The 58,208-nt window shown below is 42.2% G+C and overlaps 1 protein-coding gene, 3 non-coding genes and 1 pseudogene across 4 annotated transcripts; 4 read left to right on the forward strand and 1 right to left on the reverse strand.

Annotated features, from left to right (window-relative positions):
• Positions 1 to 5,524: 5,524 nt before the first annotated feature.
• LOC135548924 (heat shock cognate 70 kDa protein-like) lies at positions 5,525 to 11,257 on the forward strand (annotated as a pseudogene).
• LOC135548958 (small nucleolar RNA SNORD14) lies at positions 8,571 to 8,664 on the forward strand. The gene has a single exon (XR_010456909.1). It is a non-coding gene; the product is annotated as a small nucleolar RNA SNORD14 (small nucleolar RNA).
• Positions 9,362 to 9,455, forward strand: LOC135548956 (small nucleolar RNA SNORD14). Its single transcript, XR_010456907.1, has one exon. It is a non-coding gene; the product is annotated as a small nucleolar RNA SNORD14 (small nucleolar RNA).
• On the forward strand, positions 10,185 to 10,278 carry LOC135548957 (small nucleolar RNA SNORD14). The gene has a single exon (XR_010456908.1). It is a non-coding gene; the product is annotated as a small nucleolar RNA SNORD14 (small nucleolar RNA).
• Positions 11,258 to 11,389: 132 nt separating the features above from the next.
• LOC135548926 (sodium- and chloride-dependent GABA transporter 2-like) lies at positions 11,390 to 29,217 on the reverse strand. The gene is made up of 14 exons (XM_064979024.1): positions 29,006 to 29,217; positions 19,334 to 19,468; positions 18,968 to 19,108; positions 18,745 to 18,832; positions 17,470 to 17,602; positions 17,165 to 17,299; positions 16,923 to 17,026; positions 16,649 to 16,773; positions 16,100 to 16,212; positions 15,730 to 15,867; positions 13,049 to 13,151; positions 12,335 to 12,435; positions 11,935 to 12,105; positions 11,390 to 11,563 (listed from the first exon to the last, which is right to left on the reverse strand). Exons 1-14 carry the CDS (start codon positions 29,139 to 29,141, stop codon positions 11,459 to 11,461), a joined length of 1,728 nt encoding a protein of 575 aa, XP_064835096.1. The 5' UTR covers positions 29,142 to 29,217; the 3' UTR covers positions 11,390 to 11,458.
• Positions 29,218 to 58,208: the final 28,991 nt, after the last annotated feature.

Raw genomic sequence — 58,208 nt, forward strand, 5'->3', positions numbered from 1 at the left:
TTGTTGAGTAGAGTGTTGGAGGCTATTTTATAGATGACATCACCGAAGTCGAGGATCGGTAGGATGGTCAGTTTTACAAGGGTATGTTTGTCAGCATAAGTGAAGGATACTTTGTTGCGATATAGGAAGCCGATTCTAGATTTAATTTTGGATTGGAGATGCTTAATGTGAGTCTGGAAGGAGAGGTTACAGTCTACCCAGACACCAAGGTATTTGTAGTTGTCCACGTATTCTAAGTCAGAGCCGTCCAAAGTAGAAATGCTGGATGGGCAAGCAGGTGCGGGCAGCGATCGATTGAAAAGCATGCATTTCGTTTTACTTGCGTTGAAAAGCAGTTGGAAGCCACGGAAGGAGAGTTGTATGGCATTGAAGCTCATTTGGAGGTTAGTTAACACAGTGTCCAAGGAGGGGCCAGAAGTATACAGAATGGTGTTGTCTGCGTAGAGGTGGATCAGAGAATCACCAGCAGCAAGAGCAACATCATTGATGTATACAGAAAAGAGAGTCGGCCCGAGAATTGAAACCTGTGGCACACCCATAGAGACTGTCAGAGGTCCAGACAACAGGCCCTCCGATTTGACATACTGAACTCTATCAGAGAAGTGGTTGGTAAACCAGGCGAGGCTATCATTTGAGAAACCAAGGCTGTCGAGTCAGCCAATAAGAATGTTGTGATTTGCAGAGTTGAAAGCCTTGGCCAGGTCGATGAATACGGCTGCACAGTAATGTCTCTTATCGATTGCGGTTATGATGTCGTTTAGAACCTTGAACGTGGCTGAGGTGCACCCATGACCAGCTCTGAAACGAGATTGCATAGCGGAGAAGGTATGGTGGGATTCAAAATGGTCAGTAATCTGTTTGTTAACTTGGCTTTCAGAGACCTTAGAAAGACAGGGTAGGATAGATATAGGTCTGTAGCAGTTTGGGTCTAGAGTGTCACCCCCTTTGAAGAGGGGAATGACCGCGGCAGCTTTCCAATCTTTGGGAATCTCAGACGATACGAAAGAGAGGTTGAACAGGCTAGTAATAGGGGTTGCAACAATTTCGGTAGATAATTTTAGAAAGAGAGGGTCCAGATTGTCTAGTCCGGCTGATTTGTAGGGGTCCAGATTTTGCAGCTCTTTCAGAACATTGGCTATGTGGATTTGGGTAAAGGAGAAATGGAGGGGCTTTGGCGGGTTGCTGTGGAGGGTGCCGGGCAGTTGACTGGGGTAGGGGTAGCCATGTCGAAAACATGGCCAGCCGTAGAGAAATGCTTATTGAAATTCTCAATTATAGTGGATTTATCGTGGTGGTGACAGTGTTTCCTAGCCTCAGAGCAGTGGGCAGCTGGGAGGAGGTGCTCTTATTCTCCATGGACTTTACAGTGTCCCAAAATGTTTTTGAGTTAGTAATACAGGATGCAAATTTCTGTTTGAAAAAGCTTGCCTTAGCCTTTCTAACTGCCTGTGTATATTTGTTCCTAACTTCCCTAAAAAGTTCCATATCACGGGGGCTATTCGATGCTAATGCAGAACGCCACAGGATGTTTTTGTACTGGTCAAGGGCAGATAGGTCTGGCGTGAACCAAGGACTATATCTATTCCTAGTTCTACATTTTTTTAGAGGGGGATGCTTATTTAAGATGGTGAGGATGGCACTTTTAAAGAATAGCCAGGCATCATCTACTGACGGGATGAGGTCAATGTCATTCCAGGATACCCCGGCCAGGTCGATTAGAAAGGCCTGCTTGCAGAAGTGTTTCAGGGAGCGTTTGACAGTGATGAGGGGTGGTCGTTTGGTCGCAGACCCATTACGGATGCAGGCAATGAGGCAGTGATCGCTGAGATCTTGATTGAAAACAGCAGAGGTGTATTTGGAGGGCGAATTAGTTAGGATTACATCTATGAGGGTGCCCGTGTTTACTGATTTGGGGTTGTACCTGGTAGGTTCATTGATAATTTGTGTGAGATTGAGGGCATCAAGCTTAGTTTGTAGGATGGCCGGGGTGTTAAGCATGTCCTAGTTTAGGTCACCTAGTAACTAGAGCTCAGAAGATAGATGGGGGGCAATCAGTTCACATATAGTATCGAGGGCACAGCTGGGGGCAGAGGGAGGTCTATAGCAAGCGGCAACAGTGAGACTTGTTTCTGGAAAGGTGAATTTTTAGAGGTAGAAGCTCAAATTGTTTGGGTACAGACTTAGAAAGTAATACAGAACTATGCAGGTTAACTTTGCAGTAGATTGCAACACCGCCCCCTTTGGTAGTTCTATCTTGGTGGAAAACGTTATAGTTAGCAATGGAGATTTCAGGGTTTTTGGTGGTTTTCCTAAGCCAGGATTCAGACACGGCTGATACATCTGGGTTGGCAGAGTGTGCTAAAGCAGTGAGTAAAACCAACTTAGGGAGTAGGCTTCTAATGCTAACATGCATGAAACCAAGGCTTTTACGGTTACAGAAGTCAGCAAATGAGAGCACCTGGGGGGTGGGAGTGGAGCTAGGCACTGCAGGACCAGGATTAACCTCCACATCCCCAGAGGAACAGAGGAGAAGTAGGATAAGGGTACGGCTAAAGACTATACGAACTGGCCGTCGAGCACGTTCAGAACAGAGAGTAAAAGGAGCAGGTTTCTGGGCACGATAGCATAGATTCAAGGCATAGTGTACAGACAAAGGTAAGGTAGGATGTGAGTACATTGGAGGTAAACCTAGGCATTGAGTAATGAAGAGAGAGATATAGTCTCTAGAGATGTTTAAACCAGGTGATGTCATCGCATACGTAGGAGGTGGAACAACATGGTTGGTTAAGGCATATTGAGCAGGGCCAGAGGCTCTACAGTGAAATAAGACAGTAATCACTAACCAGGACAGTAATGGACAAGGCATATTGATATTAGAGAGAGGCATGCGTAGCCAAGTGAACATATGGGTCCAGTGAGTGGTTGGGCTGGCTGGGGACACGGCGATTCAGACAGATAGCAGGCTAACAAGCTAACAGTTAGTAAGCCGGAGCTAAACAAGCTAGCAGCTAGTAAAACAGGTCAAGCTAGCAGTTAGCAGGCCGGGTTAGCAAGCAAGCAGTTAGTATGGGCTAGCAGTTAGTAGACCAGTGCAAGCTAGCAGTTAGCAGACCGGGTTAGCAAGCAAGAAGTTAGCAGACCGGACAGGCAAGCTAGCAGTTAGCAGACCAGGGCCCGGCAGTTTAGCAGTTACCAGACCGGGTTAGCAAGCAAGCAGATAGCAGGGGCTAGAAAGTTAGCCTTTGGGGGGAATGTTGCGATGGGGGTAAGTCTGTTTTTGCCTCTTCGTGCGGTGACGTCGATAGACCAGTCTTGGAATTAGTAGGGTTCCAAGTAGCTCTAGGTAGCTAGCAGGCCGATATTGTAGCCCTGGAGTATGCTTCGGTGGTAGCACAAGAGCCCTGGCCGGGCTAGCTTCAAGCTAAATTGGTGCTTGCTCTGGGATGGAAACGCTAGCCAGGATTAGTCATCCGGGATTGCGGTTAGCTAGTTGTGAAGATCCAGATAAAAATGTTCAGTTTGCGGTAGGAATCCGGGGATAAAAATAACAGGTCCGTTATGCTCTGGTTAGAGTCACGTTGTTCGAACTGGCGAGAGCATTCCGACCTAAAGGTTAGCTGATGACCGCTAGCAATGGTTTGCTGACTGATATCTGGTGGTTAGCTGGCTAGCTTCAGTTGAGGGATTCCAGATCCGAAGTGAATATAAATACTTTAGGAAAAAAAAGCAGATCCACGCCACATTGGGTGAGGCGGGTTGCAGGAGAGCATTTAGATGATGAGGTTTAGCAAAATATTTTAACGGATATGCGACGAAAAATATGTAAAACGATATATAAAAGGGACACGACAGGACAAAGACGCCTGACTGCTACGCCATCTTGGATTACGAATTGCAAATTGCAGATAATGTATTGCAGCAACCAATAGATTGCTATACTACTCCGCTATATCATATGGGTGGCATTCCTGCCTGACTACATTGCAGATGCCTGCCAGATCACGCAAAGCTTGGATAGATGTTTAACATATCAGCTAACTAACATCATATGATATAGGAATGTACTTCATGACACTTGAAGACGTGGCGCACAAGCATTGGTTTATGCAACGCAAAGTCTTCAACATAATCAGGCAGGAACACCACCAATATGTGGTTAGGTGATATGTTCAACGCTAGCCTTGTGTGGCCATCCTTCCAAATCTTGTCTTGGAAGACAATAGAAATCCAGTAAGGAATTCTGGGTTGGAATGGGAGTGTAGGTTTTTGTTCAGACCCTTATCTAGCGCACCTAACTAACTGGTTGATAAGTTGAATCACGTTAGTTACTGTTGGGTTTGGAGCGAAAACCTACAGGATGGTCGCTCTCCAGGAACAGAGTTGGTCAGCCCTGCAATAGTTATTTGGGATTTGTAAAAAAAATTAATAAAAGTAGAGGCCAATAAATCATCAAATAATCTGAACCAATTATGTTAATCTGTTATGTCAAATATCGGTTATAATATATCCAGAAATTATGAAGCCATGAAGACCATTTGGACGCACCCATGCAGACCTGCGACGCGGTTGCGGCCTAGCAACGCAACCGCAGCCTGGCATGGAACGTATCCTTGTTAACCTGCAACCTGGAACGCGCCCGAGGGCTAGCAACGCAACCAAGGGCTAGCAATGTCAGTAAAGCTAGTCACCTGGACCACGAGTTGCCGAAGCTCGTTCAGTGTTTCAGATTTTAAAAATATTTTTTAAATAATTTAAGAACTGCAAATGCAATGATCACTTATAATTTAATAATTACAATTTTGCTTCCTATGGCGGGCAAGGGAGGTCTGGTTGTCGGCCATGCTGGAAATGTGATCTCGCGTTATTGTGCCATTGTCAATACAGTACATCTACACCACGATATGAAACGTTGATTTGAATCTTCTGGCTCACTTGCGAATCAGGCGGGCCCCACTGTCTGATTTAAATCGCATGATTTCTGATGATAGTTGTCGAGTATATCGACTGATTGCGTTACCTCATCCCCATACAGTATTTATTTATTTATCTTGCTCCTTTGCACCTCAGTATCTCTACTTGCACATTCATCTTCTGCACATCTAACATTCCAGTGTTTGATAGCTATATTGTAATTACTTTGCCACCATGGCGTATTTATTGCCATAACTCTCTTATCTTACCTCATTTGCACTCACTGTGCATTCTTTTTCTACTGTATTATTGACTGTAAATTTTGTTTATTCCATGTGTAACTCTGTGTTGTTGTATATGTCGAACTGCTATGCTTTACCTTGGCCAGGTCGCAGTTGCAAATGAGTGTTTGTTCTCAACTAACCTACCTGGTTAAATAAAGGTGAAATAAAGGTTAAATAATAAATAAATAAAAAGTGTATCCGGTGCGAACGCAACCGGACGTCTTCATGGGCCGTGGGAGGGAGCAACAGCCTGTGTTTTTATTGGTATTTTGGAATGTCAAGTTGAATCCTGAGCTATGATTGGTTGCCTTGCCGTTTATATAGTAATGGTAGACTTATTCTTCCTTCTTTCTCTCACAACACACAAGGCGAAGAAAGGGAGGCTTCGCCATTGTTCAACTCCGATCAACATCAGCATCACCTTCGGTCAAATAATTAATTCGGTAAGTAAGAAATGGTCTAATTTAGTAATGTAATAATGAAAGCGTTTTTTTAGTACACCGTAATTTATTTTGCTGACCACATGCAGGTACATTTTATATCCGGAAGACGAGGTTGGCTAACGTAAATTAACTACTTGGCCTTGTAGTTTTCACTATCACCTCGTCGACAAATTAAACCTTGTAAAACTTACCTAACTGATCTAGCTATAACTCGGAATTACTGCAATATATTTACATTTTTCAATCCTATTTGATATCATTTAAGTGTTAACGTTGGGCAACTAGTTAGCTTTTAGTTGGCCTTTGCTTGTTAACTAATCGGTCAACCTTTAATGTCATGTTTAACACATCACGGCTAATAATTATTTGATTGACATTCGATCGACAGTTTCAAACAGTTTGTCACTGCACTAGGTAACAACCTTTGTATGCGGTATACCAGGATATGGCGCGCGTCCACCCTCGTGGTCGGCCTAGTTCTAGAACGTTCTAGAGACTCAGCACCCCCCGCGTGATGTGACGCACATATGGACGTCCATAGTTCTTACTGAAGTGTAATACCGGTACATACCGGTATCTGTTGCTTAACTTGGTGTAGACATAAGCACATTATCTTGAATTTAACGTTATATTGGTTAGTCGATACTTTAGTTTTGCTGACCTTATTCTCATAGGCATTTTGGGGACAAATATTTACCGTTGGTTGTGTTTTACCTTATGATCTCTTTATAGCGATTTTTATCTTGAGCGTAGGACTTAAAATAACGGAAGTTTGTTTCTCTAGTCAATGGTATCAAATCAACGATTAACTTTTTGGACGACCTGACCGTAATTCACATGCGAGTTATAGAGCTCTAATTGAAAATCTTACAAGCGGTAGATCTGATATTAGTGCGCCATTTCTATGCTTCCGGGTCTGAAGTTAACTTTCTGCTTCTACTTTCTATTTTGTACACCAGCTGAGAGTATTTTTGGCTTTGGTAAATAATTCAGTTTCGATGGTGCGATCATTCTCTACTCTATAGTGGTTGCATAAACTGTATTTGGGTAAACATCAGTTTTGTCAACCAGTAAATGGCTGCGGTTTATGCTTAGTGGCTTTAAATTTAGGAGTAAACTTCATCACAGCGAAACTATTGATTTAAGGCTCATTATAGAAGCTCATTGGCCACAGAGCAAACAAGATGATCAGTGATTCACCTGCGCCATTAAGTCCAATACCTTAAGATGGGGTGGTCATATTGTTAGTGTTTGAAATTACTAATTGGCTGACTTTGGTGCAATTATTTATATAATATTTTCCCCTGTGAGCTAAGTGCGCTCGTTGCCGTTTCTTGAGTTAAATCAGATCCAGCCTGAACTGTGCCATGTAGTAAATAGGTTAACTTCCAACGGGTCAATTTCCTACACATTTGAGAACATGTGGTAATTATTTAACATGACTTAATTGCACATCTACTTTTATGCCTGCCCCTAAGCGGCAAATGGCACTAGGTAGTGCCTGAGGTGCCAAACTGTAAATCTTGAACTATCCCTGACAACCAACGTCAATGTAGCTAAAAGGCGCAACTTCGTACAATTATTTCCTGTCTCGGAACAATGACAGGAGTGGGGTTGTTTCGCTTTCAGTGAAGATGACCATGAAACACAATCAGGACTCTACATACTACTTGACGATAATATGTCGCATCAATCTTACTCGGTTAGGTTGAGGAATACCATTGCAAATGTGAACACGAAATTAGCAGTTTTCAAAGACCTGTCCCGCATTGGAGCATTCCTAGGATGGTACTTGAGTCTCACAATGTGCAGTCGGGCCTAGAGGGGGAACTAATGTTTACCAATGACCAATGTATTTTGATGACCACATTGGCTTCTAGTGACTGCTGACATGTTTACTGGATTTGTTGTATTCTCGCATAGGTTACAAATGGAAACTAACACCATGCTGTTCTTCATTGTCCAGGTAACATGTCTAAGGGACCAGCAGTCGGCATCGATCTCGGGACCACCTACTCCTGTGTGGGTGTGTTCCAGCATGGCAAGGTTGAAATCATTGCCAACGACCAGGGCAACAGGACCACTCCAAGCTACGTTGCCTTCACTGACTCTGAGAGGCTCATCGGTGATGCTGCCAAGAATCAGGTTGCCATGAACCCCTGCAACACAGTATTCGGTACGTTTTTACGTTCTTGTAATGTCTCCTACAAATAGATTGGTGATTTAAAAAATTTCACTTTGTGGCAACGCTTGTTCACTGTGGAGTTGATTCCTGCCATTCGTAGTTTCCACCAGAGGTTGAAAGACCAGAGACGGCCCAAAACCTTCCTTGGATGTCTGAGTGACACTCCATTTAACTCGCTTGACTCCATATCGCTGTAGAAAGTGCTAAATCTAACTGGTTGTCTTGTTGCAGATGCTAAGAGACTGATTGGCCGCAGGTTTGATGATGGAGTTGTTCAATCGGACATGAAGCATTGGCCCTTTGAAGTTATCAATGATTCTACTCGGCCTAAGCTCCAAGTTGAATACAAAGGGGAGACTAAGTCCTTCTACCCAGAAGAAATTTCATCTATGGTTCTGGTCAAGATGAAGGAGATTGCTGAGGCCTACCTTGGGAAAGTAAGTTTTGTGTGGCTGGTTCTGTAACAGGAAGGTGTATTGGGTTTACCATGACTGGTCTATTGGATTATTCAAATGCATGGACATTTTTTTTCTCCCTAGACTGTCAACAATGCTGTTGTTACCGTACCTGCCTACTTCAATGACTCCCAGCGCCAGGCAACCAAAGATGCTGGTACCATCTCGGGGCTGAATGTGCTGCGTATCATCAATGAGCCAACTGCTGCTGCCATTGCCTACGGCTTGGACAAGAAGGTTAACTCATTACTTGATATTTTTCTGTTGAAAATAACTGCAATGCAGTGCCTATTTGCTGTGATGAAGTTTACTCCTGCCATTCGTAGTTTCCACCAGAGGTTGAAAGACCAAAGATGGCCCAATACCTTCCTTGGATGTCTGAGCGAATATTTAGCCATGTCATAGATCAGGGCTTGCTTGTACTCTTGGCAAATACTGAATTTTCTCTTCTGTTTCAGGTCGGTGCTGAAAGGAATGTCCTTATCTTTGATCTGGGTGGCGGGACCTTTGACGTGTCCATCCTGACCATCGAGGATGGCATCTTTGAGGTAAAGTCCACTGCTGGAGACACTCATCTGGGTGGAGAAGACTTTGACAACCGCATGGTCAACCACTTCATCGCGGAGTTCAAGCGCAAGTACAAGAAAGACATCAGCGACAACAAGAGGGCTGTTCGCCGTCTCCGCACCGCATGTGAGAGGGCAAAGCGCACCCTGTCCTCCAGCACCCAGGCCAGCATCGAGATCGACTCTTTGTACGAGGGAATCGACTTCTACACCTCCATCACCAGGGCTCGCTTTGAGGAGCTCAATGCAGACCTTTTCCGTGGCACCCTTGACCCAGTGGAGAAATCCCTCCGCGACGCCAAGATGGACAAAGCCCAGGTACACGACATCGTCCTGGTCGGAGGCTCTACTCGTATCCCCAAGATCCAGAAACTGCTCCAAGATTTCTTCAACGGCAAAGAGCTCAACAAAAGCATCAACCCCGACGAAGCTGTGGCCTATGGCGCAGGTGAATCACTGATCATCTTGTTTGCTCTGTGGCCAATGGGCTTCTATAATGAGCCTTAAATCAATAGTTTCGCTGTGATGAAGTTTACTCCTGCCATTCGTAGTTTCCACCAGAGGTTGAAAGACCAAAGATGGCCCAATACCTTCCTTGGATGTCTGAGCGACAATGGCACAGTGCGTCTACAGTCATGTTTTTCCATGTGTCTAACCTCCCATTCTCATTTTCAGCTGTCCAGGCAGCCATACTCTCAGGTGACAAGTCTGAGAATGTCCAGGACCTGCTTTTGCTGGACGTCACACCCCTGTCCCTGGGTATTGAGACCGCCGGAGGTGTCATGACCGTCCTGATCAAACGTAATACCACCATCCCAACCAAGCAGACCCAGACCTTCACCACCTACTCAGACAACCAGCCTGGTGTGCTCATTCAGGTGAGCGGGGGCCTGCAAGAAATGTCCATTTCAGGGCAATGTTTCCTCATTACTCAGCTATTTCTAGTTTCCACCAGCGGTTGACAGACAGATTGCCCAATACATTCCTTGGATGTCTTGAGCGGCTTTTAGTGAAATGTACTTCTCATTTGAAGACATGTATGTTTTGCTAATATTGACTGTATCCTCCAGGTGTATGAGGGTGAGAGGGCCATGACCAAGGACAACAACCTGTTGGGCAAGTTTGAGCTGACTGGAATCCCCCCTGCACCTCGCGGTGTTCCTCAGATTGAGGTCACCTTCGACATTGATGCTAACGGCATCATGAACGTGTCTGCTGCTGACAAGAGCACCGGGAAGGAGAATAAGATCACCATCACCAATGACAAGGGTAATGTTGGATTTCATTGTAGTTTAACACTGGAAAATGGGATATGGTTACTAGCCCTAAACCCAATAGTTTCGCTGTGATGAAGTTTACTCCTGCCATTCGTAGTTTCCACCAGAGGTTGAAAGACCAAAGATGGCCCAATACCTTCCTTGGATGTCTGAGCGACAAATATAGTACAGTTGATTGTAGTTTAGGTCAAGCATTGGTTGATTTAATTATTTTCCATTAGGTCGCCTGAGCAAGGAGGACATTGAGCGCATGGTCCAGGAGGCTGAGAAGTACAAGTGTGAGGATGATGTGCAGCGTGACAAGGTCTCTTCTAAGAACTCCCTAGAGTCCTACGCTTTCAACATGAAGTCTACTGTGGAAGATGAGAAACTGCAGGGGAAAATCAGTGACGAGGACAAGACTAAGATTCTGGAGAAGTGCAACGAGGTCATCGGGTGGCTGGACAAGAACCAGGTAAGAATTTAATTGGGGTGACTTGTACTGTCTTGGACCACTTGCTGTGATGAAGTTTACTCCTGCCATTCGTAGTTTCCACCAGAGGTCGAAAGACCAAAGATGGCCCAATACCTTCCTTGGATGTCTGAGCGACTTGAAGTGAAATATATTGATATCTTCAAGTTGTATGTTTTGCTAATTTTTTGCATTTCTCAAGACTGCTGAGAAGGAAGAATATGAGCACCACCAGAAGGAGCTGGAGAAGGTGTGCAACCCCATCATCACCAAGCTATACCAGGGTGCTGGTGGGATGCCCGGCGGTATGCCTGAGGGAATGGCTGGTGGATTCCCTGGAGCTGGTGGTGCTGCTCCTGGAGGTGGTGGATCATCTGGACCAACCATTGAGGAAGTCGACTAAACATTCCATTGTTTCTGCAACTACCTCCCCCTAACAAGCAAAGTTTGAAATGTTGTCTACCCTCTTGTGTCTGAGTCTCATGACTTGTCAAGGAGTGAAATTTGAATAAAGGTTGAGGGATCACATATTTTTCAACTTTGTTTGCTACACAACAGGGAACAGTAATTTTCTGTTGGCACAACTAAGCTGTCAAATTTCACATGTGTATTTTCTCAGTTGTCATCTGCCTTTGTCACAATGCCTTTAGGACAAAATAAAATGTACTGTGACCTACCTTCTAAACAGACATCAATTGCTTTTGTAGTAAGTGACTAACAGGTCATGTTGGTAAATTATCCTTTTGTGCCTAACCAAAGCCAATCTGTCACCTGGCCTATGGAAACATACAATTGGTTAGTTGATAAATACAAGGACTGCCACTGCGTGAGTTTTAATAAACAAGATGTCAAACAATATCACTGCTAATGCCCAGCAAAACGAAGCTCATATGGGTTTAATATCTTGCAGTGTCTCCAGTTCTGAGTTTTGGCATTTCCCCTGCCGGGTTAGAGGGAGGTCGTCATCGGGGTGACAAAGGACAGCCAAGCGCTAGTAAAGAAAGAGATTGAATAGATCAAACATGTTCACAACTACACTTCTACAAATGCAGCCTTGTTTCACACTTGCATCATACAATTTAGCAAATGTGTAGTTCACACCTGAATTTTCAAAAGCACCTGCATGGGTAAGTAGAATGGCTTAAATGCCATAATTGGTGTCCGTTTTAAGAGTAAAATTCTCAGCATCCCATTCTATATATATATAGTATTTTACACCAGGCTACCTGCCACATATTGTTGGGCTGGTAACCTGAAGTTGCTGACTTGGTAAATCTGTTGTGCCATTGGACAAAGCACTTAGCCCTAATTGCTACTGTTAATCACTGGATAAGCGCATGTGTATTTGACTTAAGTACGAACCTGTCTGAGGCTGCCTTTGCCAACGCAGATCTTGCCAATCCCCCACAGTGGCACCAGGAGGATGGAGGAGAGGGCCATGGCCCAGCCCAGTGCATAGGCCCAGTCTGGGTACGTGTACCAGCGGTTAAACTTGAGAGGTTTATAGTCCACCATGTGTAAAATAAAGGAACTCTGGGATGATATGGAGGAAAAGCAAAGCACCCAATGAGTAAGACCTAGACTCAAGCCATAGCACAGAAGATCCACGCAATTTACATGTAAAGGCAATGTTCCAGCGTGGGTGGAGGCTGTATACAGTAATGTTGGTTCAATCAGAAATTACCTTAAATGTCTAGCCATATGTCTACTTTTACAAGATGTACAGCTTTAAATATTTACCACAAGCACCAATCTAACTCACCAGAGACACAAGTGGGGTGAAGTAACGCCAGCACAGTCTGAAGAGGACACATGGTCTCTGTGCAGTCATGTCCTTAATGGCATCCTCCATGTGATCTGCCCCTGAGGATTTTAAAACAGATTTACTGACAACTCACGCATAGCCACGGGAAGTAGTTGAGGGGTGGGGGTGCTGCAGTCCTTTTTAGTAGCCACTCATATCCAGAGCAACTTACAGTAGTGAGTGCATACATTTTCATTCTGGTCTCCTGTGGGAATCGAACACAACCCTAGCAAAGCAAGTACCATGCTGGACCAACCGAGCCACATCACATCATCATAAACCACTTGATGTTTCAATGTACTCAATTGCTGTAATGTGCATTGCTGTTCTTCATGGTGATGGACCATCTACTACAGGTACAAACCTGGATGACCAGCCTATGTACAGACATCTATATCGGTCCACTAATACTAGTAAAGGCCCAGTGCTAGAGAGACACATTTTTTATTCAGATTTTCTTCCCCACGGCTATAAACGCAAGTCCAGGAGACAATGAGAGAAAGGCCGTTTACAAACCAAATGATTACAAAAACTGGGTGGTTGTGTATAGTATAATGGGGCTTTTTCACCACTACAACTCTAGTGCTTGAGATGAAGGCTAAGACTCATGTTTTTCCACCATCGTGGCCGGGGTGAAAAAAAAGTCTGCAGTCACAGTGGATTTACACTTACCAAAGATCCATCCCACTGCCAGTGACTCAAACACAGCCACAAAGAGAACACACGCTCCGCTGCAGCCGTAGTAATCAATGAGCTGGAACACAAAGATCCCACCCTGTAGATTAGAAGAACCAAAAAATGTCCATCAGAAATCAAAACTGGATGGTGTTCAGAGATAGATGGGAGAGGTTGAGGGAAGCTGAAGGATGGGCTAAAAACAAACAAAAGACCAAATACTTATTTTCCACCGTAATTTGCAAATAAATTCATTAAAAATTCTACAATGTGATTTTCTGGATTTTCTTTCTCATTTTGTCTGTCATAGTTGAAGTGTACCTATGATGAAAATTACAGGCCTCTCTCATATTTTTAAGTGGGAGAACTTGCACAATTGGTGGCTGACTAAATACTTTTTTGCCCCATTGTATATATGTATAAGCTGGAAGTAGACGCCTAATTTAACATGTGTAAATATTGGTATGAACATAAGATTCAACAACTGAGACATAAACTGAACAAGTTCCACAAACATGTGACAAACAGAAATGGAATAATGTGTCCCTGAACAAAGGGGAGGTCAAAATCAAAAGTAACAGTCGGTATCTGGCGTGGCCACCAGCTGCATTTAGTACCTTAGTGCATCTCTTCCTCATGGACTGCACTAGATTTGCCAGTTTTTGCTGTGAGATGTTACCCCACTCTTTCAACAAGGCACCTGCAAGTTCCCGGACATTTCTGTTGGGAATGGCCCTAGCCCTCACCCTCCAATCCAACAGGTCCCAGACGTGCTCAACGGGATTGAGATCCGGGCTCTTTGCTGGCCATGGCAGAACACTGACATTCCTGTCTTGCAGGAAATCAGGCACATAACTAGCAGTATGGCTGGTGGCATTGTAATGCTGGAGGGTCTGGTCAGGATAAGCCTGCAGGAAGGGTACCACATGAGGGAGGAGGATGTCTTCCCTGTAACGCACAGCGTTGAGATTGCCTGCAATGACAACAAGCTCAGTCCGGTGATGCTGTGACACACAGCCCCAGATCAAGACGGACTCTCCACCTCCAAATCAATCCCGCTCCAGAGTACCAGCCTCGGTGGAGCACGCATTCCTTCGAAGATAAACGCGAATCCGACCATCACCCCTGGTGAGAAAAAACAGAGACTCGTCAGTGATGAGCACTTTTTGCCAGTCCTGTCTGGTCCAGCGACGGTGGGTTTGTGCCCATGGGCGACGTTTTTGCCGGTGATGTCTGGTGAGGACCTGCCTTACAACAAGCCTACAAGCCCTCAGTCCAGCCTCTTTCAGCCTATTGCGGACAGTCTGAGCACTGATGGGGGGATTGTGTGTTCTTGGTGTAACTCGGGCAGTTGTTGTTGCCATCCTGTACCTCTCCCGCAGGTGTAATGTTCAGATGTACCGATCCTGTGCAGTTGTTGTTACACGTGGTCTGCCACTGCGAGGACAATCAGCTGTCCGTCTTGTCTCCCTGTCGTGCTTTCTTAGGAGTCTGACAGTACGGATATTGCAATTTATTTCCCTGGCCACATCTGCAGTCCTCATGCCTCCTTGCCGCATGACTAAGGCACGTTCATGCAGATGAGCAGGGACCCTGGGCATCTTTCTTCTGTTGTTTTTCAGAGTCAGTAGAAAGGCCTCTTTAGTGTCCTAAGTGTCTTGGAAAGTTCTCGCATGGAATAGCCTTCATTTCTCAGACCAAGAATAGATGAGTTTTAAAAGAAAGTACTTTGTTTCTGGCCATTTTGAGCTTGTAATCGAATCCACAAATGCTAACGCTCCAGATACTCAACTAGTCTAAAGAAGGCCAGTTTTATTGCTTCTTTAATAAGAATAACAGTTTTCAGCTGTACTAACATAATTTCAAAAGGGTTTTCCAATGATCAATTAGCCTTTTAAAATGATAAACTTGGATTAGCTAAAACAACATGCCATTGGAACACATGAGTGATGGTTGCTGATAATGGGCCTTTGTACACCTATCTAGATACTCCATAAAACATCTGCCGTTTCCAGCTACAATAGTCATTTACAACATTAACAATGTCTACACTGTATTTCTGATCAATTTGATGTTATTTTAATGGACAAAAAATGTGTTTTTCTTTCAAATACAAGGACATTTCTCAGTGACCCCAAACTTTTGAACGGAAGTGTATATATACCCCCCCCCCCAAAAAAAAATATGAGGGATTGGAAATGTTGCAGACAATTACATTTATGGAGGCCACAATCTGTCTGCAATATTATAGCTGATTGTATTGATATTCATATGTGAAGTGTAGAATCAGAGATCGAGCACATGGAAGCAATCATACACAATATCACTGAAGATAGCTAGATTAATGAAGTCAGTAAATCAACACTGTGGTCATTGCAACACTTCCAGATTTTTTAATTTTTTATTTACCCTTTAATTAACTAGGCAAGTCAGTTAAGAACAAATTCTTATTTACAATGACGACCTGCTGTTATGAAACATTCTTTACCTTGCTGTCTGGGCCTAGTGTGCATGCCTGTGTGCAGAGGGCAGGACTTTATAATTTACCTCACCTGCACAGAAGTTCTATTTTTTCTTTGACCTTTTCCTTACACTCTATTATGTACAGTTAAACTAAACTCATTATCATTCTGGACATTGTCTAAAACAGTTGATTAGGAGCTAATTCAATGTCTCACCTCTGTGATCAGAGTCAGCTGTATAAGGAAGCAGGAGAGACAGAAGAGGAGCACAAAGCCCTCTCGATATTTGGGCCTTCGCAGTGTAACAGGAAATAAGTCTGTGAAAGACGTTATCACTCCCTCCATTAAGACAAACTAAAATAGAAAAGGAAGATAAAAGTGACATCAAGATACAGTACATTGTGGGATCAACACAACCCATTTTTTTTTATCAACCCTTGCATGTAGACCACATCCAGCTAACAAAGTTTGGTTCCCAGGACGTTGTGGGAAAGTTATTTGTCAAATAACCAAAATAGAACCTTAAGGGAATGTTACAAGAACATTCTGTGTTGGCTGGGCATGGTCTTTAGGTATGGTAAATAACCTGTGTGTCAATTCCCAGCAGAAGAAGCATAATGAAGAAGCAGACCGTCCAGAGCTGTGGCAACGGCATCATGGCTACTGCCTGGGGGAAGGCGATGAATGCCAAACCAGGACCTAGGAGCAACAGTAAACAAGAATTGGAGGAAAATAACTTAATAACTATGCTCTTAGCATATGATACAGATGCAGTTTTTTGTGTGCATGTCATGGCACAGTATGCTAGAACATTATGGATCGTTATCAGTGCCAATTCTAAAATGCAATGATGAATTGGAATGTAAAAAGTAGAAATGCAGTGCATGTATCCTCAATTGGAATGTGAAAATTATAAATGTAAATGTTTTAAATGCTCAATATGAATGTGAAAATGGTAAATGCATTTATCATTTTCACATTCATATTGAGCATTTAAGCATTGCATTTAAGACACTAATTATAACCCTAAATAATGCTGTGACATGCTGAACTGACTGCATCCGTAAAACATTTTGACACATTTTTAACAAGCACAAAGCTGTAACAGAAGGCCACTGTGACAGCCACACCATACCTGACTCTGCCACCATCGCGACAGAAACACCCTGTTTCTGTGCCATGAATCCCAGCACCGAGAAGACTGCAAATCCAGCCACAAAACTGGTACAACCATTCAGTAGACACAGCCAAAAGCTGTCCCTGAATGGACATAAAATAAAATATGCTAATTATAACTGTGCTCAAACTAATAAAATTGGAATAAGTTGTTCTTTATTAAATTCTACATATCCATTGAAGTATAGATGTTTTAAGAAACATAATGTATTGTTAAAACTGAACAGTCTTACATGTAGCAGTTATTGTTGTATTTGTTGAAGCTTCCCAAAACAGTTTGACTTCCCCGTCCAATACAGTAGGAGAAGAACACCTGCGTTCCTGCTTCCATCCAGACCTGGTTGGCGAGAGATTCATTAGTGCATGTAGAAATTCGACAGCACGAAATTGAGAAGTGGAATGCAAAGACTTGATCATATTTAGCTTGGAACTTGTTCTTCAATGAATGTGCAAATGAAAAGGTGCAAATGTTTACTTGGGGGTCTGCAAGGCGGACTGGGTCTGGATACAGGTAGAACTGAATCCCCTCCCAAGCTCCAGGTAAAGTCAACCCTCTCAACAGCAACACCAAGAGCATCAGATAGGGAAACGTGGCAGTGAAATACACCACCTAATGAAATGGACCAGTATGGACAAAAACAAAACTTACCACCATAGCACAATGACCAACTGTACCTAAACAATAAGATTTATGGTAGTTCCATGGATGTGTGAAGTAATTTAACATTTACTGGTGTAATCATGTGTAGTAGTAAGATATACATAAACTCTTATACAGACCTTTCCTGAGTACCTGATTCCTTTCCAGATACAGAAGTAGCAGACAGCCCAACAGGCGAGGAGACAGAGCATCAGCTCCCATCTTACACTGCCTACCTCTTCAATGCCTCCAGAGATAGCCAACAGACGACGCCTGGGGGAGGGCAACAGAAGCCCCGTTTATACCTGGTGACTAGTCAAGCCCGAGCTCTCACTTTTGTTAGTGTTACATGGAACAATGTTGCAAATGTTTGTGTCCACAAAAGTATCTAGGAAACAATCTATCAGCCATTTTGGAAACAGTGAGTAGCCTAGCCACAGTTTATATTTTGAAGCCTTTGCCAGTGCCACACAGTTAGGCTGGAGATTCGTAACTGCGTCGAGAGGTCGCCTACACATGATAATCAGCAATGCAATTCATAGAAGCCATGCAAGTAAGAGATGTTTTCTATTGGGGACTTAATGTTGAGTCAATATGGTAGACTGCTAGCATTGTGATGCCTGGTCTAATGTATGAATGAAGCCAGAGAGTTAATGTTTGTTTTATACAGCTATTTTCACCTGCTTATTTTGTGTTTTTGCATTACTGCAGCATATAAATTGTTATTACTTGTCCGAGTTCTCATATTATTATTTTTTCTTGGGAAATATCGGGATTCTGGTTACCGGCGAACATGCGTCCTTTGTTCTGATCTTATCCACATTCTGATTGTGCCCACATTTTTAGACATGCGTCTACACATGGTATGCTGTCCACTGTGTCCAAATTGTGAACAGATTTCCTGGTCCCTCCCTGTATGCAAATTATTTGCCAGATATTACTTGAAATTGTTTATTTTATTTTAGGACATAGGTCGGGATAATGATGATTTAAATGGTTTCACTGTCCATATCCATCTTGTAAGAAATCCAGACACAATGCCTGACTTCCTCCGGAGGTGGTCAGAAAGATCAATGCGTCTTTTAATCATCTTAATCTGTCTAAAAATGTGGGCACAATCAGCATATGGACAAGATGAGGACAAAGGACACATGTTAGCACCAGGTATAAACAGGGATAGAGCTACATTTAAGTTGCATCTGAAATGTTACCCTATTCCCTATATCATGCAATACATTTGACATACGGGCACTGGACAAAAGTTGTGCACTGTTTTTTATTCTAGGGAATAGGTGCCATTTCAGATACTCTACATCATTTTAGTGTAAGATAATTATTAAGGGGAGGTCTTGCAGAGTTTTCGTATACAGTATTTATCTTATGCTGCTTTGTGTTGTGTGGGGCAGGCTACTTACTCCCAGAACTCAGTGGCAGCAGAAGTAGTGGTGATTTTGGAGGTACAGTTGGCAGTATGGTTTAGTGAAGTGAAATCCACACATTGATCTAATCAAAAAGTAATTAAAGTCAAATGGAATTCTCTCCCAAAAACATATATACAGTAACTTTGTGTATGTATCATTGTTTTCTGGTAAAATATAACCTGTTTTACCCCCATGCAGAGAATGTAGGCCTACCAACCTGTGTTCCAGGTGTTACCACAGCTGGCCCAGGGTAGCTGAGAACTGAAAGAGAACACCAGGTAGAAGAGAGTCCAGGCCAGGATCACGAGGTAAATGATAGAGTCATAGATCAGGATGAGAAGCTCTGCCCTGCCAACACCTGTGGAGAATTAACAGGTAATATGAGGTGGGACATTAAAGGGATAGTTCACTCAAATTACAAAATTAAATATTGGTTTATTTTCTCTGCATAAGTCTTTGGAACAGGAAAAAGTATGGATTGCTTACAGGGTATTGATAACAATGTGTAATTTGGTAATTTGGGTGAATTATCCCTTTAACCTTTTTGCCTGTAGTAGAATGAAGGAGTATAGCAACATCTCACCTTCAGCAAGCGGACATAAGCTCTTCCAGCATGTGACAATGCCCTGTTGGGTGTACTGACCAATTGATGTCTCGAGAAGGAACAGAGGAAGACCACATAGCCCAACGTACAGCAGGTAGGGCACAAGGAAGGCACCTAAGAACAGACATATATAAATATGTATGTTGCGAACTCGCAATATAGGCAGGCTACTAGTGATTTTGTGCCCTACAGACCCTAATCAAGCTCCCTTTTTAGCTTATATTCATACTGGTAACTGGTATCTTTACTTAACCCACTTTTTAAAGCAATATAGTTCTTTCTATTAATTAAAGGGCCAATGTGTGATATGGGATAAACATTTCAAAATGGTTTAAACAAAAATAAAAACACTTGTTATGTAGTTTCAAGTGTGTGCTTACAGGAATAAAATGAAAAATATGACAAATTGGTCAATAACTCCTAACAACAAAGGCCTAGAACTATACAGTGCCTTCAAAAAATATTCACACCCCTTGACCTTTTCCACATTTTGTTGTGATACAGCCTGAATTAGAAATGTATTAAATTTAGATTTTGTGTCACTGGCCTACACACAATGCGCCATAATGTCAAAGTGGAATCATGTTTCTATACATTTTTACAAAGTAATTAAAACGGAAAAGCTAAAATGTCTTGAGTCAATAAGTATTCAACCCCTTTGTTATGGCAAGCCTAAATAAGTTCAGGAGTAGACCTTTGCTTAACAAGTCACATAAGTTGCATGGCCTCTGTGCAATAATAGTGTTTAACATGCTTTGTGAATGACTGCCTCATCTCTGTGCGCCACACATACAGATATCTGTCAGGTCCCTTAGTCGAGTAGTGAATTTCAAACACAAAGACCAGGGAGGTTTTCCAATGCCTCGCAAAGAAGGAAACCTATTGGTAGTTGGGTAAAACAATTATCTGGGATTTCACCATGAGGCCAATGGTGACTTTAAAACAGTTACAGTGTTCAATGGCTGTGACAGGAGAAAACTGAGGATGAATCAACAACATTGATTCAAATGACAGAGTGAAAAGAAGGAAGCATGTACAGAATAAAAATATTCCAAAACATGCATTCTGTTTGCAATAAGGCACTAAAGTAAAACTGCAACAACAAAACATATTTATGAACTTTATGTCCAGAATACGAAGCATTATGTTTGGGGCAAATCCAGCATAACACATCACTGAGTACCACTATTCATATTTTCAAGCATGGTGGTGGTGGCATCATGTAATGGGTATGCTTGTGATAAGCAAGGACTAGGGATTTTTGGGGGGATAAAAAGAAACAGAATTGTGCTAAGTACAGGCAAATTCCCAGAGGAAAACTTGGTTCAGTCTGCTTTCCAACAGACACTGGCAGACAAACTCACCTTTCAGCAGGCCAATAACCTAAAACACATGGTGAAATATATACTGGAGTTTCTTACCAAGACAGCATTGAATGTTCCTGAGTGGCCTAGTTACAGTTTTGACATAAATCGGCTTGAAAAGTTATGGCAAGACTTGAACATGGCTGTCCAGCAAACATCAACAACCAACATGACAGAGCTTGAATAATTTTTTCAAGAATAATGTGCAAAGACTGTACAATCCAAATAAAATATGGAATAAGTCAAGTTGTATGAATACTTTCTGAAGGCATTGTGTCCTTTAACATTCCTATGTGTAACACGGACACAAATGTATTTGTCCTGTCATTGCATTGCCTGATCACAAGATAATTTTGTGAATAAGCGTACTAAGCTACTGTGTCATGGGTTGTCATTCTAAATATCCTGAATAATGGAAGCAAAAGGCTTTGGGTATGTTGCACACAGGTTAGTGTTTCTCATCATGAATCTTGATCTTGAAGAAGCTTGGTAACTAGCTGGCACAGCCAGTCATAAAAACTGATTTTAAACCTAACAGTTACCTTAACCTTAAACACACTGCTAACTCCAATGCCAAACCTTAAATTAAGACCAATAAGCTCATTTTGGTTTTCAGACATTTTTACGATATAGACTATTTTGACTTTGCAGCTGGCCGCTCAGTTCTGCCTCCAGGACAAAGACTCATGACAATAAACGTTAACCTGCGTCCTACACAATTGCACACAGCTAGACTCTGTGTTCAAGCCGACTCATAGAAACATGAAAACATTGCCTCATTACCTTTATGCTTTCTCTGTAAAAAATCTTTCTAGACCCTGATATAAATCAAGCAGACAATAGCAAATGATCAACTTCAATTAACAAAATTACATTGAACATACATATTTTACGGAGGTTAAACTCGCATTCATTTTCGGTTGTTGAACAAAAGTTGAAAAGTACAGTAACGGTCAAAAGTTTGGAGACACCTACTAATTCAAGTGGTTTTCTTTATTTGTACTATTTTCTACATTGTAGAATAATAGTGAAGACATCTAAACTATGGACTCACGTAGTAACCCAAAAGTGTCACACAAATCAACAAATATTTTATATTTGAGATTCTTCAAAGTAGCCACCCTTTGCATTGATGACAGCTTTGCACACTCTTGTCATTCTCTCAACCAGCTTCATGAGGTAGTCCCCTTGAATGCATTTCAATTAAACAGGTGTGCCTTGTTAAAAGTTAATTTGTAGAATTGATTTCCTTCTTAATGCGTTGGAGCCAATCAGTTGTGTTGTGACAAGGTAGGGGTGGTATACAGAAGATAGCCCTATTTGGTAAAATACCAAGTTCATATTATGGCAATAACAGCTCAAATAATCAAAGAGAAAAGGACAGTCCATCATGACTTTAAGACATGAAGGTCAGTCAATCCAGAAAATGTCAAGAACTTTGAAAGTTTCTTCAAGTGCAGTTGCAAAAACTTTTCAAGCGCTATGATCAATCTGGCACTCATGAGGACCGCCACTGGAAAGGAAGACCCAGAGTTACCTCTGCTACAGAGGATAAATTCATTAGAGTTACCAGCCTCAGAAATTGCAGCCCAAATATATGTTTCACATTGTTCAAGTAACAGACACATCTGAACATCAACAGCATGAATCAGGCTTTCATGGTCGAATTGCTGCAAAAAAAGCACTACTAAAGGACACCAATAATAAGAAGAGACTTGCTTGGGCCAAGAAACATGAGCTTTGAATATTAGACCAATGTAAATCTGTCCTTTGGTCTGATGAGTCCAAATTTGAGATTTTTGTTTCCAACCACCGTGTCTTTGTGAGATGCAGAGTAGGTGAATAGATGATCCCCACATGAGATACCCACCGTGAAGCATGGAGGAGGAGGTGCGATGGTGTGGGGGTGCTTTGCTGGTGACACTGTCAGTGATTTATTTAGAATTCAAGGCACACTTTAACCAGCATGGCTATCACAGCATTCTGCAGCGATACGCCATCCCATCTGGTTTGCTCTTAGTGGGACTATCATTTGTTTTTCAACAGGACAATGACTCAACACACCTCCAGACTGTGTAAGGGCTGTTTGACCAAGAAGTAGAGTGATGGAGTGCTGCATCAGATGACCTGGCCTCCACAATCACCTGACCTCAACCCAATTGAGATGTTTTGGGATGAGTTGGATCACAGGGTGAAGGAAAAGCAGCCAACAAGTGCTCAGCACATGTGGGAACTCCTTCAAGACTGTTGGAAAAGCATTCCAGGTGAAGCTGGTTGAGAGAATGCCAAGAGCTGTCATCAAGGCAAAGGGTGGCTACTTTAAAGAATCTAAAATATTCAATATATTTAGATTTTGTTAACACTTTTTTGGTTACTACATGTTTCCACATGTGTTATTTCATAGTTTTATTATCTTCACTATTATTTTACAATGTAGAAAATAGTAAAAATAAAGAGGTGTCCAAACTTTTGAATGGTATTTATGTATTTTACGGATATACTATATATAAGACGTCTGTTTTTGGTTATGGTTTCTATGGCCAAATTTCTAACTTAGGGTTATATTTTCAGACCCCTTGACTTTTTCCACATTTTGTTATGTTACAGCCTTATTCTAAAATTGATTAAATAGACCCCCCCCTCATCAATCTACACACAATACCCCAAATGACAAAGCAAAAACATGTTTTTAAAAATGTTTGCAAATCTATAAAAAAACAACAACTGATATATCATATTTACATAAGTATTCAGACTCTTTACTCAGTACTTTGTTGAAGCACATTTGGCAGCGATTACAGCCTCAAGTCTTTTTTGGTATGACACTAAAGCTTAGCACACCTGTATTTGGGGTTGTTTCTCCCATTCCTCTTTGTAGATCCTTTCAAGCTCTGTCAGTTTGGATGGGGAGCGACACTGCACAGCTATTTTCAGTACTGCAGAGATGTTCGATCAGGTTCAAGTCTGGGCTCTGGCTGGTCCACTCAAGGACATTCAGAGACTTGTCCCGAAGCCACTCTTGCGTTGTCTTGGCTGTGTGCTTATGGTCATTGTGCTGTTGGAAGGTAAACCTTCACCCAAGTGTGAGGTCCTGAACTCTCTGGAGCAGGTTTTGATCAAGGATATCTTTGTACTTTGCTCCGTTCATGTTTCCCTCGACCCTGACTAGTCTCCCAGTCCCTGCCACTGAAAATCATCCCCACAGCATGATTTGCCACCACCATGCTTCACCATAGGGGTGGTGCCAGGTTTCTTCCAGACGTGATGCTTGGCATCCAGGCCAAAGAGTTCAATCTTGGTTTTATCAGACCAGAGAATCTTTTCTCATGGTCTGAGAGTCTTTAGGTTCCTTTTGGCAAACTCCAAGTGGGCTGTGATGTGCCTTTTACTGAGGAGTGGCTTTGTCTGGTCACTCTACCATAAAGGCCTGATTGGTGGAGTGCTGCAGAGATGGTTGGCCTTCTGTAAGGTCCTCCCATCTCCACAGAGAAACGTTGAAGCTCTGTCAGAGTGACCATCGGGTTCTTGGTCACCTCCCTGACCAAGCAAGGCCCTTCTCCCCCGATTGCTGAGTTTTGCCAGATTGCCTGCTGTAGGAAGAGTCTTGGTGGTTCCAAACCTCCTCCATATAAGAATGATGAGGCCACTGTGTTCTTGGGGACCTTCAATGCTGCAGAAATGTTTTGGTGTCCTTCCCCAGATCTGTGTCTCGACACAATCCAGTCTCAGATCTTTACGGACAATTCCTTCAACCTCATGACTTGGTTTTTACTCTGACATGCACTGTTAACTGTGGGACCTTATAAACAGGTATGTGTCTTTCCAAATCATGTCCAATCTATTGAATTTACCACAGGTGGACTACCTGTTACCGTTGCCTCATTTTGTATCACATTCCAATAATAAAACATGTCCCCCCCATCCCCAGTGAAAGTGCGTCCCTAGCCTATGTAATGGAGCATAACCAGATAACATAGGTCATAGGCCTACAGTAGGCCAACTCATATTCTGTTCTTCTGAAATACATTTTTCGTCATGTCATAATGTTTCTTTAGACCTGATTAAAATAAATGATGGATGTATTGTGACGGTGATATATTAAATGTATTTATTTGACTTTTTTAAAATGTAGATGTTCCAAAAGTGCGCATCATTGGCTTGTATGCATTGAGGGCTGGAGATGTTAAACATGTTTATGTTAATTAACGGTCAAATGCCATGAGACCAGCAGTCTTTTGCATGACAATAACTAGCTGACAAAATGTCCTAGACTGGACCAATGTTTCACAAGTTTGGACAGCACAGTACAGTACAGCAGTAGAGTACATTTGAGTAGAGTACAGTACAGTACAGTAAAGTAGAGGACAGTTCAGTACAGTACAGCACAGTACATTACTGACGTCTACATTTGGGCCAAATCAAGGCCGGACCGGACCAAATCTGAATCAATCATAGACGTTTATTTTTGGGCTGGACCGGACCTAAAATCAACATATGTGAAAGTTGAAATCAAAAATCCACTTTCGAACGTCCATGGATGTCCTGTGACGGTCGGAGCTTACTGAGTTATTTGGATTTGTGTGCCCATGAAAACCGTTTTCATGGTGTAACATAAGGAGACACTAAATGTTAAGTAGTTACAGTGCATTTCCGAGATCTCTATATAATATGCACAACTCTGCCAGGACCTAGGATAAAGGGAGACACTCAATTTTTTTTAGTACTATATCTCTTGACACATTGATGAAAATAATCATGGCATCTAAACCTTCAAGCTGCATACTGGACCCTATTCCAACTAAACTACTGAAAGAGCTGCTTCCTGTGCTTGGCCCTCCTATGATGAACATAATAAACGGCTCCGGATGTGTACCAAACTCACTAAAAGTGGCAGTAATAAAGCCTCTCTTGAAAAAGCCAAACCTTAACCCAGAAAATATAAAAAACTATCGGCCTATATCGAATCTCCTATTCCTCTCCAAAATCTTTGAAGAAGTTGTTGAACAGCAACTCACTGCATTCTTGAAGACAAACAATGTATACAAAATGCTTCAGTCTGGTTTCAGATCCCATCATATCACTGAGACTGCACTTGTGAAGGTGGTAAATGACCTTTTAATGGCGTCAGACCGAGGCTCTGCATCTGTCCTCGTGCTCCTAGATCTTAGTGCAGCTTTTGATACCATCGTTCACCACATTCTTTTGGGAGATTGGAAACCCAAATTGGTCTACACTGACAAGTTCTGGCCTGGTTTAGATCTTATCTGTCGGAAAGATATCAGTTTTTCTCTGTGGATGGTTTGTCCTCTGACAAATCAACTGTAAATTTCAGGTGTTCCTCAAGGTTCCGTTTTAGGACCACTATTGTTTTCACTATATATTCTACGTCTTGGTGATGTCATTCGGAAACATAATGTTAACTTTCACGGCTATGTAGATGACACACAGCTTTACATTTCGATGAAACATGGTGAAGCCCCCAAATTGCCTTCCCTGGAAGTCTGTGTTTCAGACATAAGGAAGTGGATGGCTGCAAATGTTCTACCTTTGGTGGAACAAACTCCCTCACGACGCCAGGACAGCGGAGTCAATCACCACCTTCCGGAGACACCTGAAACCCCACCTCTTCAAGGAATACCTAGGATAGGATAAGTAATCCTTCTCACCCTCCCCCTCCCCCTTAATGATTTAGATGCACTATTGTAAAGTGGCTGTTCCACTGGATGTCAGAAGGTGAATTCACCAATTTGTAAGTCGCTCTGGATAAGAGCGTCTGCTAAATGACTTAAATGTAAATGTAAACTCGGACAAAACAGAGATGCTTGTTCTAGGTCCCAAGAAACAAAGAGATCTTCTGTTGAATCTGACAATTAATTTTGATGGTTGTACAGTCGTCTCAAATAAAACTGTGAAGGACCTCTGCGATACTCTGGACGCTGATCTCTCTTTTGACGAACATATCAAGACTGTTTCAAGGACAACTTTTTTCCAACATTGATCTGATCCAACAAAATTAGAAACTTTCTGTCCAAAAATTATGCAGAAAAATTAATCCATGCTTTTGTCACTTCTAGGTTAGACTACTGCAATGCTCAAGGTTTTACTGCTAACCTACAAAGCATTACATAGGCTTGCTCCTACCTATCTTTCCGATTTGCTCCTGCCGTACATACCTACACGTACGCTATGGTCACAAGACGTAGGCCTCCTTACTGTCCCTATAATTTCTAAGCAAACAGCTGGAGGCAGGGCTTTCTTCTATATATCTCCATTTTTATGGAATGGTCTGCCTACCCATGTGAGAGACGCAGACTCGGTCTCAACCTTTAAGTCTTTATTGAAGACTCATCTCTTCAGTAGGTCCTATGATTGAGTGTCGTCTGGCCCAAGAGTGTGAAGGTAAACGGAAAGGCACTGGAGCAACGAACCACCCTTGCTGTCTCTGCTTGGTCGGTTCCCCGCTCTCCACTGGGATTCTCTGCCTCTAACCCTATTACAGGGGCTGAGTCACTGGCTTACTGGTGCTCTTCCATGCTGCCCCTAGGAACGGTGCGTCACTTGAGTGGGTTGAGTCACCGACATGATCTTCCTGTCCGGGTTGGCACCCCCTCCTTGGGATTGCCGTGGCGGAGAGCTTTGTGGGCTATTCTCGGCCTTGTCTCAGGATGGTAAGTTGGTGGTTGAAGATATCCCTCTAGTGGTGTGGGGGGCTGTGCTTTGGCAAAGTGGGTGGGGTTCTATCCTGCCTGTTTGGCCCTGTCCGGGGGTATCGTCAGATGGGGTCACAGTGTCTCCCGACCCCTCCTGTCTCAGCCTCCAGTATTTATGCTGCAGTAGTTTATGTGTCGGGGGGCTAGGATCAGTCTGTTATATCTGGAGTATTTCTCCTGTCTTATCTGGTGACCTGTGTGAATTCAAGTAAGTATACTCTCTCTAATTCTCTCTCTCTCTCTTTCTCTCTCTCGGAGGACCTGAGCCCTAGGACCATGCTTCAGGACTACCTAGCCTAATGACTCTTTGCTGTCCCCAGTCCACCTGGCTGTGCTGCTGCTCCAGTTTCAACTGTTCTGCCTGCGGCTATGGAACCGTGACCTGTTCACCAGACGTGCTACCTGTCCCAGACCTGCTGTTTTCAACTCTCTAGAGACAGCAGGAGCGGTAGAGATACTCTGAATGATCGACTATGAAATGCCCACTGACATTTACTCCTGAGGTGCTGACCTGTTGCACCCTCGACAACCACTGTGATTATTATTATTTGACCCTGCTGGTCATCTATGAACATTTGAACATCTTGGCCATGTTCTGTTATAATCTCCACCCGGCACATCCAGAAGAGGACTGGCCACTCCTCATAGCTTGGTTCCTCTCTAGGTTTCTTCCTAGGTTCTGGCCTTTCTAGGGAGTTTTTCCTAGCCACCGTGCTTCTACACCTGCATTGCTTGCTGTTTGGGGTTTTAGGCTGGGTTTCTGTACAGCACCTTGTGACATCAGCTGATTGTAGAAGGGCTTTATAAATAAATTTGAATTTGAATAACTGCCAGACAGCAAGGTCCATGGTTCATTCAGGGTTGAAGTTAAATGTCTAAGTCAATTGTTAAATGCTCAACATTGCCCTAGTATCTGTGTGTTAGAGATATGTCGACGATGAGTGTGACATGTCTCCTTTCTAATGCCCACAAAGCTCTAATTCAAACTCCCATTAGACAGCTCTTCAAGCGTTATAATGTCAAAATACGTTTGTTACTCACTATCTTCATTTACTCCAGTTATGGCTGGTATGTACCTCCAAAAAAGGTCTTCATAAAAGCCTGAAAATATTCCTAATTGCTCAGTGAAGCTCCATATTTGGTGAGTAAGGAACGTATTTTGACATTATAACGCTTGCAGAGCTGTCTAATGGGAGTTTGAATCTGAGCTTCCTATCCGTTAGAGAGGAGACACCATAGTCATTGTTGACATCTCTAACACAGATGCTGGAGCAACTTAATGTATAAAAACGACAAATAACACTATGTAAGAAAATGTAAGGAAAGAAAGGTAGTGTTTTATGTCACATGATTTTTGCCAAATCTGTGAAAACTCCAACCATGAGAAAGGGTGTAAACATAGTTTTTGATTCAACTATGTTCCCTCTTTAAATCTTAATGTTGTAACATTAAACAAGTTACAGATTTTTATCAATTACTTTGTAACAGCCCTAAAAAGATATCCACTACAATAAATCCTCACTGCCACCCTAATTTATAGAACGACCCATATGCGGGATTCCCCAAATATAACTCACCTCCACCGTTCTTATAGCAGAGATAGGGGAACCTCCATACATTTCCCAGGCCGACCACGTTACCACAAACTGTGAGAAGGAACTCTGTTTTAGAGCTCCACTGTTCCCTCTTCCCTTCCTGAGTCTCCACGTTCATTCTCTTTTTTTTGTCCTGTAGTATCCACTGATCTCTAACTTGGTGTTCGCTATTCAGAATATACTGGAACTCTCGTTGTGTCACCACCCTACCACTGGATCTGTAGTAAGTGAGGAGGATATACTACTCCTGGGTTCTCTTCCAGTGGCCTTGGGTTCAACATCTCACTATGGGACATACCCTCGTGCATTCATTCGCTGAAGCCTTATTCAATCACACCTAACAGGCCAATTAGGGCATTGTGAGTTAAGCCCCACCAGTCTATATAACACCATGCATTGCCCTGGTTCCCCTCATGTTTCGCCTCTGTTGAATCTGAACCTGTTTAAGAGCTTTTTAAAGAAAACCTAGCTCTCAGCTTAACTGTTCCATTTGGTATGGGTTACCACTTCACCTACACAGAGTGAAGTTACCTAAGGTAGCTTATTAGCAGTATTGTTTGTTGTCAGCTAGCTACAGTACCTCTGTAGCCTAGCCTTCACGCAATTAGTGCTGCTAGCTTGCTAGTTCCACTGCTTTAATATCCCGCTAATAACAGTTTTCCACCAGTTTTAGCAACTTCTACTAGTGGGCTCTAGCTCTGTCAGTTCCCACCTTTCAGAGTTAGCGAGCTGAACTGTCGAGTGTCCTAGTTAGCTAACGTCACCACACATGGTTATAGATAGCGACCTTTGGTCTAACCCCCCCATTCGGTTTGTTTGGCTAACACGAGAGGTGCTGTTTCTTTCACACTAGAAGTGCAGATAGAATATATTAATTTAAAATTGTAATATCTTTGCCATTTTAAGTGTCATGTCCCTGACTTTTCCTAAAGTATATTTAACACACTGATGTTAACATTTTTTGTTTGATAAACAGGACATGTCACCCCCCCCCCCTGCCCTTCCTTCACCTGACAGCTGGCTGCCCATCTGATAATGGCCAATTGAAACTACATATAACTACACTGAGTATACAAAACATTAGGAACACCTGCTCTTTCCATGACATAGACTGACCAGGTGAAAGATATGATCCCTAATTGATGTCACCTGTTAAATCCACTACAATCAGTCTCGATGAACGGAAGGAGATAGGTTAAAGAAAGATTGTTAAGCCTTAAGACATTCGAGACATGGATTGTGTGCATTCAGAGGGCGAATTGGCAAGAAAATATTTGAACAGGGTATGGTGGTAGGTACCTGGGGCACCGGTTTGAGTGTGTCAAAAACTGCAACGATGCTGGGTTTTTCATGCTCAACAGTTTCCTGTGTGTATCAAGAATGGTGCACCACCCAAACTATGGAAAGCATTGGAGTCAACATTGGCCAAGCATCCCTGTGAAACACTTTTAACACCTTGTAGAGTCTATTCCCTGCAACTCAATATCAGGAAGGTGCTACTAATGTTTGGTACACAGTGTATATCGAAACAAATTTCACACATGTAATAATAGATGTAGCCTAAAAACAAGATTAAATTGACAATAGTCTGATGGGTGGCAATATTTAAAATTGTTAAACTGTGAATGAAGAGACATCTATTGAATAAACACATTCATTTTCCATTCCAAATTAAAACCTGCTGCTGGTCGAGCTCATGAGCTGGGCCTATCTGAGCTGGATCTGTCTGTGCTGACGTGTGTGTGTATGTGCGTGTGTGTGTGTAAATTATGTATATGGTGTAGGCCTGTGTAGGCATCTGAGCTGAGCCCCACCGCCTACACTTTTGATCTGATGTCACCACTACCGACTAATTAATTTGCAGTTTTTGCAGATTAAAAGTGTTAGAGATAGTAATGTATTATTAGTTATCTTGAAAAATGTGCCATGACATAGCCAATAAAAATATAGCACAACTTTGTATTTCACCCCATCTCATAACCAACCGTTTGGAAGTTCTGACATCCTTGGAGTGAGCTTCTCTTCTTCTCCTGCTTCGACCATGCAGTGCAGGTAGCAAAAGTGATTGCTGTCCTCGTTATGTAATTATGAACTTGTATACAGGGTTGGGGAGTAACGGATAACATGAAATCCATAACATGTAAGGTATTACAAAACAACTGTATCTGTAATCCGTTACATTACCAGCAAAAGTATTGTAATTAGATTACAGATACTTTTGAAAAAGTAGATGATTACTTCAAGGATTACTTTGAAATTCAGAAAGGATGTTTGCGGGGAAAAATATTTTGACCCCTGTTTTCTCAGTGATACATACAAAGCAGCATTGAAAAAAGGTGCACATTTAAGTTTGGTTCACCCGAGTGAGTCTGACCACAAGTCAGAGACAACTTTTATGACAGAGCAAATGGATTTGATGGATCGCCGGAAAAGAGCAGGAATAAGCTTTTGTAGGCTACAATCCAAGGTATGTCTTCCAATGGTACGACTGCTGTCGGAAATTCCAAAGATGATCCAATTTTAATAAACGATTGGAGGTAAGGATGAGAGCAGTGGTGTAGTCTGCGGCGATACGGCTATCACTTATTATTGATATCTACATTGCATTGATGTGAATCCCACTGCTGCTCTCATTTAAATATTTGCACCTTACGGATTTGTGGTTGTTGTAGATGGCTGTTCACAAATCTAAATCTGTATTTGAACCCAATAATATGGTTGAATTCAAGAAGATTAAACTGCCTATCAATTATTGTTTTTGAAACCAGTGGACAGCTAGTGAAAAATGTGTTCTTGCAACAGCTGCATTGTGCGGAGGGAGTTGAAAGTCCGTGTTGCCCAGCAACAGCCCCAAAACATCACTGCTCTAGAGGAGATCTGCATGGAGGAATGGGCCAAAATACCAGCAACAGTGTGTGAAAACCTTGTGAAGACTTACAGAAAACGTTTGACCTCTGTCATTGCCAACAAAGGGTATATAACAAAGTATTGAGATAAACTTTTGTTATTGACCAAATACTTATTTTCCATAATTTGCAAATAAATTCATTAAAAATCCTACAATGTGATGTTCTGGATTTTTTTTCTAATTTTGTCTGTCATAGTTGAAGTGTACCTATGATGAAAATTACAGGCCTCTCTCATCTTTTTAAGTGGGAGAACTTGCACAATTGGTGGCTGACTAAATACTTTTTTGCCCCACTGTATATATGGCCACCTATGTATATGGTCAATATACCACAGCTAAGGGCTGTTCTTATGCAAGACGCATCGCAGAGTGCCTGGACACAGCCCTTAGCCGTGGTATATTGGGCATATACCACAAACCCCCGAGGTGCCTTATTGCTATTATAAACTGGTTATCAATGTAATTAAAGCAGTAAAAATAAATATTTTGACATATCCGTGGTATACGGTCTGATTTACCACGGCTGTCAGCCAATCAGCATTTAGGGCTCTAACCACCAAGTTTATAATTAAAAATGACTAACTGATTGTTTCAATCAAAACTACTAAAACTATTGCTGATGGTGAACCTAAACAACCAAAATGTAATGTAAATCCCAATCAGCATGTAGGCTATAGCCAGATGAGAGTTGTTTCTCCTGGAGGTAGCTTAGGTAACATTTTTTCCAGTAAAACGCCATTTTCAACAGCACATTTGATTTAAAAATTGACCTAGGAAATTAAGTTGTTTGTCACTCAACTAATAAAGCCTAATATTGCGCAGGCCATTTTTACAAACATTTGAATGCTGGAGGTAACGCGCTGATGTGCCAGATCTGTGCGCCAAGCTGTGCACAGCGTGCAGTTTGTCCAGGCTGCTGATATTGCCTGGGGTTGTTCGGAATTGAGATCGATGACTGTCAACAGGTTACATGATTAGTTAGATAATGTAGGAGAGTACACAAGTCATTTAAGCAAAACAATTTAGTGAATTGGCGATTCGTTACGTTAGAATCGATTTCCTGAGCATTGCATACTACATTTGAATCGGTTTGAGGTCCCACAGACCGATGCACTCGTATTTTAAAAATCTGCACGTGGACTGATGTGTATTGGTGAATCTCTATCATAATGTTTCTTAAGAACTGCAAAAATAAAACAATAATGGATTTCTTTGTGATGGATTTCACATTTGAAGGGTGGTGTTTTTTGTTTTTAACATATAGTCTGGGTAACATAAACTAATGAAAATGCTATTGTATTCTTTGAAATATATATGCTTTGTAACCTAATGTTATCTAAGAATTTCATAAACACAACCAAAGTATTATTTTTGCGACAGCATAAAAATATATTTATTAAACTTCTAAAATGTAATTGGTTCAGAACGGGATGGCTCGAGGCCAGGCTTTTCTAGTGTTAAAGTGGGTTGCCCAACCATTGAAGTACCATCCTTTTTACATTCCCCTGTAAAAGATAAGCAGAGCTGTGAGTTTTTACCTCAAGTTACTTGATTTACACACCAAGTCAACACTTGGTACTACAAACGCTAGATTGGCTAGCTAGCTATCGTCACGCAAACAATCTCTTTAAACCAGCCAGCCAAATATAATGGTCAGCAACAAGTGTAGCCTATGTATCAGACCACAATAACCTGCTGTTGATGCCAACAGCAATGAACAACGTGTGAATTTGCACTGTGTTCGCACTGTGGAAGGAACTTTGCCCAATAAGTGAATGATTTGCAGTTCATGTTTCGAAACAAAATATTAAAGTGTGACAGTGTTACCAATTTGGGTTGACATGCCAATTGACATCATGCATCTTTTGCTTGCTCAAGACCATGACAAGACCATGGTGGGTAGGAGCGTTGGGCCAGTAATCGCAAGATTATTGGGCCAGTAATCGGAAGGTTGCTGGATCAAATCCCCGAGCTGACAAGGTAAAAATCAGTTGTTCTGCCCATGAGCAAGGCAGTTAACCCACTGTTCCCCAGGCGCTGATGGCGATTATGGCACTTCTCTGATTCCGAGGGGTTGGGTTAAATCCCAAAGACATTTCAGTTTCCTGAAATGTAGATTTCTCTGACTTATCCTCTGTCCTCAAGATGACTGAAAAGGTTCACCGCTGTTGAAATTACACAATAAATTACATGCATTTGTACTGTCCTCCTTAAGGTGTATGCAATCATAATTTGACAGCCAGCCAAACTCCAATCAAGAACTGAACCAGGGTCAGGGATAGGCTTTTCATAAACCTCCAGGTTTATAGTTGAAACGGTGTAAAACTAACACTACAGAAAATGTTTCTTATTGGAGCGGCTCAGACTAAAAGGCAACATAAATGCACAACAGAGTCTAACCAATGTTTCATAGTTGCTTAGTGACAATACAATACTTCACAAACACTGTACAGTCGTGGCCAAAAGTTTTGAGAATGACACAAATATTAATTTTCACAAAGTCTGCTGCCTCAGTTGGTATGATGGCAATTTGCATATACTCCAGAATGTTATGAAGAGTGATCAGATGAATTGCAATTAATTGCAAAGTCCCTCTTTGCCATGCAAATGAACTGAATCCACAAAAAACATTTCCACTGCATTTCAGCCCTGCCACAAAAGGACCAGCTGACATCATGTCAGTGATTCTCTCGTTAACACAGGTGTGAGTCTTGATGAGGACAAGGCTGGAGATCACTCTGTCATGCTGATTGAGTTCGAATAACAGACTGGAAGCTTCAAAAGGAGGGTGGTGCTTGGAATCATTGTTCTTCCTCTGTCAACCATGGTTATCTGCAAGGAAACAAGTGCCGTCATCATTGCTTTGCACAAAAAGGGCTTCACAGGCAAGGATATTGCTGCCAGTAAGATTGCACCTAAATCAACCACTTATTGGATCGTCAAGAACTTCAAGGAGAGCGGTTCAATTGTTGTGAAGAAGGCTTCAGGGTGCCCAAGAAAGTCCAGCAAGCGCCAGGACCGTCTCCTAAAGTTGATTCAGCTGCGGGATCGGGACACCACCAGCACAGAGCTTGCTCAGGAATGGCAGCAGGCAGGTGTGAGTGCATCTGCACGCACTGTGGGGTGAAGATTTTTAGAGGATGGCCTGGTATCAAGAAGGGCAGCAAAGAAGCCACTTCTCTCCAGGAAAAACATCAGGGACAGCAGACTGATAATCTACAAAAGGTACAGGGATTGGACTGCTGAGGACTGGGGTAAATTCATGTTCTCTGATGAATCCCCTTTCCGATTGTTTGGGGCATGTCACATGCATCCGTCTGGACCAACATTGGCACGTGAAAATCGGGTGTGACGAGAATTGGATGGGAGCACAGCGCTTCCTTCAGGTGCTTGAATGCCGCTTCTGTCTCGTCCGTCCATTTCACGCTTTTCGGGAGGCGGGCCCTGGTTAGATCGGTGAGGCGGGAAGCTATAGCCGCAAAGTTGGGGATAAACCGTCTATAGTATCCTGCCAGTCCCAGGAAGAACTTGGCCTGTGTCTTGGTGCGTGGAACGGGCCTGTCACGTACCGCGTGAATCTTCCTCTCCTGGGGCTTGACGTTCTAACACCTCAGGTACTCCACCTCCTCAAACCCTAGTTTGCATTTCTTGGGGTTCGCGATCAAGCCGGCTTGTCTGAGCGCGTCCAGCACCGCCTCGAGGCGCGTCAGGTGCTCTTCCCTTCCTTGGCCTTTGGATGATATCATCCAAATATAACAGTATAACTTTAAACCATCCCCTCGCCCATACCCGGGCTCCTCTGCACACATCAACCATAGTCACCCACGAAGCATCGTTACCCATCGCTCCACAAAAGCCACGGCCCTTGCAGAGCAAGGGGAACTTCTACTTCAAGGTCTCAGAACAAGTGACGTCACCAATCGAAACACTATTTAGCACGGACCACCGCTAATTAAGCTAGCCTTTCACATCCGTTACACTCACCCCCCTTTTGACCTCCTCATTTTCCGCAGCAACCAGTGATCCGGGTCAACAGCATCAATGTAACAGTATAACTTTAGACTGACCCCTCGCCCATACCCGGGCGCGAACCAGGGACCCTCTGCACACATCAACAATAGTCACGCACACAGCATCGTTACCCATCGCTCCACAAAAGCCACAGCCCTTGCAGAGCAAGGGGAACTACTACTTCAAGGTCTCAGAGCAAGCGACGTTACCGATTGAAACACTATTTAGCGCGAACCACCGCTAACTAAGCTAGCGTTTCACATCCATTACACAAATAGGCCGCTGCATACTGCTGGTGGGGTCGAAGTACTTTGTCCATCAGCTGCTGGAATGGGTGGGGCTCCGTGGAGACTGAACGGGAGCTCCCGGTACTGATACAATCGAAAACGCTGTCTTCTCCCGGGGAGGAGGCTGCCAAGGGTACCTGCCAATATCCTTTGGTCAGGCCAAGGGTGCTGATGTACCAGGCCATTCCCAATTGGTCGAAGAGCTTGTCCACCCTCGGCATGGTGTAGGCGTTGAACAAGCGTATGTCATTCACACCCCGGAAATCATTACAGAAGCGGGGGCTACCGTCCGGTTTGGGCACCAACATGATGAGGCTGCACCATGCACTGTGGGACTCTTCAATGACCCCCATCCTCAGCATAGCCTCCACTTCCTGTTTCAAGGCCTTCCTTTGGGCCTCCGGAATCCGATATGGCCTCTTTCTTACCGTTTCCCCGGGCTGGATACGGATGTGGTGTTCAATGAGGGTTGTGTGGCCCGGCTTTTTGGAGAACACCGGGGCGAGGTCCTCATTGCTCGGGACCACCACTGGTACCGTTGGCGTCCTGGGTCCCGACCATAACACGGCCAAGGCTGTCCTCTCATACCACTTCTTCAACAGGTTCACGTGGTAAATCTGTTGGGGTTTTCGTCTCCCCGGTTGCCGTATGCGGTAATTGACAGGTCCCAGCTTCTCGATCACTTCGTAATGCCCGTGCCATGTTGCCAGGAACTTACTTTCGACCGTGGGGATTAGACCAACACCCTGTCTCCCACCTGGAATTCTGGAATTCTCAGGAATTCTCCCCAAATGTAGACCTGGGCTTGGGCGCGTTGGGCCTTCTCCATATGTTCCCTCATGACTGGCCATATGGCTGTCATATGTCATATGCTCCCTCATCGTCACTACGTGCTCTACCACACTGCATAACGGGCCGGTTGGGCTTCCCACACCTCCTTGGCGAGGTCCAGTAGGCCGGGTGGGCTCCTCCCGTAGAGGAGTTCAAAAGGGGAAAACCCAGTGGAGGACTGGGGTAGTTCTCAGATTGACAACATTAGGTGGGGTAGTAGCTGGTCCCAGTTCTTCCCGTCCTGCTCGATGACCTTCCGCAGCATTTGTTTGAGCGTTTTATTGAAGCGCTCGACGAGCCCATCTGTCTGCTAGTGAAAGACAGAGGTCCGGATCTGCTTGATCTGCAGGAGAGCACACAACTCATTCATTAGGCGGGACATAAACTCAGTACCTGTCAGGATTTTGTTCGGGATGTCCACCCAGCTAAAGAGGTGGAACAGCTCCCGGGCGATTCCCTTGGATACTGCCGTCCGTAGAGGAATGGCCGCGGGATACTGGGTGGCATAGTCTACTATTACTAGGATGTACTGGTGTCCTCATGCTGTTTTTACCAGGGGTCCCACTATGTCCATGGCGATGCGCTCAAAGGGCACCCTGATGATCGGTAGGGGGACCAGTGGGTTTTGGAATTGGGCCTTTGGGGCAGTCATTTGACACTCCGGGCAGCTGCGACAGTAGTCTTCCACGGCCCTCCTCATCCCGGGCCAGTTGAACCGGGTGGCGATCCGTTCCCGGGTCTTCTCCATTCCCAGGTGCGCCCCCAACAGGTGGGTGTGGGCCAGCTGACAAACGGTTCCCACGTACTATCAGTGAAATGGAGGTATCGCCAGTCACTCACCCCCAGAAGTAGCTGTCCATCCACCGCTATCACTTGGGCTGCGATGGCTTGCAAGTTGGGATCCAGTTTGCCCTGTGACTCAGTGTCTTTTTATTTTATTTAACTAGGCAAGTCATTTAAGAACAAATTCTTATTTACAATGACAGCCTACCCCGGATGATGCTGGGCCAATTGTGCGCCACCCTATGGGACTCCCATGACCGGATGTGACGCAGCCTGGAAACTATGCTATGAGCCTAGAGTGAGAGAGAGAAATGCCTTTTTTGAACATGGGGTGAGATGGGTATTGAACCAGCATTTGTAGCAATGCAGTTTTCAATGCCGTGTCTTAGACCACTGCGCCACTCGGGAGGCCCCATCCAGAAAGTTTTGAATCCTGATCAATTGCCTTGCACAAAGTGTCAAAATACAGAGAGGTGTTGGTAAGCGTATATTGTTCTGCTAATAGCCCATAAGTGGCTATTATAATACTGTACATAGTATCCAGGTCAGGATAACTAAAACTTTATTAAAGACTATCAGAAAGAATGTTGTTACTTATTTATTTAGATCTAAAGCCATGAATGAGTGAGTAACTCAGCTTTATGTAGGTGCCGAGGCTATATGACTATGCCATTAACTTGATTATTGGGAAGATATGGAGCAAAAGTAAACAGTATTGATAAAGGGGAAGTTATATATTATATAGATCAATAAGCTATTAAAACACCTTATTTTTAACATATATTATGTGTCCCTAAGTTTTATGAACAACCTGTACATTTGCACTGTGTTTGTACTGTGGAAGGAACTTTGCCCAACAAGTTAATGAGTTGCAGTTTAAGTTTCAAACCAACATTTTGAAGTGTGACAGTGTTACTAATTTGGCTTGAGACTCAGGGTCGGCATGCCATTTGAAACTGTTCATGATCATGATGTGTCATTTGCCTATTCAAGACCAAACAACTAGTGTAGATTTCTCTGATTTATCTTGTCACCCCACTGTCCTGAAGATGACTGAAAGGATTCAACACTGTTGAAATTGTGTTATAAATTTAATGCATTTATTGAACAAAAAAATTGACTTTTCAGTCTGCTTAAACATTTGCATATTACTCTGTTAGCCTGGTTACTATGTCATTAATGTTTAATCTCTGCTTCATGGCCAGGGTGGAGTTCATCAGGATGATAGAGGATTGCCAAACGCAGGTAAAGTAAAGAAAGTAATCATATTTTGATTGACATGAATCAGACATGAACTAGTTAAAGCCCATTCAGTCATTTTAATAACATTTTTAAATCATCACTATATGGATAATAAATCACTGTGTGTGTTTATTTCATGAAAATAACTCCAAAATATATATTTTTTATCATTGATTTCCCCAGTGGCGGTTCTAGCTTGTATGGCTCGCATTAGCAGTAATAATAAGATGATGAAATAACAACTTCACACAGTGAAATATAATTTTATAATAAACACTCTCAAATGCAAACCTTCTGGAACTGAGCAAGGAAAATAAGAAAACAGCTGTACTTAATAACAAATGAATGAGGGGAACATTTTGTGTTATTGCATTATAATGAGTGACTGCATTATAATGAGTTACTGCATTATCTTTCAGTTGCAAAATTATCACTTTCTGTAGGCTATGCCTGGTGGCCCATTCACTCCTAACAAGCCTGTTTTCTTCTGCCAATGTTGTTGTGGCCGAGTGGTTAAGGCGATGTACTAGAAATCCATTAGGATCTTTCTGTGCAGGTTTGAATCCTTCTGACAACGAAAATGATTTTTTTTGACCCCTCTGAAGGTGGAAGTTCAGTCATGTTTCTTATACCAATCACATCCTCTCAGATCTCCACAAGTACATTGGGATTAGTTGTCCATTTGGGATAGGACTGCAGGCCATCTATCCCACCTCACACCTTTACACACCTGGTTATCCATCCTTCTAGCTCTATAGGCCACAGTAGCATAGGTTGCAGGTTGTAGTCAAGGTGAGTGTCATGTCTTATTATGTCTGTTCCTGTCCTTTCTCTTCACTCTGTCTCTCTCTGCTGGTCTTATTAGGTTACCTTCTCTGTCTCTCCTTCTTCAGCTGTTCTACATCTCCCCTAACTAGCTCATTCATCCTTTCCCACCTGTTCTCTCTTTCTCCTCTGATTAGGTCTCTATTTCTCTCTCTGTTCCTGCTACTTTCAGTGTCAGATTCTTGTTTGTGTTTTTCATGCCAGAAGCAAGCTATCGTCTCGTTTGCTTCCACCTTGTCCTATCCTGTCGGAGTCGGCCTGGCAGGTGCATCCTGCACTATACAACGTCGGAAGAGGATTTATGCCATTCCTGTTTTTTCATTAAAGAACTCTGTTTTCTGTTAAAACCGCTTTTGGGTCTTCACTCAAGTACATAACAGTGAGATCCCATGATACACTCAACAATACAACAACACCTTGGCGTGATCCTGGACAACACCCTGTCGTTCTCAACCAACATCATGGCGGTGGCCCGTTCCTGTAGGTTCATGCTCTACAACATCCACAGAGTACGACCCTGCCTCACACAGGAAGCGGCGCAGGTCCTAATCCAGGCACTTGTCATCTCCCGTCTGGATTACTGCAACTCGCTGTTGGCTGGGCTCCCTGCCTGTGCCATTAAACCCCTACAACTCATCCAGAACGCCGCAGCCCGTCTGGTGTTCAACCTTCCCAAGTTCTCTCACGTCACCCCGCTCCTCCGCTCTCTCCACTGGCTTCCAGTTGAAGCTCGCATCCGCTACAAGACCATGGTGCTTGCCTACGGAGCTGTGAGGGGAACGGCACCGCAGTACCTCCAGGCTCTGATCAGGCCCTACACCCAAACAAGGGCACTGCGTTCATCCACCTCTGGCCTGCTCGCCTCCCTACCACTGAGGAAGTACAGTTCCCGCTCAGCCCAGTCAAAACTGTTCGCTGCTCTGGCCCCCCAATGGTGGAACAAACTCCCTCACGACGCCAGGACAGCGGAGTCAATCACCACCTTCCGGAGACACCTGAAACCCCACCTCTTCAAGGAATACCTAGGATAGGATAAGTAATCCTTCTCACCGGATAGCTCCAGGCACTTTTTTGGTCCTATTTGAGGCATTTTTAAATTCATTTCAAAATGGCCATATTCTGAAGACACTCTTAAGCCTGCAGGGTAATCGAACTGGCCACATCTAAAGTCAAGCCACAGGTAATAGGTGAGAAATCTTGTTAAACCCTAAAATAACAATAAAAACTTGATTGCATTGAAAATAACCATTAAGTCATTCAGGTCGCAGACTCCCCTATAGGCATGGTTTGAAACCCACTCCTGACAACTTTTTAGCGCCTGCATGTCATGCACCTTTGTAAAATCCAGTTGAAAAATGAATGACTTAAGGTCATGTAAATGACACCGAGTTAATATGAGTAGTGAATAACTATTGTATTTTTAATATTCTGCTAAATCAGCTAGTTGATGAGAGGCTGAAAGAGAATTGCAAGAATTGCGCAATTTCACAGGTGGGCCACAAACAGGCAAATAACAAAAAGCATCTCCGAACGCACAACTCGTCGGTCATTGTCAGTGGATTGTATTGGCGGGAAGAACAAAAATATCGTCTGCAGGGTAATTGAAGTCGCCGCATCTAATGTCAAGTCACAGGTGAGCTGCCTTATTAAACCCTAAAAATAAATAAAAACACGATTGTGTTGAAAATACCCATTAAGCCATTTGTTAAGATTTCCCCCATGTGGACCTGTTGTCACTCTTACCCTGATGGTTGCTGATATTTCCAGACACTTTTTCGGTCTTATCTGAGGAATTTTATCATTTATATCAGAATGGCCATTTTCTGAGGCCAGTTTAGCGCTCATTCAATGAAGATGTACTACTCTTTTCCCATTGAAGGCCATATTGAGGTTAAATCAATGACTGGAGTTTTTAATTGATAAAAACAAATGACTATTGAAAGTGCACGTCAGTATCGTGCATACATTTACTGGTCTCTGTGGTGATTTTAGAAGGCTCCAATGGAGGCGTGGGTTAACAATTTGAAATAACAATTTATAATAAACACTCTCAAATGCAAACCTTCTGGAGCTGATCAAAGATCAAGGGAAAAAGGAAACAGCTGTACTTAATAACAAATGAATGAGGAGAACATTTCATGTTATTGCATTATAATGAGTTACTGCATTAGCTTTCAGTTGTTAAATTATCAGTTTCTGTAGGCTATGCCTGACGGGCCATTCACTCCTAACAAACCTGTTTTTTTCTGTCGACGTTGTTGTGGCCGAGTGAATCTTCCTGCGCAGGTTCGAATCCTGCCGACAAATCCCCCCTCCGGAGGTGGAAGTTTAGTCATGTTTCTTATACCAATCACATCCTCTCAGATCTCCACAAGTACATAGGGAACAGCTGTACTTAATAACAAATGAATGAGGGGAACATTTCATGTTATTGTATTAAAGCCGGTGTCTGATGATTTAAAAATGTTTTGTAATTCTATAAAATGTTTTGTAATCTTACCCAGTTGATTAACTCACACACTCGCCCAAATCTTAAATGCCCAGATCAATCTACCATGATTTATTTGATATTGACAAATGTTCCACATAAATATTCTGCGGTTGGTGTTTTTTGTAATAATTTAAGTGACCATTGTGCTGTTTTTGCTGTTAGAAATAGTAAGGTTCCTAAAACAAACCCACGTTTTATTCGTAAGAGAAATTTGAAGTGTTTTAATGAGCAGGCTTTCTTTCATGATTTGTTTTATTTTGACTGGAGCAGATTGAGTTTATCGCTGATGTGGAAACTGCCTGGAAATTCTTTCATGATGGTTTTTCCAAATAGTCCATGGTTTTCTTCTGAGCTGTCTTGTATTATTCACAACCGTAATCTAGCCTGGGCTAAAGCAAGGAAATCATGTTCTGACGCTGATTGGCTTATTTTTAGACCAAGGCCAAGTCTGAATATTTTATGTCTGTTACCACTGCTAACCTGAATGACCCTGTCACGTCCTGACCTTAGTTCCTTTTTTATGTCTCTATTTTAGTTTGGTCAGGGCGTGAGTTGGGGTGGGCATTCTCTGTGAACTGTTCATTTGTTCATTTGTCGTGTTGTTGTTTTTTGTTCAAGTATTCGTATTTATTAAAAGTATTATGAATACTTACCACGCTGAACCTTGGTCCTCTTCTCCTTCTCCCGACGACAATCGTTACAGACCCTAGAAAGTTTTGGAAGGCTATTAAGTCTATGTCTGGTAACAGTAATGTTAATGAATTACCGTCATGTGTTTTGAAGGACTCTGTTGCTGTATATGACAAAACCGAATTGTTTCAATGACCACTTTGTATCATCTGGTAGGCTGTTTGATTCAGTGTTCTCTGTCTCTGTACAACCCTGTGTGGATGAACCAGTGAGAGTGGGTCAAACTTTTAGCTTTTTGCCATTCTCAGTGCAGGTGGTACATAACGCCCTGAAATCCTTAGACCAGAGAAAGCCTGCAGGTCCTGATCTTTTGGATCCCTGCTTTTTAAATCTGGCAGCTGATTTCATAGCTGAACCACTTGCATATCTGTTCAATCTAACCCTGGAATGTAATGCAATTCCAAAGATCTGGAAATCAGCATTTGTCCTACCACTTTTAAAAGGGGGAGATCCAACTCTTTTAAATAATTATAGGCCAATCTCAAAGCTGTCACCCCTGGTGAAAATACTTGAAACCCTTGTGAGTGAACAGCTAAATTAGTTTTTATTTACTCACTCTATTTTATTAATGTACCAATCGGGCTTCAGGAAGAAGCATAGCACAATTACAGCAGCCATGAAGGTTGTAAATGATATCACTGAAGCTCTTGACAAAAAACAGCACTGTGTCTGTCTCACTTTTTATTGATCTCTCTAAGGCTTTTGATACAGTTGATCATGCTATACTAAGGCAGAGATTGTCGAGTGTAGGTCTTTCAGAGCATGCAGTTGCATGGCTTGCTATCTGTCTGATAGAACTCAGTGCACTCAATTTGATGGGCTTATGTCTGTTAAATTGTCTGTCTGTAATGGTGTGCCCCAAGGCTCTGGACCTGGTCCTCTCTTATTCACTATTTAAATAAATGATTTAGACAAAAATGTCCAAAATGCGCAACTTCATTTTTATGCTGATGATACTGTTATTTACTGTTGTTGTGCCTCGTCTCTTACAAAAGCTTCCCAGAACTTGCAAACTGCTTTTTATACTGTTCAACATACCTTGAGTCAATTGAAGCTTTTCCTCAATACTGACAAAACTAAACAAATGGTGTTTTCTAAAGCAAGAAATAGACTTCTGAACCTTTTACCTATTACCTACCTGTCAGGGCAAGGAGATTGAGGTTGTGACCTCATACAAATATCTTGGAATGTTAATTGATGATGGCCTCTCTTTTAAACTGCGAATAAATAGCAAATAAATCGAAGCTGAAATTGGGATTTTATTTTTAAGAATAAGGCCTGTTTTTCTGTTGAATCCAGAAGGAGGCTAGTATCAGCTACATTTATGCCTTTACTCGACTATGGGGATATTTTATATATGAATGATTCCGCTCAGTGTTTGAGATCAATTGGCACCCTTTACCATGGCACTTTTATTTTAAACTGCAAAACCCTTACGCACCACTGCACTTTGTATACCAGGGTTGGCTGGCCTTCTCTAGTAACTCATAGGCTCAGTCACTGGTATACCTTTATTTACAAAGCCATTTTGGATTTACTACCTTTTTATTTGGGCATTTTTATTGTTCAGAAATGTGGTGAATACTCTCTTCGTTCGCTGGACTTTATCTGTTCCAAATGTCCAAACTGAATTTGGTAAAAGGGCTTTTATGTACTCTGTGCCATCGTCTTGGAACGCCTTACAAAATACTTTTAAATTGGAAGAACTTGTCCCGATTGGTATTTTTAAATCACTGATGAATGATGACTTGAGACTGATTCCCTGACCTTTTTAATTTGCTGTTTTTGATTTTGTTTTACTCTTGTGAATTCGATGGTCTTTACTAGATTACTTGTAGTTTTTCATGTTGTTTGTCTGTAATTTTTGTAATGACTTGGTGCTGCCGTTCTTGGCCAGGACGCTCTTGAAAAGGAGATTTTAAATCTCACTGAGCCTTTCCTGGTTAAATAAAATAAATAATGCACAGACACACTAAAGCTGTACAGTGTAGTTTGGGTAGTCAGTTTCAATTATTTGCAGATGTATTCCTTATTATTTACAAATTGAAAGATGTAACATTTGAAATGAATGTGGCAGAACAGTTTAGCATAGAGTGCCTGTGGGAGTCTTCTCCTTCAGTCTTTTTTCCTCCTTGGCCTCGTTTCTCATTACATGGGATTTCCCCAGTGCCAACTTCACATGAGATGGCCGCTGTCTACTGTCATGTAGTGCTGGATGACATATATCGCTATGCCGACATTGCTGCTGTCCATGGTCCTGAAATATACAATCTCGGCTATTTGCATATGTACGACCGTCCAAACTTGACCCCACACACATACACACACATTGATGCTAATCTCTCACACACTTTTGAACATTGCACAACCTGCAACAACACACTGAAAGAGCATTTTATTCCAAGTGTGTTTGTGTTTGAATAAAGACCCGAAGAATGAAATCAATGTGTGGATGTTGATTGGACAATGTATATGTGCTTTGCAGAAGCCATTGCTTTGTTTATACCAGAATATTTTTCGCAAATGTATTAAATGAAATACACAAATATCTAATTTGCAGTATTCAAACAGTATTCACATTTAAGTATTCACAATACATGTTAGAATCACCATTGGCAGCGATTAAAGCTGTAAGTCTTTCTGGGCAAGTCTCCAAGAGCTTTGCACCACTGGATTGTACCATATTTGCAATATCACAATATATACAGTACCAGTCAAAAGTCTGGACACACCTACTCATTTAAGGGTTTTTCTTTCTTTTTACAATTTTTTACATTTTAGAATAATAGTGAAGACATCAAAACTATGACATATCACAATTGGAATCATGTAGTAAGCTGTCACACCCTGACCATAGTTTATTTGTATGTTTCTATGTTTTGGTTGGTCAGGGTGTGATCTGAGTGGGCATTCTATGTTGGATGTCTTGTTTGTCTATTTCTATGTATGGCCTGATATGGTTCTCAATCAGAGTCAGGTGTTAGTCATTGTCTCTGATTGGGAACCATATTTAGGTAGCCTGGGTTTCACTGTGTGTTTGTGGGTGATTGTTCCTGTCTTTGTGTTTTGTGCACCAGTCAGGGTGGTTTCGGTTTTCGACATATGTTGTTTTGAATTGTTCGTGTTTACTTCATCATTAAAAGATGTATCTAACGAACCACGCTGCAATTTGGTCCGATCCTTGTTCCACCTCTTCTTCAGAGGAGGAGTTAGAAGAACCGCGTTACATAAGCAAAAAAGTAGCCATCCTTTTCCTTGACCACTTTACACACTCTTGGCATTCTCTCCAACCTTTTCATGAGGTAGTCACCTGGAATGCATTTCAATTAACAGGTGTACCTTCTTAAAAGTTAATTTGTGGAATTTCTTTCCTTCTTAAAGTGTTTGAGCCAATAGGTTCAAAGGCCAAAGGTAGGGAAGGTTTACAGAAGATAGCCCTATTTGGTAAAAGACCAAGTCCATATTATGCCAAGAACAGCTCAAATAAGCAAAGAGAAACAACAGTCCATCGTTACTTAAAACATGAAGGTCAGTCAATACAGAACATTTCAAGAACTTTGAAAGTTTCTTCTAGTGCAGTCGCAAAAACCATGAAGCGCTATGATGAAACTGTCTCTCATGAGGAAGACCCAGAGTAACCTCTGCTGCAGAGGATACGTTCAGTAGAGTTAACTTCACCTCAGATTGGAGCCCAAATAAATGATTCACAGAGTTCAAGAAACACACATCTCAACATACACTGTACAGAGGAGACTGCGTGAATCAGGCCTTCATGGTCGAATTGCTCCATTGAAACCACTACTAAAGCACGGACGCCAGTAATAAGAAGAGACTTGCTTGGTCCAAGAACTACAAGCAATGGACCTTAGACTGGTGGAAATCTGTCCTTTGGTCTGATGAGTCCAAATTTGAGAGGTTTGCCCTTCAATGTGTGTGTATAAAGAATTGAGGGTGTTTAGTTGGGTCTACTCTTCATTATAAAACTATTTGTTGAATGGTTTAAAATCCATCAGAAGCTGAATAAGTCTTGACGGGGACAGAGCTTGTTTTGCCAAGGAAAGTGAAAAGGACTGAAGGAAAGTAAAATGGAAAATACATGGAAAGAACCTCAAAGAACAATGCATTTTCAAGATCATGTAACAAACATAACATCAAAATGCATCTTATATTCCTGCCCTTACAGAAAAACCACGATTCCAACTTACATTTTATGTGAGCACAAATGTAATTTTGGAACACAATGTGATCACATTTTCACATGTGTAGTTTAATGTAATCACATGTTGCTTTACATGTTATCACATTATCTTCACATAAGATTACATGAAAACATGTTTTTGGAACACTTCCCGTGTTCACATGTGAAATTCATGTGGTTTTGCCTAAACGCCCTGCAGTTCCACACTCAAAGTTCTTAATAATGCTTTAAAATACACATGTATGATTGTGCATATGTAATGGGTTGAAAACAAAGTCACTAAAAACAGACACACATTTATTATTTACCCCCCCATTTGTTTAAGTATTTGTCTTAAGGAATCTAAAATGTATTTTCTCCATACTTTAGCGTTAGCAGTCCATCAGGCCAATAGATGGTGCTGTTGCACTGTTGTAGCAGGAGAAACAGCAAGTTCTGGCCAAGCGCTCACCATTCTGCAGAATAAGGACCAGAACTTTACAGAGGTAAACTGTGTCTGTTCTTTTACTATTACAGGTATGTAACAGCACTTCAAATGTTCAAATATATACACAATATGTAATAATATGCTATTTAACAACGTTGTCCAGATATTATCACGTTAGAAAAGGTTTTGTTTTGGCTTTGTGTCAAACAGAGTGAGAGAAGAAGGTGATTTACATTGAGTGAGAGTATATGTTAGCTTGATGCTAGCTGAGGTAAAAAAAACATTTACGAGTCACAGCGACTATGTTTACTGAGTAGCTGACTTGTACTGGAATTTGTCTAGGAGATTTTTTATCAAGAATCCATTTGTTAGGGATTTCTGAGTTGGTTTTAGATGTTATTGGTTGTTTTGTGTAAAATTGTGGTCACTAGCTGGTAAACTGGCCGAGCACGCTCAGTCTGTTGGACTTTTAAGTGCATACAGTGAGAGAGAGACGATTTACTGGAGGTGCCACTATCTTAAAGCTGAATGTATTGTTGTCACTTTTCTATAGAGGTAGCGGTATATAGAGAAACATTCAGTTATTTATGGTTTCATATATAGGTGTTTCTATTGTATGAATGTGAAATACATTGTGGTTTTCATGTGAAACCATACACTAAGACAGAGTTATTTGTGGAACATTTTTTAATTCTGCTTTAGGTAAAGTGCATTTATGTTGTGTAATTTAAATTCACCCTTGTATTTGTGTCATTATGAATTAAAATGATTAAAAATGTGTTTAATTTTGGGTTCCCAGGTGCCTATTTTCAATCACCAGTTGGATATGAAACATAGTGTTATTTTTGAAAAGTTTGGACTTAGTAAATTTTCACAACTATTTTAGAATCCTCCATAGTTGTGAAAATGTACTAAGTCCAAACTTTTCAAAAATAACACTATGTTTCATGTCCAACTGGTGATTGAAAATAGGCACCTGGTAACATAAAAATATGGTTCTAAATACATTTACCTGGACTCCTAATATTACTGCCCAGTATGAAGCCCCACTACTGGGGAAAATTCACTGGAGGGCGCCAAAGGTACACTATATGGAGGATTCTAAAATAGATGTACCTTTGGCGCCCTCCAGTGAATTTTCCCCAGTAGTGGGGCTCCAAAGTGGGATTTAATATTAGAATGACTGGTAAATGTATTTAGAACCATATTTATATTTTTGGGTTCCCAGGTGCCTATTTTCAATCACCAGGTGCACGGATGTATATCCTAATCCGCATCCACCGAAATATTTAAAACTGTCCATAAAGCACTCAGGACGGGCCCCCATGGATAGAGGGCCGTAGTAGGGTGCTCACAGAGCGGGCATGTATATTAGTAGTCCCTTTAAATGTATTTAGAACCATATTTATATTTTTGGGTTCCCAAGTGCCTATTTTCAATCACCAGGTGCACGGATGTATGGGTTAGGGTTAGGGGTTAGGGTTAGGGTGTCTAGTTTTGAGTCGGTTGATCCACTTCCATCTCTGACACGTGGAAGCCGAAGGGGGAAGATGAGGGATGTGCACTCCACATCATATACGCGCGGGCCGGAGGGGTCCGGGCGCGGCCGGCCAAAGTAGTAGGCCCCATGGTTGCCCACTTGTAGATTAACCCGTTGGTTGGGTTAAAAGACTGTCTGTCAGTAGGTTTTAGGGTTAGGTATAGTTTTTAGAGTGGTTAAGGTTAGGTTTAAGGTTAGGGTAAGGAATAGTTTTTTTAGAGAGGTTAAGGTTAGGTTTAGGTAAGGGTTTTGTAGAGTGGTTATGGTTAGGGTTAGGTTTAGGGTTAGGTATAGTTTTTCAGAATGGTTAAGGTTAAGTTAAGGTAGGTCTGTCAACTCAACTTAGGATCAGGCAAAACCCTTGAGTTGCGTACCTTATGCAGGTCCGGTCCTCGGTTGGTTGCCATGTGTCCATGTCGAGTGGTATGGTCATGATGTCTAGGTCCGCTATGTCAACGGAAGTGGAAAGCATAGTGCAACCTAGGAGTTTACTCTCTGTCGGATCCTTCTTTTTTAGCTCCACGTTGTCTATGTATTTACTTCCATGTTCGTCAGTCTTTAGGTCCTGGATGTTTTCAATCATGTTGTGTAATTCAGGGGTTATTCCCTTCCAGGATCCTAACTCTGAATCAGCCCATGTCTAGTCGAATCCAGCTGGTCTGTATGGGTATACTCGGCGTAGGATCAGGCAAAACCGTTGAGTTGCGTACCTTATGCAGGTCCGGGCCTCAGTTGGTTGCCATGTGTCCCTGTCAAGTGGTTAGTCTTTAAACTGCCAGTGGTTTGAGTAGACAAAAACCCAGAAGGCGAGCCCTCTCTACGGTTGTCATGCATCCGCCCTTGGAGTTCCGTCCTGTGTTTCAGTGGGTGTATGGAGGGTTTAGGAACAGGCCACGCTTCTCTGGCTTACGTATGAAACGTCCGGCAGTAGTAGAAGTTAATTGGGTGTTTCCATCCCCACCATCTAAGTCGTAGGTAATTCAGTGGTTTTGGGTAATAGTGACCAGTGGAGTTACTCCCTTCCAGGATCGTAATGTTTCCAGAGGTATATCATCCCTAGACAGTGAATTTGTTCGTAGTCCAGGTAAAAAAGTGGTTCGGTTGTCCAGGCTAAGTACGGCGGGGTAAGGGATCCCCCCATGGGAAATTATTCCGTGGGATCCAATTCTCCGCCAGACATTATCTGGGCACCCCAGGGATTACACGGCCGACGCGAGTCCTCCGCGCGTGGGTGGTCCCAGCGGGTTGGGGCAGTTAAGTCCTCGAAAAGAGGGGCTTTTGGGTCAGGCGCTGCAATGTGTGTGTATAAAGAATCCAGGGTGTTTAGTTGGGTCTACTCTTCATTATAAAACTATTTGTTGAATGGTTTAAAATCCATCAGAAGCTGAATAAGTCTTGACGGGGACAGAGCTTGTTTTGCCAAGGAAAGTGAAAAGGACTGAAGGAAAGTAAAATGGAAAATACATGGAAAGAACCTCAAAGAACAATGCATTTTCAAGATCATGTAACAAACATAACATCAAAATGCATCTTATATTCCTGCCCTTACAGAAAAACCACGATTCCAACTTACATTTTATGTGAGCACAAAGGTAATTTTGGAACACAACGTGATCACATTTTCACATGTGTAGTTTAATGTAATCACATGTTGCTTTACATGTTATCACATTATCTTCACATAAGATTACATGAAAACATGTTTTTGGAACACTTCCCGTGTTCACATGTGAAATTCATGTGGTTTTGCCTAAACGCCCTGCAGTTCCACACTCAAAGTTCTTAATAATGCTTTAAAATACACATGTATGATTGTGCATGTGTAATGGGTTGAAAACAAAGTCACTAAAAACAGACACACATTTATTATTTACCCCCCATTTGTTTAAGTATTTGTCTTAAGGAATCTAAAATGTATTTTCTCCATACTTTAGCGTTAGCAGTCCATCAGGCCAATAGATGGTGCTGTTGCACTGTTGTAGCAGGAGAAACAGCAAGTTCTGGCCAAGCGCTCACCATTCTGCAGAATAAGGACCAGAACTTTACAGAGGTAAACTGTGTCTGTTCTTTTACTATTACAGGTATGTAACAGCACTTCAAATGTTCAAATATATACACAATATGTAATAATATGCTATTTAACAACGTTGTCCAGATATTATCACGTTAGAAAAGGTTTTGTTTTGGCTTTGTGTCAAACAGAGTGAGAGAAGAAGGTGATTTACATTGAGTGAGAGTATATGTTAGCTTGATGCTAGCTGAGGTAAAAAAAACATTTACGAGTCACAGCGACTATGTTTACTGAGTAGCTGACTTGTACTGGAATTTGTCTAGGAGATTTTTTATCAAGAATCCATTTGTTAGGGATTTCTGAGTTGGTTTTAGATGTTATTGGTTGTTTTGTGTAAAATTGTGGTCACTAGCTGGTAAACTGGCCGAGCACGCTCAGTCTGTTGGACTTTTAAGTGCATACAGTGAGAGAGAGACGATTTACTGGAGGTGCCACTATCTTAAAGCTGAATGTATTGTTGTCACTTTTCTATAGAGGTAGCGGTATATAGAGAAACATTCAGTTATTTATGGTTTCATATATAGGTGTTTCTATTGTATGAATGTGAAATACATTGTGGTTTTCATGTGAAACCATACACTAAGACAGAGTTATTTGTGGAACATTTTTTAATTCTGCTTTAGGTAAAGTGCATTTATGTTGTGTAATTTAAATTCACCCTTGTATTTGTGTCATTATGAATTAAAATGATTAAAAATGTGTTTAATTTTGGGTTCCCAGGTGCCTATTTTCAATCACCAGTTGGATATGAAACATAGTGTTATTTTTGAAAAGTTTGGACTTAGTAAATTTTCACAACTATTTTAGAATCCTCCATAGTTGTGAAAATGTACTAAGTCCAAACTTTTCAAAAATAACACTATGTTTCATGTCCAACTGGTGATTGAAAATAGGCACCTGGTAACATAAAAATATGGTTCTAAATACATTTACCTGGACTCCTAATATTACTGCCCAGTATGAAGCCCCACTACTGGGGAAAATTCACTGGAGGGCGCCAAAGGTACACTATATGGAGGATTCTAAAATAGATGTACCTTTGGCGCCCTCCAGTGAATTTTCCCCAGTAGTGGGGCTCCAAAGTGGGATTTAATATTAGAATGACTGGTAAATGTATTTAGAACCATATTTATATTTTTGGGTTCCCAGGTGCCTATTTTCAATCACCAGGTGCACGGATGTATATCCTAATCCGCATCCACCGAAATATTTAAAACTGTCCATAAAGCACTCAGGACGGGCCCCCATGGATAGAGGGCCGTAGTAGGGTGCTCACAGAGCGGGCATGTATATTAGTAGTCCCTTTAAATGTATTTAGAACCATATTTATATTTTTGGGTTCCCAAGTGCCTATTTTCAATCACCAGGTGCACGGATGTATGGGTTAGGGTTAGGGGTTAGGGTTAGGGTGTCTAGTTTTGAGTCGGTTGATCCACTTCCATCTCTGACACGTGGAAGCCGAAGGGGGGGAAGATGAGGGATGTGCACTCCACATCATATACGCGCGGGCCGGAGGGGTCCGGGCGCGGCCGGCCAAAGTAGTAGGCCCCATGGTTGCCCACTTGTAGATTAACCCGTTGGTTGGGTTAAAAGACTGTCTGTCAGTAGGTTTTAGGGTTAGGTATAGTTTTTAGAGTGGTTAAGGTTAGGTTTAAGGTTAGGGTAAGGAATAGTTTTTTTAGAGAGGTTAAGGTTAGGTTTAGGTAAGGGTTTTGTAGAGTGGTTATGGTTAGGGTTAGGTTTAGGGTTAGGTATAGTTTTTCAGAATGGTTAAGGTTAAGTTAAGGTAGGTCTGTCAACTCAACTTAGGATCAGGCAAAACCCTTGAGTTGCGTACCTTATGCAGGTCCGGTCCTCGGTTGGTTGCCATGTGTCCATGTCGAGTGGTATGGTCATGATGTCTAGGTCCGCTATGTCAACGGAAGTGGAAAGCATAGTGCAACCTAGGAGTTTACTCTCTGTCGGATCCTTCTTTTTTAGCTCCACGTTGTCTATGTATTTACTTCCATGTTCGTCAGTCTTTAGGTCCTGGATGTTTTCAATCATGTTGTGTAATTCAGGGGTTATTCCCTTCCAGGATCCTAACTCTGAATCAGCCCATGTCTAGTCGAATCCAGCTGGTCTGTATGGGTATACTCGGCGTAGGATCAGGCAAAACCGTTGAGTTGCGTACCTTATGCAGGTCCGGGCCTCAGTTGGTTGCCATGTGTCCCTGTCAAGTGGTTAGTCTTTAAACTGCCAGTGGTTTGAGTAGACAAAAACCCAGAAGGCGAGCCCTCTCTACGGTTGTCATGCATCCGCCCTTGGAGTTCCGTCCTGTGTTTCAGTGGGTGTATGGAGGGTTTAGGAACAGGCCACGCTTCTCTGGCTTACGTATGAAACGTCCGGCAGTAGTAGAAGTTAATTGGGTGTTTCCATCCCCACCATCTAAGTCGTAGGTAATTCAGTGGTTTTGGGTAATAGTGACCAGTGGAGTTACTCCCTTCCAGGATCGTAATGTTTCCAGAGGTATATCATCCCTAGACAGTGAATTTGTTCGTAGTCCAGGTAAAAAAGTGGTTCGGTTGTCCAGGCTAAGTACGGCGGGGTAAGGGATCCCCCCATGGGAAATTATTCCGTGGGATCCATTCTCCGCCAGACATTATCTGGGCACCCCAGGGATTACACGGCCGACGCGAGTCCTCCGCGCGTGGGTGGTCCCAGCGGGTTGGGGCAGTTAAGTCCTCGAAAAGAGGGGCTTTTGGGTCAGGCGCTGCAATGTGTGTGTATAAAGAATCCAGGGTGTTTAGTTGGGTCTACTCTTCATTATAAAACTATTTGTTGAATGGTTTAAAATCCATCAGAAGCTGAATAAGTCTTGACGGGGACAGAGCTTGTTTTGCCAAGGAAAGTGAAAAGGACTGAAGGAAAGTAAAATGGAAAATACATGGAAAGAACCTCAAAGAACAATGCATTTTCAAGATCATGTAACAAACATAACATCAAAATGCATCTTATATTCCTGCCCTTACAGAAAAACCACGATTCCAACTTACATTTTATGTGAGCACAAAGGTAATTTTGGAACACAACGTGATCACATTTTCACATGTGTAGTTTAATGTAATCACATGTTGCTTTACATGTTATCACATTATCTTCACATAAGATTACATGAAAACATGTTTTTGGAACACTTCCCGTGTTCACATGTGAAATTCATGTGGTTTTGCCTAAACGCCCTGCAGTTCCACACTCAAAGTTCTTAATAATGCTTTAAAATACACATGTATGATTGTGCATGTGTAATGGGTTGAAAACAAAGTCACTAAAAACAGACACACATTTATTATTTACCCCCCCATTTGTTTAAGTATTTGTCTTAAGGAATCTAAAATGTATTTTCTCCATACTTTAGCGTTAGCAGTCCATCAGGCCAATAGATGGTGCTGTTGCACTGTTGTAGCAGGAGAAACAGCAAGTTCTGGCCAAGCGCTCACCATTCTGCAGAATAAGGACCAGAACTTTACAGAGGTAAACTGTGTCTGTTCTTTTACTATTACAGGTATGTAACAGCACTTCAAATGTTCAAATATATACACAATATGTAATAATATGCTATTTAACAACGTTGTCCAGATATTATCACGTTAGAAAAGGTTTTGTTTTGGCTTTGTGTCAAACAGAGTGAGAGAAGAAGGTGATTTACATTGAGTGAGAGTATATGTTAGCTTGATGCTAGCTGAGGTAAAAAAACATTTACGAGTCACAGCGACTATGTTTACTGAGTAGCTGACTTGTACTGGAATTTGTCTAGGAGATTTTTTATCAAGAATCCATTTGTTAGGGATTTCTGAGTTGGTTTTAGATGTTATTGGTTGTTTTGTGTAAAATTGTGGTCACTAGCTGGTAAACTGGCCGAGCACGCTCAGTCTGTTGGACTTTTAAGTGCATACAGTGAGAGAGAGACGATTTACTGGAGGTGCCACTATCTTAAAGCTGAATGTATTGTTGTCACTTTTCTATAGAGGTAGCGGTATATAGAGAAACATTCAGTTATTTATGGTTTCATATATAGGTGTTTCTATTGTATGAATGTGAAATACATTGTGGTTTTCATGTGAAACCATACACTAAGACAGAGTTATTTGTGGAACATTTTTTAATTCTGCTTTAGGTAAAGTGAAATTTATGTTGTGTAATTTAAATTCACCCTTGTATTTGTGTCATTATGAATTAAAATGATTAAAAATGTGTTTAATTTTGGGTTCCCAGGTGCCTATTTTCAATCACCAGTTGGATATGAAACATAGTGTTATTTTTGAAAAGTTTGGACTTAGTAAATTTTCACAACTATTTTAGAATCCTCCATAGTTGTGAAAATGTACTAAGTCCAAACTTTTCAAAAATAACACTATGTTTCATGTCCAACTGGTGATTGAAAATAGGCACCTGGTAACATAAAAATATGGTTCTAAATACATTTACCTGGACTCCTAATATTACTGCCCAGTATGAAGCCCCACTACTGGGGAAAATTCACTGGAGGGCGCCAAAGGTACACTATATGGAGGATTCTAAAATAGATGTACCTTTGGCGCCCTCCAGTGAATTTTCCCCAGTAGTGGGGCTCCAAAGTGGGATTTAATATTAGAATGACTGGTAAATGTATTTAGAACCATATTTATATTTTTGGGTTCCCAGGTGCCTATTTTCAATCACCAGGTGCACGGATGTATATCCTAATCCGCATCCACCGAAATATTTAAAACTGTCCATAAAGCACTCAGGACGGGCCCCCATGGATAGAGGGCCGTAGTAGGGTGCTCACAGAGCGGGCATGTATATTAGTAGTCCCTTTAAATGTATTTAGAACCATATTTATATTTTTGGGTTCCCAAGTGCCTATTTTCAATCACCAGGTGCACGGATGTATGGGTTAGGGTTAGGGGTTAGGGTTAGGGTGTCTAGTTTTGAGTCGGTTGATCCACTTCCATCTCTGACACGTGGAAGCCGAAGGGGGAAGATGAGGGATGTGCACTCCACATCATATACGCGCGGGCCGGAGGGGTCCGGGCGCGGCCGGCCAAAGTAGTAGGCCCCATGGTTGCCCACTTGTAGATTAACCCGTTGGTTGGGTTAAAAGACTGTCTGTCAGTAGGTTTTAGGGTTAGGTATAGTTTTTAGAGTGGTTAAGGTTAGGTTTAAGGTTAGGGTAAGGAATAGTTTTTTTAGAGAGGTTAAGGTTAGGTTTAGGTAAGGGTTTTGTAGAGTGGTTATGGTTAGGGTTAGGTTTAGGGTTAGGTATAGTTTTTCAGAATGGTTAAGGTTAAGTTAAGGTAGGTCTGTCAACTCAACTTAGGATCAGGCAAAACCCTTGAGTTGCGTACCTTATGCAGGTCCGGTCCTCGGTTGGTTGCCATGTGTCCATGTCGAGTGGTATGGTCATGATGTCTAGGTCCGCTATGTCAACGGAAGTGGAAAGCATAGTGCAACCTAGGAGTTTACTCTCTGTCGGATCCTTCTTTTTTAGCTCCACGTTGTCTATGTATTTACTTCCATGTTCGTCAGTCTTTAGGTCCTGGATGTTTTCAATCATGTTGTGTAATTCAGGGGTTATTCCCTTCCAGGATCCTAACTCTGAATCAGCCCATGTCTAGTCGAATCCAGCTGGTCTGTATGGGTATACTCGGCGTAGGATCAGGCAAAACCGTTGAGTTGCGTACCTTATGCAGGTCCGGGCCTCAGTTGGTTGCCATGTGTCCCTGTCAAGTGGTTAGTCTTTAAACTGCCAGTGGTTTGAGTAGACAAAAACCCAGAAGGCGAGCCCTCTCTACGGTTGTCATGCATCCGCCCTTGGAGTTCCGTCCTGTGTTTCAGTGGGTGTATGGAGGGTTTAGGAACAGGCCACGCTTCTCTGGCTTACGTATGAAACGTCCGGCAGTAGTAGAAGTTAATTGGGTGTTTCCATCCCCACCATCTAAGTCGTAGGTAATTCAGTGGTTTTGGGTAATAGTGACCAGTGGAGTTACTCCCTTCCAGGATCGTAATGTTTCCAGAGGTATATCATCCCTAGACAGTGAATTTGTTCGTAGTCCAGGTAAAAAAGTGGTTCGGTTGTCCAGGCTAAGTACGGCGGGGTAAGGGATCCCCCATGGGAAATTATTCCGTGGGATCCATTCTCCGCCAGACATTATCTGGGCACCCCAGGGATTACACGGCCGACGCGAGTCCTCCGCGTGGGTGGTCCCAGCGGGTTGGGGCAGTTAAGTCCTCGAAAAGAGGGGCTTTTGGGTCAGGCGCTGCAATGTGTGTGTATAAAGAATCCAGGGTGTTTAGTTGGGTCTACTCTTCATTATAAAACTATTTGTTGAATGGTTTAAAATCCATCAGAAGCTGAATAAGTCTTGACGGGGACAGAGCTTGTTTTGCCAAGGAAAGTGAAAAGGACTGAAGGAAAGTAAAATGGAAAATACATGGAAAGAACCTCAAAGAACAATGCATTTTCAAGATCATGTAACAAACATAACATCAAAATGCATCTTATATTCCTGCCCTTACAGAAAAACCACGATTCCAACTTACATTTTATGTGAGCACAAAGGTAATTTTGGAACACAACGTGATCACATTTTCACATGTGTAGTTTAATGTAATCACATGTTGCTTTACATGTTATCACATTATCTTCACATAAGATTACATGAAAACATGTTTTTGGAACACTTCCCGTGTTCACATGTGAAATTCATGTGGTTTTGCCTAAACGCCCTGCAGTTCCACACTCAAAGTTCTTAATAATGCTTTAAAATACACATGTATGATTGTGCATGTGTAATGGGTTGAAAACAAAGTCACTAAAAACAGACACACATTTATTATTTACCCCCCATTTGTTTAAG

The sequence above is a fragment of the Oncorhynchus masou genome, chromosome 11 (assembly GCF_036934945.1).
Source record: "Oncorhynchus masou masou isolate Uvic2021 chromosome 11, UVic_Omas_1.1, whole genome shotgun sequence".
Classification (NCBI taxonomy): Eukaryota; Metazoa; Chordata; class Actinopteri; order Salmoniformes; family Salmonidae; genus Oncorhynchus; species Oncorhynchus masou.

Bases quoted from the DNA above. Each gene is read 5' to 3' on its own strand.
- LOC135548926 (XM_064979024.1), bottom strand. From the start codon at position 29,141: ATGAACGTGGAGACTCAGGAAGGGAAGAGGGAACAGTGGAGCTCTAAA. The intron at 17,300-17,469 runs GTCTGTATAAGA...CCATTTCATTAG, and splicing joins GAATCAGGTACTCAGGAAAG to GTGGTGTATTTCACTGCCAC. The intron at 11,564-11,934 runs GTTCGTACTTAA...TTTCTTTACTAG, and splicing joins GCAAAGGCAGCCTCAGACAG to CGCTTGGCTGTCCTTTGTCA.